This window comes from Nelusetta ayraudi, unplaced genomic scaffold, assembly GCF_046127955.1.
Source record: "Nelusetta ayraudi isolate G7.1 ecotype Tasmania unplaced genomic scaffold, CSIRO-AGI_Nayr_v1 ptg000005l, whole genome shotgun sequence".
NCBI classification, from domain to species: Eukaryota; Metazoa; Chordata; class Actinopteri; order Tetraodontiformes; family Monacanthidae; genus Nelusetta; species Nelusetta ayraudi.
The window spans coordinates 5197160-5258107 of NW_027466055.1; the positions used below are offsets into that span (position 1 = coordinate 5197160).

At 45.2% G+C, this 60948-nt stretch overlaps 4 protein-coding genes across 4 annotated transcripts in view; 2 read left to right on the top strand and 2 right to left on the bottom strand.

The window, feature by feature from the left end:
- Window positions 1–8747, top strand: part of LOC142904578 (FERM domain-containing protein 5-like) — a 43042-nt gene extending 34295 nt beyond the window's left edge. The window contains exons 6-14 of the mRNA XM_076050769.1: window positions 533–656; window positions 3168–3255; window positions 3471–3559; window positions 4488–4551; window positions 4730–4821; window positions 4908–4982; window positions 5114–5182; window positions 5949–6055; window positions 8059–8747. Coding sequence (XP_075906884.1) covers window positions 533–656; window positions 3168–3255; window positions 3471–3559; window positions 4488–4551; window positions 4730–4821; window positions 4908–4982; window positions 5114–5182; window positions 5949–6055; window positions 8059–8660 — 1310 coding nt within the window. The 3' untranslated portion in view covers window positions 8661–8747. The remainder of the gene's footprint in view (window positions 1–532; window positions 657–3167; window positions 3256–3470; window positions 3560–4487; window positions 4552–4729; window positions 4822–4907; window positions 4983–5113; window positions 5183–5948; window positions 6056–8058) is intronic.
- A 5534-nt stretch (window positions 8748–14281) lies between these two features.
- Window positions 14282–19222, bottom strand: wdr76 (WD repeat domain 76). Its single transcript, XM_076050782.1, has 15 exons — window positions 18986–19222; window positions 18641–18754; window positions 18468–18551; window positions 18269–18361; window positions 17669–17727; window positions 17136–17250; window positions 16859–16960; window positions 16476–16513; window positions 16179–16332; window positions 15913–16071; window positions 15524–15636; window positions 15342–15440; window positions 15105–15257; window positions 14974–15027; window positions 14282–14752 (listed from the first exon to the last, which is right to left on the bottom strand). Exons 1-15 carry the CDS (start codon window positions 19037–19039, stop codon window positions 14497–14499), a joined length of 1647 nt encoding a protein of 548 aa, XP_075906897.1. The 5' UTR covers window positions 19040–19222; the 3' UTR covers window positions 14282–14496.
- A 329-nt stretch (window positions 19223–19551) lies between these two features.
- LOC142904594 (ras-specific guanine nucleotide-releasing factor 1-like) lies at window positions 19552–43026 on the bottom strand. Its single transcript, XM_076050794.1, has 27 exons — window positions 41999–43026; window positions 37125–37231; window positions 35210–35357; window positions 34425–34517; window positions 33892–34145; window positions 33727–33806; window positions 33155–33348; window positions 32388–32497; window positions 32137–32255; window positions 31659–31819; window positions 31404–31467; window positions 30850–30992; window positions 30563–30645; window positions 29759–30007; window positions 27954–28327; window positions 27052–27168; window positions 24679–24849; window positions 23941–24047; window positions 23749–23861; window positions 23498–23558; window positions 23282–23388; window positions 23018–23102; window positions 22647–22844; window positions 22223–22302; window positions 22019–22136; window positions 21805–21873; window positions 19552–21570 (listed from the first exon to the last, which is right to left on the bottom strand). Exons 1-27 carry the CDS (start codon window positions 42272–42274, stop codon window positions 21478–21480), a joined length of 3774 nt encoding a protein of 1257 aa, XP_075906909.1. The 5' UTR covers window positions 42275–43026; the 3' UTR covers window positions 19552–21477.
- Window positions 43027–57945: 14919 nt separating this feature from the next.
- tmed3 (transmembrane p24 trafficking protein 3) lies at window positions 57946–60321 on the top strand. The gene is made up of 3 exons (XM_076050953.1): window positions 57946–58176; window positions 58543–58788; window positions 59417–60321. The coding sequence occupies exons 1-3, from the start codon at window positions 58030–58032 to the stop codon at window positions 59648–59650; spliced, it is 627 nt and encodes a 208-aa protein (XP_075907068.1). The 5' UTR covers window positions 57946–58029; the 3' UTR covers window positions 59651–60321.
- Window positions 60322–60948: the final 627 nt, after the last annotated feature.

Consider the following 60948-nt stretch of genomic DNA (forward strand, 5'->3'; position numbering starts at 1 on the left):
ATGAACGCATGGAGAAATATTTATCATTCCAAACACATTCTGGCTGGCTGGGCTGCTGAGACCTCCAACTCAAATGCTACAGAGCTAAAAAATAAATAAATAAATAAATAAATAAATAAATAAACAGGCTTGAATGGACAACCTTCAGCTTTTATTTATTTGTGTTTCGAATTATTAGTCAGCTGCAGTTCCAAGACAAACACCGTTCTGTTGATCATGTCAGAGCTAGAGGATATATTTAAAGATGTCCTACGATGAAAACTGACTTTTTCCGTTCTGTTAAAATGTATTTTACTGTTCCTGGCATTATCTTTTTAAACTGACTGCCAGAAGCATGTGGTTTGATTTTTTTCCCTGAACCCATCAATCTTACAAAGTCCCCAAACCCTGATCCAGTTTGTATGTATGTTTTTAAACGTTTGTCTACTTGTGTTCAGTAAACTGCGCTGCTCCACATGTTGGTTGCGAGTGAGTGAGCAAAAAGCCCGAACTGAAAAACCTCCTGTCCTGCGTCGTGTCTCCCGTTGCACAGCTGAAATCGGGGACTACGACCCGGGGAAACACCCAGAGGGATACAGCTCCAAGTTCCAGTTCTTTCCAAAGCACTCGGAGAAGCTGGAGCGGCGGATCGCGGACATCCACAAGACTGAGCTGATGTAAGCTGACACCCGCCCGTGTCCTTGTGCGCCAGTGTGCCGCTTGGCTTCCTCCGCCCAGGACGCACAGGAGCACGTGCAACACACCCTTTGCTCGTTGCACGTTTAACTTTGAGGGTCAGTCACGCAACAATCAAACCACACCTCGTTGCATGATGCAAGATTGAATGATAAGGTAATGGACGTGACGAGGGGGCCTGTGAGTTCCAGCGACCCTGGAGAGCAATACCGTCAGGAACTCGCTCCTGGTAAGGCGAGCTAGTCTCCAGGGTAGGCTCCAGACAAACAGAGACCATAGCGTGTCTGTGAGGTGGCAGCCCCACCAACCAACTATCCTGCAGAGGGCTAACAACCCACCCAGGAGAAACCCCTTTTGTTACGATACCGACCAGAAAAGAAGCTGGACTGCCCAGCACGGCAACAGACCCCGACCAACGAGTGCAGATCAATCTTCGTTCCTTCATCTGTGTTGCTTATTTGTTCTTAAATAATTCAGTCTGGGCAAAGTGATCAAAATCTTTCCATTTTCCTTTTAAAGTTCTTAATGGGCAAGCTGGGTCAAGGGAAGCTGCAGGGAAGCTGCACGTTGCATTTGTTGGCTGGAAAAAAACAGAAGCCCTGTTGTAATGGAGGAGGCATTGGATCTTTAATCACTCCTAATGACTTGAACAGTTAACCATTAGACACAGTCAACCACAGACCTTAGAAGAGACCCATAGCTTGTCTGGTGCGACACCGGGTTTTCTCTACATCAATCAAACACCCACGGACCAGAGAGTCCTGGGTTCTCTTTAGTGCCTCTACGTCATGTCAGAACCAGTCAGCCCACTTTGGAGTGTGAGTCAGTGAGGTGTGTATTTTAATTGGATGAGCATACACTTTTGAACCTGCTCCAGAAAAGATTGAATTATTTTAAAATGAAATTTCACTCATTTCGAAGCTATCTGTCTCCAACAGATAGCTTTCATTCACAGTAACCAAACAGCGCGCTTTGAGTTGACAGAATCAGGAAGTAAGTTCTGCGAGCTAACTCTTAAAACCCCAGAAGAGGACAACAAGGACACATCTGCAAACCTAACTGATACTGATGAGACTTGAGACCTCTGTTTCACTCATCCACGATGATTTGCCCCCATTGGAACACAATACAGCTCCAGAAGTTGAAACTGGCAGTAACAAATCAGATTGGACCGCTAGAATGTCACAGACCAATAGTTCATCCAATCATCTTCCACATTTTCTTCTTCTCATCTTCTGCCCTAATATCAAACTGTCCTTCCTTTTGCGAGCGGAAGTTCCCACTCTTGACATCAAAGCATATGTGAAATGGGAAAACACAGGTTTCACAAAGTAACTCGAGAGCTGGCATTCTGCCTCACTGCACTGACAATAACCTCATAGAGTACTGAAGGAAATATTCTTAAAGAGGTAGGCGGCATTTAAATTGGATGACTGCACACTCATCTGTTTTGTTCCTGAGCTCCACCTGAGCTCGTAGATCAAAGGGGTCTCTCTCTCACACACACACGCAGACACACAGTAGCAGAGTGTTAATGCACATGGAGCACAAAGACACTTGCTTCCGCAGTGCTCAAATAAGAACAATCAGAATAAGAACACTTTATTAAGAGGCATCCTGGCATTTCCAACTGAATGCACACGGTTTGCATAGTGTTTCTGACTATTTGGTCTGTGCCATTTCCTCCACACACTAGCTTAGAAAGTTATTTGATACAGATGAAGGGTTCTGAGGTTGGACAAATGAATAATGGAAGGAGATCAGGGTGCTTTTAAACGCCTCAACGATCAGGATGTTTCCATCCACGCTGCACATGCTCGAATCTCGGGAAGGCAAAATTGCTTTCTGTCCTCCTCTCAACAGCACAACAACAGCACAGCAACAGCACCACAACAGCGCTATGACAGCACATGAGGAATCTTTGTTATACGTCTTGGCAGCAGCACATAACCCATGTCAGATGTTATGTAAAAGAACAATCAAAAACATTAGAAACGTGCAAATTACAATGTAAATATCACAATCGTAAACCATCAGAGCATCCAGGTAAACTGCCTGAGTTAACACGGCAGCATTCTGACTCAGCTGCATTATTCGTAAAATATGAAGTGATTTTCTATTCATATCTTACTCTTGGAGAATTTATCCAAACTTGCATAGTCTGAACTCTTAAAACTTGCAAACGCTCAAAAACTTTGCACAGCATCAGTATCACGTCACAGCAAATAAGCTGGCGTTGGGACCAGTGTTTGACCTGAAGTACCAGCAGAGCTCCATAAAAAATGAGGCCGTACCACTTCCGCACAAGACCGTGACCGATAAGAAATGTCCCCGTCCGATCCTGGTTTCCTGTCTTCAGAGTGAGTCCAGAGTCAGTCGCTCGTCATTTGTTGCCCCCAGTCAGCATGTCGCTGTGATCTCATTCGAGCCATTCTGATGATTTTGGTGTTGACTTGGAAAGAATGAACTCCAACTTTGCTCTTTCTTCACAGAGGTCAGACTCCGGAAACGTCGGAGCTCAATTTCCTCCAGAAGGCTCAGATGTTGGAGACGTACGGCGTCGACCCTCACCCGTGCAAGGTGGGCTGCACGGAGCTCGGCCACTCAGCTCAGCCAATGTGCATTTTGATGCAAAGACTTTGTTTTGTTTTTCCATTGCGTGTGGGGTGAGCTCTTAATGTGACAAGAAAAAAAGAATTTGTCATCCCCCCGCTGCAAAGACAGGAAGCCTGTGTTGTTTTAAAAAAAAATACGACCCTGCTGTGTGAGACACTGCGGCTGTTTGTGCGTCTCAGGATGTCTCTGGCAACCCGGCATTTCTGGCTTTTACTCCTTTTGGATTCACTGTGCTGCAAGGAAACAGGAGGGTCCATTTCCTCAAATGGTGAGAACACTGAACACGTCATACAGGAGAGCTGACCTCTGTCTAATTGATGTTACAGTGTTAAACAAAGTACACCTATCTAAAGGCAATGGAGTACTTTTAACCATCTGAATTTGTGAAGGACAAAGTGGTATCCGCATTCTTTTCTAGGATGTAAAAACAGCCGATAAAGTCGTGCCAGCATAAAGGCGCCGCCCACGTTTGAGTGGGAGATAATGGCTCTCGCCCAAAAGTGACGAGGCTTCTGCCAATTTTCCTCCTAATTACGCTGATCGCCGGCTGCCATCAGAAGCACCAGGCCTCGGTTTGATCTGGCATCCCTCGTAGCGTAACGACAGCTTTGGCACGCCTTCCATCTCCTGAATATGAAGTCATTGTTTCTGCACAGTCATTACGTTGATGACCGTCCATCCGTTTGCTAAACCTGCTTCCTCGTGCGCTCAGGGTTGTGGTGGTCTGCTGGAGCTTATCAGCTGTCATTGGGCAAAGGCAAGGTGCAAACCACCTTGGGCAATTTAGAGTTGCCAAGTCACCTCACATGCATGTTTTTGGACTGTGGGAGGAAGCCGGAGAACCCATGCAGACACGGGGAGAACATACAAGCTCCTCACAGAAATCGGGATCAGAAACCCGGATCGAACCCCATTGACCTTCTTGCTGCGAGGCGACAGTGCTAACCACTGCACCGCTGTGCTGCCCTGTTTGAAAGGACTGTCTGACATTTTGGTTCACAAATGTTCTTTTAGATTTCCCTGCTTTCATTCGACATTTTTTTCCGTCTGAAATCGACGTGTCTGGAACACAGAAATGTAGGCTGATTGAATATTTGAAGACTTCTGCTTTCTTTATTTGCCTTCTTTTTTCACTCTGCTTTCTCTGCCCAGTTCATTTTGTCCCATGTCTTATCTTTTGCGTGTCTCCCACCCAGGGAGGAGGTGACCAAACTGAAGTTTGAAGCAAAGACGTTCCACATTTATGCAAATCAGACGGAGGTAAGTTTAAGTGTAGTCAGTGTACTCTAGTCTCAACACATGTTGACTTTAAAGGCGTCTCCTCCACAGAGACTTGTATTGGTGGTAACCTTGTCTTATCATTCGTCAAGTCAGTGCGTTATTTCCATTGAAATTGTGAAGAAGAATGTTAAATGCTTTTTTTTTTTTTTTTTTACAGGATAGGAAGATTATACTGACATACTTTGCACATACACCTGAGGCCTGTAAACATCTGTGGAAGTGTGGAGTCGAGAACCAGGCCTTCTACAAGTGAGTCTAAGGCCGAGGGGCAAAACTGTGTGTACAACCTTTCATGCGCTTTTACAGTGTTTTTCTGTGTGCTTTTCTTGACGCAGGCTGGAGAAGTCGAGCCAAGTGCGCACTGTCTCCAGTAGTAACCTTTTCTTCAAGGGTAGTCGCTTTAGATACAGGTACTTCAGCAGTATACAGACGGCAGAGCTCGCTTCGACGCAAAGAACATTGCAAACGCTATGTTCTGACAGTGGCACGACAACGCGGATGATGCATTAACAGATTTCCCTGCCATTGTGTGTGTTTTCAGCGGAAAGGTTGCAAAAGAGGTGATGGAACAAAGTGCCAAAATTAAGAGAGATCCTCCTGAGATCCACAGGTCTGCGTTTTCATCTGATATTCCATTTTAATTTAATACAACAATGTATACAAGGGCTCCAGTGAAGCAATTACTCATGATTAATGACCCCCCCAACCAACCCCAAAAAACATTTAGCTGTCTAGACGAGAAGGGCCTTTTTTTTCTTTTCTAACATTATGTAAAAAGCTGTTTTATCTTGCATCGTCTGCTGCAAGTGACCCTTTCTTGGAAGGGAACGAGATAAGGTGCATTGCCAGGCTGGGAATGTGGGATTATCATGGTAGAGACTGAAAATTAATTACCTGTCGTGCTGTGCTATCAGTCAAATTTAGTTGATTACGTCCCACAAGTACTCACAGCTTGCTACATTGTAGGTCGTCGCTGAACAACGTATAACTGGCTGGAAACATGTCACATGGGGGGAAGATGCCTTCGGGTTCCCAAAACACTGCGACATACTGCAGTGCAGCGGACTGACATTCACAAAATGGTCAAATTATCGCACATTTGGTATTGTTGTTCGTGTTGGGTGGGGGGGTTGTCGTACAAATTCAATGATGATGACACTCCTGACAAGACTGCTCTCAGCAGGCAAAACCAGGAGGTGTCGGTGCTCTTTGTGACATCACAAAGGAGTGCTCCACAAAATTGTGTGTTGAAGCACAAACTATCTTAGAAAGTGCAGCAAATAAGTAAAGGAACGATAATATGATAAGGTGCACTCACTGTTTGAGACACTTAGAAGTGTGTGTGTGTGTGTGTGTGCGTGCCTGTGTGTGTGCAGAGCTGGTATGGTGCCGAGTCGGAGCTGTCCGTCAATCACTCACGGCCCTCGACTGACCAGTGTGCCCAGGACCAGACGGAGAGCCGTGCACATCTCCATCATGGAAGGTAAAAACCCACTCAGGGAGACAAAGAGTCTGGAGAAGATGTAAAGGCTGCTGCCAGAGTGAATTCTAGCGCAGCTCATTTCCAGCAGCGCTCGCCTGCTTTGGGTTGGGTTTCACATAGAGAAGAAGTTCAAAGCAGTTCAGCTTCTGGTCTCTGCAGCAGCTTCCCATCAAATCCTCCAATCATCCAACACACGCAGCGTTTAATTAACTCTGACTGCCGAGCGGCGCAACCCTCCAAACAGTGAATGTTCTATCGGTTGGTTTTTGGACACTTTTGCAGTCCAACCCCTTAAATCCATACAATGTGTTAGACTCACACCTTTTGTAACACACACTTTGCATTGGGAATATTTCACTCAGGGGGATTTTTCATTTCCTGTCCCCCCCCTCCCCCCTCCCACCCCATGTGTGAGTGCAAATCGCTCTCCTTTTCCCCGACGGCTCATGCAATGTCCGCTGGATTTGTACAATCGCTCTGAAACTGCAGCCGAGGGCTTCTGGCCGTTGGTCACGACACGATAAAGTCGCCCCTCGGCACTTTTTAAAGGGCACTTCCCCTTCATACGCCGCCAACCTGTTAACCTTTTACCCAAGCCGCCACCGTGAGGAAGCGACTCCAACAACCTGAAGCACCGAGTGCTCTGCCAAAATAAAACACACCAAAACATATTCTTTTCAAACTGTCCTCCCACCTCTCCCCACCCCACCCACCGTGACCGACATACCGAGCGACAACAGCCCCCCCCGCCCCCTCTTGTGTTTTGTCCTGTTGCTGTGTCTGCGTTGGTATGTCCACAGAGTGATAATACCACAACCTTTAAATAGCGGCTGCTGTCAGGGGCCACGGCGGGCCTGTCGCAGCTGACAGCGAGGGCACCGGAGGGGAGGGGCGAGGTGAACCGTGGAACATTCCCGGTACCTTGTCTCTCACTCCCTGACGCTACATTTGTCTTCCGCTGTCAGCCGGCTGCCTGCCTCGGACCAGCTCGGACGGCAGGAGGACAGGAGGGGGAGGAGGGGGCGTCCAGTTCAGGGAGATAAACTAGAGAAAGAGCCGGTCGCTGTGTTAGGAAAAGAAAAAAAAACACTCAAGGTCAGTCTGGTGTGTGTGCTGACTTTGCCGAGAGCCATGGTGAAGTGTCTGATCCGGATCAAGACAAAGGTGAACGTTCACTTGCGCATGATCAACCACTGCTACCGGGATGTGAAGGTGCGCGTGCTGTCTTTGGGGCCGAGGCTCTTGGGAAAGGCTTTGGGGGTCCTGCCTCTCTTTCCCGCCCTCCCTGAGGGTTCCTCCACACCGGGTTCTGGTCCTGGATCAGGCCAGAGCTCCAGGACTGCCTCCAGGCTCGCTGTGCCACCCCAGCAATATGGAAGCAGCCCAGCAGCCAACAGGGCAGGTAAAAAAAAAAACAATGCAGCAGGGTTCCACTGTCGGGCCGGCGGAGAACAGTTGCTGGAGCATTTTAAAGGTCCAGCGTGTTGCATTTAGTAGTGTTTGATGTCATTTGATCAAACACTATGCTTGCCCAAGCTGTGATGTCAGAGTGAATTGTTCCACAACGTGGCTCCTGATGATAGCGACTGAGCACACAGCAGTGATTTATTTTTAGTAACTTCACCCAACTCAAAAGGTACATCTGTCTTTTGAACGTGTTATGAACATTTGCGTCCTCAAAGAAACCAACGAAGAAGAAGGTTGACAAACCTATACAGGTTTGTGTGTGCAGGCCACTGCAGTTCGCTGGCATGTTTGGTTACAGGGAGGGTGAGCGAATGAGCACTGCAATTTAAAATTTTACCACGAGATGGCAGAATTTTACACAATGTACCTTTAAGATTGGACGCTTTTCTGCTGAAAAACCCTTTTTGGGACGGTGAAACATTTCCTATTCTTCTAAACGTCGGAATCGGTCGGCGTCCGCGGGCCTTTGTGAGAACCATCCCTTCTAGACGTGTCTGATGCGTTGTTTCTTTTCTCTCTCTGCTGCCCGTCCACAGGTCTGGAGTCTCTTCGAGACAGCGCCCACTCCACGCCGGTGCGCTCCGTCTCCGACGGCGACTCCTTCATGTCGTCGCGGGGCCACGTGGTGCAGGGCGGCGAGGCGGGCGGCGCGTCGGCCATCATCTCCGACGACTCCTACAGCCCCTCGGACAGCGTGCTGCCCACGCCGGTGGCCGAGCACGGCGGCGACATGCCCCCGGCCCGCCACCTCAACGGCGCCACCTGCAGCGCGGACGAGGAGAGGGACTCGCAGGCGTCCGCCGCCTCCAACAAGGAGCGGCTGGCGGCGGACGCGGCCTCCCGCAGGAGGAGGGCGCTGGGCGTGGTCAGGAGCAGGGGCTCGGCGTCCGGCGACGTGCAGGAGCTCAACAAGTTCGTCCTGAGCGTCCTGCGCCTCTTCCTGGTGACCATCGGACTGCTGTTCGCGCTGCTGCTGCTGCTCATCGTGCTGACGGAGTCGGACCTGGACGTTGCCTTCCTGAGGGACATCCGCAAGACGCCCGAGTTCCAGCAGTTCCACTTTGAGTACTTCTGCCCCCTGCGGCGCTGGTTCGCCTGCAAGCTGCGGTGGATGGGGGGTTTCCTCGTGAGCAAGTGAGTCAGAGAGGGGTGGGGGGGGGCTGAGCCGAGTGAAAGACTAAACCCCCCCTCAACCCACCAATGAAAGCCTCCATATCAAAGTCAACCATCTCTGCGAGGGAAGGGAATCATTTCTTACTTTTTGGAAATTCAGGTCATTTCAAGGTGTTTTGTTTTCTTTCTCTGGCGGTCACATGATCAGGGCGGGGACGTGGCCGAGATGACAACAGTTGCCTTCATTTTTGTATTGATCGAGACCAGTTGTGGGCAAACTTTTTGACTCGTGGGCCACAATGGCTTCTGAAATTTGGTAGATGAGCCGGACCAGGAGCAGATGGATGGAGTGGTTTGGTGACTCACCTCATAGGAGAAAAAAAATCTTATCATCATATGTAGAAAACATGTACTTTAATGTCAATTGAAAATGAGCAAAAGTGTCTTTGAAGCCCCACAGTATTTAGGTCTTCGGTAAAAGTACTCCTAAAACTGGATGAAATACAGAAATTCTATGACTTCCTTGCTATTTCTATTATTTCCTCTAGTTCGGGGGACCGGATTAAAGAGCTAAACGGGCCGCATATGGGCCCCCGGCCCGTATTTTTTCCCACACCGGATCTGGACGTCACCGCTGTCTGTCAGCGTGGTGGTGGGATGTGTGCTATGTGATGGTAGAGTCAGAGAGAAGTTAGGAGAGAACACGTGATGGCAGCGTTGACAAAATTAAAGGGATAGTTCATCCATATTTGAAATTTCAACCTTTTCCTCCTTGCTGTTTCATCACATCTGCAAGCATCTTCCTCTTTTTTTTTCTCGTATAGTAAAACGGCAGAATGATTCAATGATCCATCTGGAGTGGGAGGGGCAGGTGTTTCTGCTGCTGGAGCTAAGCAGGATGAAAGTGCCAAAATTACATAAATAATTACATTAAAAAAATTGAGGAATTGAACGTTGATTATTGTGGTAATCAACTACAGCGGAAAATCATGCATAGACAAAAAAATATATTTATTATGAATTATCTTTTTATTAAAAGAAATGTATTTTTAATTTCAGTACATATTGATTGACGTCTGATTATTCTTAGAGTTCTCGTTCAATTATTTCTCGCTTCTTGTGCCCACAGTGCCTCAATTGAATGCTTCTTTTACAGGCAAAGGTGGCAGCTGTGATGCTCCGGAATACGTAGAGCACATAGATCTACTCGCTATCTTAATTGGACCGGACTGGAATTACCATCCATCGCTATTTCGAATGGGTGAAATTTCCATTTCGGATGAACTATCACTTGACCGTTTAAATGTCGACTGCTCGTACTTGGAAATAGGGTGAAAGTGGTTGAGAGGAGAAAGGAAGGTGTGAAATGGCAGTTAAGGAGTGTTTGTTGAATGTAGATGAGATTTAAGAACATATCTGTTATAATAATAATAAGATGAAGAAGATGAAAGGTTGAGTAGCAAGCGTAAGTAAGATGACAGAGGGCTAAGACGGAAGATAAATTCCATCCACTTTTTACCCGATTGTCCCAATCTTCCTCAAGATTGATGGCATCTGCCAATCAGCATCAAACCCAGAAACACTGTTACTGGTTGCAGCAGTTGCGTAGTGCAGTCAGTGCCCTATAGTTTGAGAGTCCGCTTGTTTTCTAACTAGCACAGTCAGAAATTAATTCCTGTATGACTAAAATCTAATAGCTCATGTTTCCGTTCGTGGCCAGCAGGAAAGTTCCGGTCAAGTCTCAGCATCCAAACACAAAAACTTAAAAGGCCCAGTGTGTAAGATTTAGCAGCATCTAATGGTTGGAAAGATCACTTCAATCAATGCTCAAGTAAACCTCACTGAAACCAGCTGTGATGTCATGGGTAAAATCCCGAAGCCCGGCAGATGCTCGTTCAGCGCTGCTGCAGACACTCGGTGTTGCAATACGGCCGCTGCCTCTTGATGTAAATATAAATTCTAATCGTCATTATTATTAGCGAATGAAAACTTAAAGTAATTTATTTTTGGTGACTAATAGATCCCTTTAAATGTTACATATTGGGCCTTTGAGGAGTCGTCGTGCATCGTGAGGTGATGGAGCGCACTAGCGGCGGGTTTTCTGACTAAACAGCTCTGCAGCCAAATAGTCGTAGTAGCAACAATCAACCTGTGTGCTTGCGCCACCGTCGCTACTTTCTACGTCAGTTGTAAAGGTGATGGACCTTGTGAGTTAGCGCCGTAGCTATAGGCAAGTGATTGGTCAGCCCTCATTTGTCGACCAAACCCTCCATAGTTTTTTATCCTGTTGTCTCACCTTTGTAGAAAGGCACAATTTCGTGCAATTCCCCACTTGATTATATTTTAAAAAAAACAAAAAAACAAAAAAAACAAACCCAAAGTTAAGTAAAAGTTTCAAGACTCTACCTGACTGTGTTCCACTTGTATTCTTCTATCTGTATTAGTCATGTTAGTAAGATCAGGAGCCTTTGTTGAAATGTGATGCGTTCCTCACAACTGCTGTAAATGGGCTCAGAGTTCTGTTGTTTGTTTTTTTTGCTGTTTTGTTTGTTTATTTGTTGTGTTTTAAAGTGTATGGCATAGACAAAGGTCCGCTGCTTCCAAGAGCACTGGAGTTAAGTTGCTGTTTTCATCATCTTCACACCAACCAAAGACGCTCGCGAACACACACACACACACACACACGCACACACACACGTACACACACGCACACACACACTTTTGGTCTAATATTTCAGACAGGTCCGTTTGTGCAGTCTTGCAGCCTTATTACCTGTGTGTGTCTGATAACAGTTGAGCCTGCAGTGAGTTTAAACAGCCCAGTACAGTGAGGAGCTGAATTCAAAGGATTCAGCCATTAACCGTCAAAACGGCTGCGTTGTTTGTGCGAGAAATGAGAAATGATCGTCTGAGACGGCCAATAATTAAGGGGAGCGTGGAATAAACACTAAATTAATATATTTTACAGTTGACGGATCGCAGATGTGGCTTTTTCGTGAAAGAGCGTCAAATCGACAAAAACATCCAATAGTTCTCGTAAGAGTCTCATTTTGTGATCACGTGTATGAAATATATATATATATATATTGACTTGAGCAATAAGTACAACTTAGTATTATTAGCACTGAACAATAACAATGACAGTTAACATGACTGCAAACTGATGTTCTCTGTCCGCTAGACACACAGAATCCCACACAAATCCAGATTTTTGCTGTCAAGTTGCAGTTGGCGAGTGTGACACAAGTGCGACAACCGTTGGCCGAGCCGTGTGCAGCAGCCTGTAGATAGAAGAACGTGCCAAATGTTGCTAAACACCTACAAGTGTCAGAAATGTTGCTTGCGTCATTTGATGGCCGTCTGACCCTCAACTGCTTGCTCGCTCTCTCTCTCTCTCTCTCGCCCGTTTCTACAAATGGTAATGGTTTCTGCGTGAGAGTCATTCAGGTTCCGCTGCCGCACCGAAAGATGCTTTTTTTGGTTTGTTTTTTCTGCATTTGAAGCAATTTTTTTTTTTTTTTACAGCTGAAGTAGCATCTTTAATGACATGACTTGCAGTGCAGTTGTTGTTTTTGTCTTTAAATGGTTTTGCTGAAATCTGCGTCGGGGGGGGGGGGGCAAAACGGGTCCTCTCATGGGGTCTTTGTGGAAGCTCATCTCTGTACTACCAAAATGTCTCTGTAAGCATGTGCTCTGCATCCATTACCTCCGAGTGAGACTGCTTATCTCCAATCAGACTGAAGGCGAGTGTAAACTATTTATGAAATAAATATAATTTATTCTTTACGCCTGGCGTGTGGTCTTGAATCCAAAGCTCTGAGGGGGGATCGAGGATCAGAGGGACTTACACACTTTTCCTCAAAGGTGCAACTCTGCCATCTAAAGGGGGAAGGCTGTGCTGACACTGAGGGGTTGTTTGCTCCAAATGCAGTTCTGCTGTGTTATCCGCCATGTAAGAAGGAATCTAGAGGAACCCCCCCCCCCCGGTGAACATGTCCAGTTTGACATCTCCAGCAACCTCCATCATGTCCAACTGTGACCATCAGTTATTGTAACTTTAAAGTAGGGATGCACCGATACCACTGGTATTACGGAACGAGTAGAGTACGAGTATTTGCATTTCACTGCTCTCCAATGCCAATGCTGAGTACTTGACAAGGCCCTTACACATTATATAACTCATTTGATATTGATATTGATGTTTGATATATATTTTTTACATTTTTCCACAGATGTTCTTTTATTTGAACAACTTTGATAAGCACGCCTTTCTAGAACAGGGTTTCCTTTCCGTACAAAAACAAATTTAACAAAATTGTCATATGCATACATATACAGTTGGTATCGGTGTCATGATATCAGCACATACTTTACAAGTACGGGTAGAGTACTTAACCCTGGTATTGGTACTGACACCCAAACCCAATAGTATCGGTGCAGATACCCGATACTGGTATCGGTGCGTCCCTACTTTAAAGGTCCCATATTTCTCCCAATGTTCTATAATAATAAAATGAGCCTGCAGGGGAACTCACCAGAAACAACAACAAAAAAAGCCACATTTTTGCTTGCAATACGTCATAAATTGTGTGCAACAAAACACAGCAATGGAAGTTGCCCCTTTATGATGTCACGGGGGGCTCTGATCGCTAGGTTTGTGCCAACATATCCGGCGGTTCATTGCGTTTTCATCAGGTATATGAAATGTGAGTGGGTTTTTTTTGTTAAAAGGGACTTTAGAGAAAACTGATTCACTTTCAGCATTAATGAAGACAACTGAGTGTATTTATCACCAACTATGGAAACTCGTGCACGGAGGCCGATCTTTAAAGGCAAAGTTCACGGAGACAGAAAAAAAATGATTTTGACGCCAGTAGGAGGGGATGAAGCGCCACGGCTGTTAATTTGCTCTTTGTTCAGTTTAGCAGCGTCGATCGCTGCGCGCCAGGAGAAAAACCCTCGTCTGCAGCGTGACAGTTGGGGCTGTTCTCCGCAGCGCGGCCTGACAGCTTCAAGAATGCAGCAGAATGCAGATACGACTCCGAGCCAAACCGCGTGCCATCGGGGAATTGAAAAAAAATATATAAAAAAAAAATGACAGTATGAAGCAAACGTCTTGGCAGGGGAGGGTTTACAATGCAGCATCAGCCTGGTCCCACACAGCATGACTGAATCAGCATTCTCAGGCTATAGAAATATTGCCATCGATGGCATGACTTGTTACAATGTAGAGAAAACAGCTTTGAAATTTTAATATGAACGTGCAATCCAGAGAAAAGAACATGCATATTTTTTAGTAGACGTTCATTGTGTCTTCGTCATTGATAGACGTCGCTGTTTTTCAAGACAAGGGTTGTTTGTTTTTTACTGGATGAACACGTCAAGGTAAGACCCTCTAGTAAAAAAAATAAATAAATAAATAGTGACGTCTATGCAAATTTCTGTTTTCTGCAGATGACTGCAGCGAGCCAGACATTTTTTTTTTTAACTCCCAAAATTCTGATGCCATCTGATAAAAAATCATCATCTGCAGAAGTGTAGAGCCTGAGAGGGTTCTCAAATGAAATTGCGCAGATGATGAACTCAGCATCATCTCCATGATGGGCTCCATCCTGATAGGTTTCATCCACTCGCAAACTACACAGATTGGGTCTTCGCCACTTTATTTATTATAGAACTAATAAACGAGTATCAAAAACAAGGCAACTGCATCTCAGACAAGATGTTGCTAAAAACAGAAAAAAAAAAAAAAAAAGCAACCAACAGAAAATGGGAGAACTGCTCCACCAGCGTGGCTCAGGTTCACATTGTGCGCAATTGATTTTTTTTTTTTTTTTTATGACTGGAATGTTGAAGGCACCTCAGTCGGAGAAGACGTGCAGTCTTCCCGAGGCGTTCCCGGCCAGCAGGGCGTTCCTGCTGGGGTGGAAGGCTACCACGGACGGCACGGTGCTCAGGTTCTCCGGGTCCGTGAACGAGTGCTGCAGGCGGCCGTTCTGGTGGAAGATCTGCAGCCTGCGGGGCCTCGTCAAGCTGCCCACCGCAAAGCACTCCTCCTGTTTGGGCTCCCACACGGCCGACAGCTTGCTGAGCCAGCGGCCAGTCTGCATGTTGTGTCTGAAAAACAGCAAAAGATGTTGTAAAAAAAAAAAGCGAGAAAGAGAAGCAATACGTCAGGGGCGTCAAACTCAAATACACAACATTTTAAACATTTCAAAACTTGGACAAAGTTGCAGGCCAACGTTGATATTTATTGAAAAAAATCTTTGGCCCGCGGGCCAGAGTTTGACACCTCCTGCAATACGTGATCGATAAGTCCGCGTCGCAACTGGACCCACCTGATGGAAGTCAGCAGCGAGGGGTCGCAGGTCACGTCAGACGTGTTGTATATCCTTTGGAGAGAAAAGGAAACGGCTTTGGTGGAACCATCAGCAAACTGAACGAGACTGAGCGTCGGTTCGTCCTTTACCGTATGTGGTCGTCCATACAGGAAGTGACCACTCGGCTTCCCGTGACGGGGGAAAAATAGGCGCTGGTGACGCTCAGAGTGTGGCCGTGCAGCTCCGAGACGGCTTTGGTCGCGGCCTTCTTCAGATACCTGCTGTCGTAAATTTTCACCGTCCTGCAGCGTCACACCAGCGAAACCAGGAAGTGAAGCAGGATCCAAAAAATGAAAAAATAAAGAAATATTTGTGGGCGTTCTTACCGGTCTTCTGCTGCAACAAAGTAGTGCTTCTCTATGGGGTGAACGTGCACGCAACGCACGACCTTGCTCTGCAGGGTGTGTATGGACTGGTGTGAGTTCCTGCACAGAAGTGGAGAAGAGAGCGTTAACTGAAGAGTAGATATAGGTGTGTATGTAGAGAGTGCTCATCACTGCTGAGTTACCCTGGGGTGCGCCGGTCCACCATGGCAACCTCGCCGAACCAGCTGCCGACCAGGAGCGTCGAACCGCATTGAGACATGAAGTCAAATGTTTTCAGGCCTTCCTGCTCGTACACCTGCAGCAGCAGCAGCAGCAGCAGGAGGAGCAGCAGGAGGAGCAGCAGCAGGAGGAGGAGGAGGAGCAGCAGCAGCAGCAGCAGCAGGAGGAGGAGCAGCAGCAGGAGGAGGAGGAGCAGCAGCAGCAGCAGGAGCAGGAGGAGGAGCAGGAGGAGGAGCAGCAGCAGCAGCAGCAGGAGGAAAGTGGAAACAGCAGCAGTTCAGTTCATTCTGCTTGTCCTGTCCTGTCCTGCAACCGCTGCACGGAATTTGAAGGAAGCAAAAATCGCTCTCACGTCATGGAAGGCGGCCTTCTGCACGTCCATGCAGCGCAGAGACCCGTCGTAGCTGAGGCTGAGCAGGTGCGAGGGGTGAGTGGTTGAGAAGGCCATGCAGGCGACGGGTCGAGAGTGGGGCTCGAAGAGGAGGACGCCGTCGTCGCCCCAGTCGGCGTCCTGCAAGCCGAAAGGAAAAATTAAAAAAAAAAAACAAAAAAAAAACAGACACTTTACAAGCTTCGTTTCATGAGAACTTCTCAGATCGTGAGCAGAAGAAAACTCACCAGATTCCAGAGTCCAACTTTGCCCCACTTGTCTCCGGCGGCCACCAGCAGAGAGCTGGAGCTGGGGTGAAAGGCGGCGGAGAAGATTCGGTCCTTCACCACTTTGGCCACGCGCTCCTCGGCCAGCTTCATGTTCTTCAGGGCTGAGCAGTAACTTGTAGGGGAGGCGACACCACAATTCAGTTGTTCTTCTTTGTTTAATACTTTTAAACAGCATCGGAAAAACTGATAAGCCGGCCGAGGAGCCGGAGCAAAGACTTCAAAACAGACAAATCAGGAAGAGGATGGAGCTCTTACTCTTTCAGAGGCATCTCAGTCTTCATCACTTCGATGTCCTGGAGAAAGAATGGGGGGTGCGGGGTGAAGTTGTGATCTACATCTTTGCACTCAGTTCTCAAACATTAAATGATATACATATATATTGAACCACTGTTTGATGCTTTTTACAAAAACAAATGTACAGCTTCTACGTTTACCCCTTTAAACCTCTACATAGATCTACACTGCCACCTACTGTTCAAGAGCATAAATGCTATTTTGAGCCGTTGCAGGACGGCAGCGGATGGTTGCCTTTAAGTTTATGTCAGCATGTGAGAATAAAATGTCATAATGAGTTGGCTCAATGTGCATGTGTGGTCTCAGTAACAGTGACGCACTTCCTCTCTGCGCTCGAGCCTCACCTCCGAGCAGATGTCCACAAGCTGTGAAGGCAGCTCGCAGCCCTCCTCCATGTTGACGGGGACCATAGGCAGAGGGCCCGCCGGCTTCTTGGGCATGACGTACTGCAAAGCAGGCAAAGCAAGAAGAAATCATTAGAAACAAAAACAAACAATTATCCAAAGCACAAACAAATGATTTCGTTTTGACTCGCGGGCCAAATATAAGCACACTGCGGGCCAAATGTGGCCCACGGGCCAGAGTTTGACACCCATATTCATTGCTGTCAACGTCAGCTACCTCTGCCTGGGTGTGCGTGTCCCTGGGTTCAGGCGGGAGGGTCAAGACGTCGGCCTCGATCTTCTGGAGACGCAGGGATTTGCGCACCGGCAGCGCTTCCTTTGCAGCAGGTGTCCTGCAGAGACACAAAATAATCCTGAGTGAGAGACGTCAGCGAGACCCAGCTCAACAGTAAAGGTGAAAGACTGTTTGCCTCACACGTCTGCAACAAGCACCTCCAACATAAACAACAACGTGAAACATCATGGAACGAACGTGCTTGACGGCCTTATGAGTAGAAAAACCCTGGACTGATGTCTGAGGCCTGATTCACCATCTAGAAATGTTTGAAGTTGCTTCATTTAAAGGTCCAGTGTGTGAATATTCAAAGGGGTCGACTTTGATACAATCACGACAACAGAAAAACTTCTTTATTCATCAGCAAAGTGAGACGATTCGCACTTTCTTTGCAAGGTGTTTTTGACACGGGACGCTACAGAAATCCAACCCACAAGGCTTTTATAGCCACTTTGAAACGCGGTGGCTGAACGTACCTCATGAGACCCCTCTGTGATGGCCTCGGCCGACCCGACTGCTTCAGATCATCTCTTGCCTTATGATGAGAAAAAACAGATATTGTGACATCATTTTTTTTTTTTAAAGCTGTGCTGAAGACAAATTTCAGTTTTGTTTTGTTTTGTTTTTTTACTGAAAAACAGACAAAGTTTCTATCTTCTATCTTCTTGCACTACCAGACTGTCACACCTCCCCCTTGATGAATCCACTGATAACTCATTATGCTTATGGAATTATCTGTCTGAATGCATCATTGCGCATCCTGGTGAAGGTTGTAAAATCTGACCAGATCCCGCAAAACCCCAGCCCACCTAACACCGTGAAACACGTATTGTGAAAGGTGCTCGATTGTCTGCGTTTAACACTGCGTTTAATGGCAGAACCCATACCAAATGGGCCGGTACTGGACACAAATTCTAATTTGGCTGAATGCGGGGCATCAAAGACAGACACAGAATTGGAAAACATTAAACACATTACATTTCATGACATTCATTTTGCCCGTGTCACTTTGAAATACTGTGGCTGACATGTCAATTCCCCCGCCACCATCATCCTGGAACTGAGAGACGACTGACCTGGTCCATGTTGATGGAAGACAGGAAGGCTTTGTTTTCTTTAATGGTCTCCAGGCGCTTTATCTCATATTCTGAAAGTTCTCCATATCCAACCTGTCAATCAAAAAAAAAACAAATTAAAACCAATACTGCACCTGTGAAGAGACACATCCGATGCACGACGCGCCACGCGCTCATTGGGTGGGATTTCAGCCCTCACCGACTGCTCCAGATCATTGTCCATGACGTCACTCTCCTCCTTAATGCCATTCACACTGTGCCTGTCAGTCTGCGCTCTGGTTGCCTGCCCCCCAAAAAAAATATAGGGACGTATGAATCTCAAGTAACACGAACAACCCGGGTTCGGTTCTACCCTGCAGCTCAACTCTTTACCCTTTTCTTGGGAGGCGCGGTGCTTTCTGGGGAGTAGCTGAGACGTTTGGGCACCGGGGCGTTTCGCGACGATCGTCGGACTGTTGCTGCCTTTGTGTCCTCCGGGGTGACGTCCTGCAAGGTGTCAACAAACAGAACGTGTATTGGGCATCTTAGTAGCGCGCGCGCGCGCGCACACACACACACACACACACACACACACACACACACACAGTCAAAAGTCCTAAAGTTGATAGCTCATGTTCTCACACACACACACACACACACACACACACACACACACACACACACACACACACACAGAAAGAAAGAAAAAAAAATACACTATAATAAACTCTGACATACCAAATTCCGAAGCTGTGCTTCTTCTGCTTGCTGCTGCTTCCGTCGTGTCGCCATGCTGAGGACGCGGATAAACGAGGCTTTGACAACTTGAGGAGTGTTGAGGAGTGAGTGTCACACTGCTGCTTGCGGCTCGGCTGCCGACTGAGTGAACTGAGTGAGTCTACACTGCAGGCTCGCGGCAAGACTTCACGTTCGCGCCATCGAAAATACTGTTTTGTAATTCGCACCTCCCCTTCCTACCCTCGCGTTATCAAACAGAAATAAAGCACCCGATTGGTCAGTGGCTCTGCGTCACGATCCAGGGCCCAATCACAGCCTTTACTTGCCCTCAGTTCTACCGCGGGAGACGTGTGAAATGTCGCCATCTACTGGGGAAGGATGTTAATGCAAGTCGGGAAGATGAGTTATATATACAGTGTATATACACTGCTTTTATTTTGCATGGCTTTAATGAGGGACCTTTACCGAACCTAAACTGAAGACTAACGGTTACTGACCGTCAGTGTACACACCCTCAACTGTGCGGCTGACACAGCAACAAAAGGAGGAACCCGAAGACACTCCACCCCCCTGAAAAAGTTTCGATTTATTGACAAGAGGTAATCAGGTAAGGATACATTTTTTTTTTATACAAAACTGGAAATACCGCTCAAGCTGCTGAATAGACTAAATAATATTTCTTGGAAACAACTGGGTATTGCTCACTGCAAACATCGGATGTGCCTTTTTCGAGGGCGAGGATTCGTGTGCAAGGGCAGGGCAGTAAAATACAAAGCACATCATGTTCAAGATATAGATTTGATTCTAACACACTAAAGAGGTACATGCCTGCCACTGAAGCTTTATATTTGTGGGTTCCTTTTGTACAAAGCCTGTAAAAAATACCTATAAATGTTCCAAGAATAAGCACAATGTTACTACTGTATAGCTCCTGCTAACACACTGGAATAGAAGGGGTACAGAATGTGTTACACTTACAAGTTGTCTTTCAACAAGTGGTTCCAAAGTATCGCAGGGAGAAAAGTTATTAGAAGGTTCAATGATCATAAGGATAACACATTTCCAGGGATTGGGGTTTTTTTTTTTTTTTTTTTTTTTTTTTACACATTGCACATTAGGAAAAGCATCAGGCTGCCTGTACACAGAACTGTACATTGTATATATAATATTTCTGTTTAGTTGGACAAAAATAGTTTACACTCTTTTTGTGGCATATCGTTTATGATTAAGGCAATAAAATCATAATGCACTGGCCAAAAACGACTGACTGTAGAAATCTTGCTCGGTATGTCTGAGTGCAGTAGCTGGGGATTCAAACACACTGATGTGGCTCAATAATGGTTGCACGTGCTACATAAACTGCCCAGTGCTTATTTTCTAAGCACGTCATGCTGCCAGCCAGGGAGGGAGATCAATTGAAAAAGGAAAGGATTGAAAACTGGTCGTCTTTCATCGGACTTAAAATTATTGACACACCTCTAATCCTGAACCCAGAAGCCAATCAGCAAACACCTCTTTACTTTCCAGTAAATTAATTTGAAAAAAAAATTTTTTTTTTTTTTTTTTCAAATTCGGGCAGCAGAAACAAACCAACATTTCCGGCAACAGCTGCCTAGAAACTTGCAGTTTTCAGTGTGGAAACGTGACACTGTGGCTCAATCTCGGGGTATGTAAAAGTGCTGGTGGGATGTTTTACACCCGACTCCCATTAGGTGGATTCAGTTTGGTTTCTGCCGGTGTTTTCTTTTTCCTGCAGATTCACAAAGATTAGACCTCAACTAAATGGATTTGTATTGAGCATACATACAAACTTCAGAAATCAATCCATTTTCAATTTCTAGTCGTGTTGTCTTGTTGACTTTTACTTTTGCCTGATTCAGAGCGGTTTAGATAATTCATATATTAATGGTTTTTTACCTTAAAAGGTATTCATATTACCAAATATGCACCAACATCAAGGTGTGTTTGGTAGTTTGAAAGTTTGGTCACTCAAATCCTCTTGCAGTTCCTGCATGATATCAACCTTTAAGAAATTCATGCGCTGCAAAGTGTAGAGGCGACAACTTTGGAAATGCATCTGGTGAATTTACAGACGTTTGTGTGAACTGTTAAGACACCTGGCTGGAGGGAGAAAAAAAAAGGTGGGGAGGGGGTGCTTGAAAAATTCTGACTCTGCCGCTGCAGAGTGAGAGCTTTGTCGTCGACCCGGTGCACATTCCCATCAGCATAGCATTAAATATCTTGTGTGGCTCAAAACAACAGTCATAAAAGGATATTCTAGACAATAAATAACATCTTTATACTCTTGTGATTATATAGTTCAAACCTCTCGGGACTTCTACTCAGTCTCTATTAACGATTATACACAACAGAGTCCATTGGGGAGCACAAACTAGAATGGCACGACGGCCTACTTGCATCTAATACAAATAATAATCTATGTACATTATGGTGTGTAATTGCTGTACACGCTCGAGAGTCAGGGATCCTCTTCACGACGACGTTTTTGGCTCGATTCTCAGAGAGGCTTCGTACAGGCTTTCTTCATCCAGCGCTGTGCTGCTGTCCAGCAAGTACTTTGCAACCTGGAAGCAACAGGCAGGTACTGTTAGCAAATCTGCTAAGAGTCTGCTCAGTTTCAGCCTTTAACGCGAGATCGAATACGAATGGGATTGAATAAGTTGTGCCTGCCGTGTGGGAAAATCCAGGCCTTCTTCGTGAAATTTCCATCAGACAGGTTTATGTGTGACATTAACAAGTCAACTCAACAACAACAACAAAACAAAGAAAGAAAAAGACGAGACTCGAAAGGTTCTCACCTTTGGCTCGTGATCAATCTTGTAAGCTGTTTGCTGAAACTGCCGTATTTCTCTGATGATGTGAGAGATCTGAGGGCAGACGATGAGTTCCACATTAGTTTGTTATTTTAAACAATGCTTCGCGTTGTGTTTTGTTTCAGTTTTATAATTTTAAAGATGACAAAAATCAGCTTTATTTAAACCGGAAACAATTGAAAGAGTATTTGGTCTTCACCATTCTCATCTTGGAGAAGTTGACCAGGTTGTCCTCGGTGTAGTTGGGCGTTCCCTCCTCGATGAAGGCCAGGTCTGTCAGGTACATCCCCAGGTAGGGAACACAGGGAGGGTCGCAGCTGGGGACAAAGGATGAACACGGCATTGCTGAAAGAGCACGAAGGACTGGGGTGGAGGCGTAAAGAGACACCCGACAGACACTCACTTCTTCAGGGCCTCTCTCAGGTTCTTGAATCGTCCCTCAGACGACACCAGCTTCTGCAACTTGTCGATCACGGTCTTTGTCTACAAGTGGGAACGAGGCGAATCTCGAGTTAAAAGACGAGTGAACGGCAGCTGAAACGGGAACGCATCTCGTCTCAATGATCACTTGCAGCAAGTGCAAAGCGCGTGCTGGAGCTTTGACTGCAGCTGATGTGATGGGAACTGAATAGTAGCAGAAACACCCAGGCCCTTTGTCCTGCACGGTGGTTTGTCGCAAAATGACGCCCATCAGACATCAGAATAACAAACTTCTCCTTTAGGAAGTCCAAGTAGAAGATTTCTCAACTTTTATTTACTAAGCCCCCAAAAAAAGACCAAATCTGAAATCCTCCACCACAATGAGACGGCTGCACATTGCCTGGTACCTGCTTGGACACCTTGAGCCAAGTCTTCTTGAGGCGGAAGATGGAGCTGCGGTTGAGCGACGACGTGATCTCCAGGATGGCGTTGTAGTTGTGGAGGCAGCGGCAGATGTCGGCGACCGCCACCCACTTCTCGATCACCGCCACGCGCATGTTGACGTCATCCCACTGGAGGATCTCCGTGGCGATCCTGTTACTGATCTGAACAGATGGTGAAACCTGATTAAAGTCTATCCATCCATCCATCCATCCATCCATCTATCGATCGGTCTGTCTGTCTGTCTGTCTGTCTGTCTGTCTGTGTATCTGTCTGTCTGTGTATCTGTCTATCTATCTATCTATCTATCCGTCTATCTATCATGATCTCTACGTACATCATTGAAATGCTTGGTTGTCTTCATGATGTATGGTGTTCTCTCATTCTTGTCGTTCTTCATCCAGCCTTGGCCAAAGAACTCCCTGCAGGGAGAAAAAAAGCAACATGTTTTTTCCAAGCCGCCAACAATGAAGAACACTCCGTGCCTGTGCCTGTGTGTGTGTGTGTGTGTGTGTGTGTGTGTGTGTGTGTGCGTCTCTGTGTTTTTTTTGTGTGTTTTATTTATTTATTTATTTATGTTAAGAAACACATGCACACTCACTCGTACGGGATGACCTTGAAGACCAGGTGGTCGAGCAGCGTGAGCTGCTCGGCTATCTCCAGGGCGGAGTGGTTCTCAAACGGCTCCGTCTTGCACTCCTCCAAGGCCTGAAAGCAGGACACGAACACATCGTGGAATCCCGACAACGTGACTGAATCATTTTTAGAGGGTAAATTTAAAAACAACAGCAACAATAACAAGAGCTCTTTCTCCTACCATCTGCGCGATCTCTTCCAGGGTGACCTGGTTGTCCCCAGGGTCCTCCTGAGTGACCGTCCTGCCATGGAAAACTAAACGTTAAAGTCAATTTTCCAAATAATGTGCGCGGTGAATATGAGTGACTTAACTACGTGAGGATCTGGACTGATTCAACAACTATGTGATACACTCCATTCCAATCTCCTGTGTTCACCGCCTCCCGACCAACAGGTAGATTCCAACGCTGTGACGTCAACCAACCAACCAACCTGATGATGTTTGCCGCCGCCTTTCTCTCCTGCGTCAGGAGCTCGGGGTCGTGCATCACCTCCTCCAGGAAGCCGATGACCCGCAGCTTCAGCTCCGTGTGGAGCTCAAAGTCCTGAGAGGCGACAGCAGAGCGGTTACAGGAGGACGAGAGGGCCCAGGGAGGCTGCGGAGACCAATGGAACGATTCGCACCTGCGGGTGTTTGGACACCCAGTGACGCAGCACATTCAGCACCCGGTTGGTGGCTGCCCTCCTGATCACAAACTCTTTGTCCCCGTTCCGCTGGTCAGTGGGGAAACCTGGAGCCGGGTGTGGTGAAAGAAAATGTTTATCTCTCGAAAGAGAGAATCAGAGGGGCGTCTGAAAGCTGCAGTTCACACGAAACTGGCACATTGACATGCTTGGAAAGCCTTAAAAAGAATTTATATTTCAAACAGTTGTACTGTATTTTGTTAAAAGTAGCTGACAAACCCAGACGCTTGCTGCCTGCAGTACGCAAGAAAAATGTAAACGCAGCTTTTCCCAGTGGCCACTTAAGGTACTGCAGCAAAATCCCTTGGGCCCAAAAAGCATTTTCCCCATTGACCGCAAAGCAAAATTAAACGCATTTAAAACAGTTGACAGAACAACTGTGACCTGAAACTATTGTAGATTTTTTTTAGTTTTGGTTGTTTAAAAAAAAATGATAAAGACCAGGTGCTGTGTCTCAGCTCGTTCTGATTGGCTGCATCCTGATGTGTGTGTAAGTTCTGATTGGCCAAATAGATCGCGTGACTTACAGACGCATGATGGGAAGTGACACTACTGTGCATGCTCTATGGGCCCATTGATGCGGAAGTCGAAAACATTTTGGGTGAGCAACCTAATTGAAATGAACGGGCCGCCATTTGGACTCTAGGGCGTTGGTTGGCGTCCAATGAGATGACTGACCTGTGCTGGCGAGAGACATACGGCGGTACTTCTCCTTGGTCGGGGTGCCTTCATTTGCACCGGCAGTGGCGATGGCGAAGGCTGAGGCGGCAGAGAGGGCGCTGCGGTTATTATCCAGCTCCCGGCAGGACGACACCACCATGCCGTTGTTGAAGGAAAACAAGGAAAACTCTGCGAAATGAAAAGGGAAGAAAAAAAAAACAGTAAGACAAATATCTCTAGTAAAAAAAAAAAACAGAGGACATTCAAAGGTCAAAATGGTGAGTTAATTAAGATAAATGGAGGTAATATTTTGGAAGCTGCTGCAGACATTAACACAATATTCCCTCACAATGATATGCGGCCTGTCAGTAAACGCCACAGAAATCTGCAAACTGAAAACCAGGTGGTTTTAAGGAAGGTATATGTTAACAGGGCATTTCCTGGGGATGGATTTTTGAATTTTTGTTGATTTTGAGAGTTCAACTCGCGGCTGAGAAGACAAAACAAAACAACAACAAAAGAATTGTTGTCCAGTTGTCCAACAGAGGGCAACAGCGAGCCAATAAGGGAGGAAGGCCGGTGTGTCCTGCAGCCTGAGCTGTGACGCTGTGTCTGCCTCCCTCCATCCCTCCCGCTCTCTCTCCCTCCTTCCCTCCCTCCCCCCCTCCCTTCGCAGAGCCGGGGGCGGCACAGAAGAACATGCACATCGTTGCTAAGGTACAAGGTTTCCTTCCACCCACTCACAGAAGTCACTGGCTTCCCTTAAATCCAGCACTGTGGGAAGACAGCGCAGCGGGGATGAATTGTGCTTGACTACCTGCAGCACATGGAGGGATGGAGGGATGGAGGGATGGAGGGATGGAGGGATGGAAGGAGGGAGGGCCGGGAGCTCTGTGGGCGGCTGTGGTCAAGACCTTATTTGGGCAGCTATGCACGTCATATTGTTTTGTTTTTCTTGGTTTTGTTTCTACACCCCCCCCCCCCCCCCCCCCCCCATATGTTTTTGTTTGAAAAAGAAAGTTGCCTGTATTTTGATGGCGTGCACTCTGCTCTATAAATAACTCGCTGCGTTCATGCCTTCGTACTTTGCGGTGATGCTGCTGCTGGATGAGAATAGATTCACAAACAAAACTCACAAATCAAACGACGGATTTCCAGTGAAACCCGTTGAGGAATTTCCCCAGCTTGGTTTCTCTCGCCCGCTCGCTCGCATTTCATTCTTTACTTGATAACGACACACTTTTGTTGTTACCAGTGGGGAATTGTGACCGTCGGTCATGTTAGCCTTTGTGACAGTTAGCGCAACCTTTGCTTTTGAGTGGTTCCCTTAAGTAACGCAGTGAGTGAAATATGCTGACAGGTGCAGCCGCACCTGCTGGTGTTTTTATGAAGCTACACCCATCTGTCACTCGGCTCAGTGCAGCACAAACACTGTAAAAATAGATGACTGCTCGCCCGGTCATCAATATATGCCATCACATCTGCCCAACTGCAGCTCTGCAGTCCATCAATGGTATGTACAGTATGTATATGCATACATACACACACATGTATATGTGTATATATATATGTATATGTATGTGTATATATATATATATATATATATATATATATATACATATATATATACATATACATATATATATATATATATATATATATATATATATATATATATATACATATACACATATATATATGTATATACATATATATATATATATATACATATACATATATACACATATATATATGTATATACATATATATATATATATATACATATACATATATACACATATACACATATACACATATATAAATATGCATACACACACACACACATATATATATATGTATATATATACTGAATGTATACAAGCAACTTGCCACTTTTTGCTGACACAATAATTATGTCTGAAAAATCTAACTTTAATCTAACGGCTCAGTATATTATATAAATAGGATGATGTTTTCTTTTTTTTTGTATTTCATTTTGAACATTATAAGAGGATCTTTTCGTTAGCTGCCTATTTTTGTCTTGTTTACGGTGCCAAGGCGCGCTGTCGAGGACGCAGCCTCACTAGCACTGCGATGCCGTGAGCCTGCCAGCTCTCAACACTCTGGCCAGATTTTTTTTTTTCGCCGCCCCTGCCAACTCAGTGGTTTTATAACTGGGAGGTTGTGAAACAAAAGTGGATCACAAGACGTGCTAAGCTGCTCTCAGATAGAGAGAACAGCTGAAAGGAGCAGTCATCCAGCGAGTGGAAGTTCAGTTGGGAGCGCTCCCCGAACAGCTCCGGGTTCTGGCACGGCATTCGTTGCGTTTTGATGTTTTGGCGCACGCCGGCTCCCACGGCGGCGACGGAGAGACTGAATGGTGAACTGTACCAGAGTTTTTGGACTTGACGTTTTTGGGTGTCGACGGCGACTTGGGAGGGGACATCTCTGCCTCGGCCTCGTCGCTCTGGTGGGGGTCCTCCTTGCATTCCTCCCTCACGGACAGATCTGCACAGACACGCGGGGTCAGAAAAGCTTGGGGAATGAAAGAAGCAACGAAAAAGAAATGTGAAGTGAAGTAAAAAAAAAAAAAAAAAAAAAAAAGAGGCAGCAGCGTGACTAAAATGTGATGTCAGAAACTAGTCACACATTGTTGTCATTATTGGATCATTATCATCATGACTATCATTATTACTTTCTCTCTTGACGTTCCTCTTCTTCTTCTCAATTGTGTGTAATTGTGTCTTTAAAAAGGATACTTCAAGTCTGTCAAGTACATTAAGCTGTCTGTAGATTATACAAAAATAGATTAATAATTTTCATGACTATTGCAGATTATTACAAACTAAGGCATTAATATTTACAGACTGTTCCTGCTGAATCAAAGTGGACACTTTTCCAAAATAGAAGTTGCTAATATTTCCCTGTACTAACTTCCCTGTAACAATCTTAACCTGAACCCACTGCATATTGTACTGTTAATGATTATTACTATACTATTACTCGGATAGAGAGGAGGATTCCTCTGCAGTTCTCGCTGAGGTTTCTTCTTTATCCTTATTCATGGTTTTTTTCCCCCTTCATCTGGTTTGAGGGTCTAAGGGTTGAAGGTGTTGCACCCGTACAGAATTTTAAAGCCCTTTGGGGCAAATAGATTTTTTATCAAACTTAGGCAACACAAATGAAAACTAATTGATAAAGTGATTTAATTGATTGATAAGTATTATATCTGCATTATATAAGCAGAAGAAGCGCAACAGGAGAGCTGAGGCCACAGAAGAAGGGACCCCCACCTTGCTTGCTGAGGGCCGACTCATCCGCTTTGCCCTCGGCTTTGGCCTCGCCCTCGTCAGAGATCTTGCTGGCCATGGTGCTGGACACGTACAGCTTGTTGATGTCCAGGCTGGTCTTGCTGAAGGGCGACATGGTGGAGTGCATGCTTGCATAGCCGTTGGGGGAGCAGCTGAGCGCGGCCAGGTCCAGAGCCTTGCCCCCCGTGATGATGGGGATGTTGAGCGAGAGCTTGCGCCGGCGGTTGGGCGAGGACGTCTTGGTGATGGAGAGGGGCGGCGGCGAGGAGAACTTGCGGCTGGCGCGCGGCGACGTGGGCGGCTCGCCGTAGAGGAGCTTGCTGTTCTGGCTGCTGGTGAAGAACAGCTCCAAGGAGCTGTGGGGGGAGAGGGGGGCAGGAGAGGAGAGGAGAGAGAAGGGCGGGGGGGAGTTTGTTAGGGAATGATTTTGGTTAAAAAGAAAAGGGGGATGTGGGGGACGACGGGCGACGGCGATGTGTTTATTGTCCACTGAAAACAGAGGGGGAAACGTATTAAGCGCCACCGCTCCTCAGGAGCTCCTGACTCCTTTATTTAGGCTACATTGTTTAAGACAGCTTCCTCCTTGCACTGTGAGCCACCCCCTCTGAAGGCCTATAAATAGCATGTCAAGTGACAGTGTAGGAGGCACGGGTGCTGCCAACAGCAACCAGCCCAGGGGAGTCCCACAGAGACGCGATGGGGTGGGAGAGGAGGAAGGAGAAATAAATATGAAGCGAAAGGGGAAGAAAGAAACAGATACACGGTGCGGAAAACACAAAACACACACATGCACACACAGGCGGGCGGGCGGAAGCAGCAAAGGCTGAGAGGAGAGGGTGGGAGGGGAGGGGAGGGGGGAGGCGAGAGCGGAGCGACATAATGGATGTGGATTCCACCACGCTGAAGGCTGCTGGCTCCCAGTGTGGGCGACTGGGAAGCCTCGAGTCCTGTGGCGCCTCGCTGCAGCCATGTCGCGGCTCCTCGGCCGAAATTTGAAAGGCAGTCACACAGGAGACACAACGACGTGGGTCAGGAGGTGTGTGTGAGGGTGGGATTGGGGGGGGAAGCCGAGCGGGAATCGGGGAGGAAGAAAAAGCAAAGGGCAGGAAGAAAAAGAGGAACATAGGGAGGAATGAGGAGCGGCCGGGGGGGTTTTGGGTGTAAAACACCGTCTTCAATGTTTAATATGGTCGAGTCACTGCAGATGACGGGGGTTGGGGGGGTGCGGGGAGCGGGGGAGGAGGAGGGGGAGGAGAGGGAGAGGGTGGGGTCCTGCAGCAGAGTAAAGGGGTTGCCATGGTGACAGCACAGCGGAGACGGGAACGGTCAGACTTGTGGCAGCGAAGGAAAAGACGGAGGGAAGGAAAGAGTGAAGAAGAGGGATTTGAAAAGATTCTGTTCAAAGTCATTCACTTCTTCTGCTCTAGTTGTTGCTTGAAGTGGAGCGGACTGAGCTACGTTGTTGTGTAGTTGAATAAAGAGCTGGATTATATTTTAGAAGTAAAACCAAATAAATAAAGGATTTTTCTTTTTTTACTTTTTATTTCAGTAAATTTCAGAAACGCAGAACCTGTACTTTCTTACTGTTACTCGAGTAGAGGAGTTGAACCAGCACTTTTACTTTTCCCGGAGCATTTTTTGACACAAGTGTCCATACTTTGAATACTTTTGCCACCTCTGTTTACGACCGAGTGGACGCCGAGTTTGCGGCACGAAGCCATTAAAGCGTCGTATCCCCTCTGAGCGGTACGTCCTAATATTGCCGGCACCTCGAAGGATCTCCTCACCGTGCGGGAATGGCACTGATGGGCTTCTTGTAAATGGTGATGAGCTTGTCGAGCACGACGTTGGCGCTGGTGAAGACGCGGTACGAGTGGAGGAAGGTGTTGAGGAAGTCGATGGAGAGGAAGCGCAGGTCGGTCAGCCTCTCCAGCAGCCGCTCCACGCTGGCGTAGCGGATCTGCAGCACCTTGCAGGAGTTCATCATCTTGCTGAAGCGGATGTCCACGTCGTCGCAGTACAGGCTGGTGTCGGACCTGCGTGAGAGCGAGGTGAGGAGGGTCTAGCTCTAGGTCGTCATGGCAGACAGGTCCATGAACGCTGACAATGAGTTGGGCAGGTCTTCCAAACAGCAGATCAACAGTTGGTGGGTAAACGTTCTGCTGGAGCTGCTGTGTCTCCACTGCCGTAAAGGTCCAGCGTGTGAAGATTTGCCTTGATTTATGTTTTTTGTATGGGTAAAATCTTCATATACTGCCTATAAACACATTAACAAAAGTTTATACTCTTGTTTTTTGTTTTTTCTACCCTTATAACGGTTCTCATATATATAAGAATGTACACAGAGCAATAAGGCTCTTGCTCTTAGTTAGATGCCATCTTGCACCACCATTTTTAAAGGAAGCCAGCCTGACAATTCACAACAAATACAAAATGAGCTATCAGGCAGGCTACCTTAAAAAATGTACACGCTGGACCTATAAAACGCTTAAGTAATTCCACATGGCACAAATTCTGTTTTTGTTTTGAATCTGACTGTTAATCTGTTAATCTGTGCGTGAGAAGTGCACCTGCGCTTGTGCACAACTCACTTGATCATCTGCGGCACGGTGACTTTGCTGTTTTCCTCGAAGGCGTTCATCATCAGGCCATTGCAGCGGATGTTGTCAATGCACTGCCAGGTGGTGGTGGTGGTGGTGGTGGTGGTGGTGGTGGGGGAGGGGTAAGAAAAAAAGACATCAGTGTGAGTGAGTTCACAACCCTGTTCTCCACACAAGCACCCTGCTTTCATGACTTTTATCAATTTTGGATCTTTGATATGCAAAAGTTTCCCTCCTCATGTTTTCCTCGTAGAAAAGTTGCATTGTCAAATCTCTACCTGGCTGATGTCACTGGTCCACGCCGACTTCTCCTGCCGGGAGGACGCCACCAGGATGACGGTGTAGGCCTGACTCTCTTTAGGCTCCACCATCACCTTGAAGTCCAGGTGCTCTGTGTCCTGAACACTCCGCTCCCCCTTGGCTGCAAGCGACCAATTCAATAAATTCACCTTGTGCATTCATATCATAAACTCTAATCTAAAACTAAAAAAAAAAAAATCTGCTGGATGAAAGAATCATCAATGTGACGATGCAGATGTAGAAGTAGCACTAATGAGCAGTTCAGCTCAGATTTTCCAGCAAAGTTTGCTGTCACGTTGTTGGACGTCCTAACAGAAGAAATTCCCTGCGCTCTCCGAAAGGAAGCTGCATATTTGTTATGTTAACCTAGGAATGGCCCCTCAGAGACCCTGCGTGAGCCAATGTTAATGCAGTGTAAGTGTGTGTGTTGTTGCAAAATAATGTAAATAGTACGAACGTAGAAGCAGGAACAAACATTTGACTTACATTATAAAACTGAAAGAAAGGCATTTCACGTCCGTTACTAACTTACCCTCTTCATCTGTTCCCTCTGGCTCCTCCATCAGTGTGCAGTCTATAAGAGAGACCACTCCGTTCTGCAGGACAGTAACAAGGTTGGTAGTTTGTTAGCTAAAAAATGTCAGTGATGTTCGGATTGATGCGACTCACTGGTTAAACGTCATTAAAAAAAAAAAAAAAAATACATGAAGCCAACCCTCCAAGGATTTAGGTATTAATTATCTTTCAATAAAATGACTTTCACCACGGTGGTGTGACCCCGCTGTACCTTGGTGATGTGCAGCTTCCCCCCCGAGCCTCGGGTGCAGATGATGAGATGCTTGGAAAAGAGAAAGCACTGCCTCTCTCCCTCTTTCTTCAAGGACAGAGAGCCCAGCCGCCCTCTGGTGATCTTCCCTTTCTCACTCATCGGCACCTGGATCAGAGAACCTGTGGACAGCATTGAGGACAGCGTTCATAAATAGAAGTGAAGAGATCACAACATACAGATACACAAATGACTCAGACTTAGGTTATTATTATCATTATTATTATCATTATTATTATTATTAGTAGTAGTAGTATTTCTTTCCGTCTGTGAAACCGTGAAACTCCAGAACTGAAATCAAGCCAGGCATCTATTTTACTTAAATATACTAAAAAAGTATGTTATGTATCTAACTGGATTTATTTACCAAAGAGAATCGGCAGGAACAAAAGTGTGTTCGACACAAACATAAAGTGGACCGTCTTAAACACTACACTACCTTGTCTCACAAAGGTCTGACTGGTGTCCAGCAACACTTCGCATCCCTCCACGATCATCCGCTCAATGGCGAGGTTCTTCCTGATGTTCTCCGTCTCGCTCACCTCGTCATGCATGATTCTGAGAGGACGGAACCGTTAGGAAACAGTTGCATCCTGAAAAGCTGGAGATCCAGTCTTTTTTGTCTTCTGCCTGTTTTTAATGTAAACACACACAGTGTGTTTACATTTTCAAAGGGACCAAATGGCATACCTGGAAAGTTCCTCCAGTTTGGACTTGGCGTAGTCCAAGCTGTTCCTCTCCACGTGCTCGTGGGGGGTGTGCGCCAGTAACTCGTGCAGCGTCAGGATGTAACGAGGGATCTGAGGCAGCAAGCGAGGGGAGAGCTTCAGCCAGTCAGCGAGCACTTTCAAACCGTCTGTGCAGAACGACAGGCCTGCACTCGAAACCTTGCAAGGTCGAGATGTTTAAAGGGGTGGAGAACAGAGTCAAGAGCCTCGACTTTAGCAAAAGAGCCACACTGAAGCAGTGTCCAGGGTTTTTTGGCCGGAAGGCACTGAGATCATCTTTGAGATGAAAAAAATTAGCTCCTTCTCTTGGCAGAGAACTGATAGTTAATTACCCTGGAAATATAAACCTTTCAAGCAGAGGTTTGATGAAATTTCAGATGTAGTTTCTTCATTATGGCATCTATTGGACTGGCCGAACCATAGAGAAAGTTTCTTTATCTAAGTTGACCCTGAAGCAGTTTAGAAAATTTCTCGCCATCACAGATCGGTGTCCAAAGACTCCCACGCTACTTTGTCACATAGCAGTTTGTTCTAACTCATTGTTTCCATCTCGAATGGTTTCATTTGAAAAGGTCATACAGTGATTGCCTAACAAGTTTTGTGGCCAACGATCTCTTAGGACAAATATTTACAAAGACCAAAACTGTCACTTTTCTTTGATGGCAAATTTCATCTGACTTCTTTTTTTTTTTCCAGCGATGTCAGTCTGATGAGAGAGCAGAATCTTGCCTGGAACATGGGGTAGGTGAGGAAGGTCTCCAGCGTCCTCTCCTCACAGTCAGGTTTGGCCTCGTACTGCTTGAGCAGCTTGTCGAAGTCTCGGTTCTGTTTGCAGTGGGCCAGAATCTGCAGACTGTACTGATGGTTCCTCACAAACTCCTGGTAGATGTTCAGCATCGGCAGCAGGATGTCAAACAAGTCGGCTGTGGCAAAAAGAAAAGAGTAGAAAAGCTCAATGGTGTCCATGAGAAGATCCGAATCTTTCAATTTCTCTTATTTCAAACACATCTAAGTTCCACATTAAGAACCATAGGTGGACAACCAGGGTTGCCATTAAAGAAAGTGTGTGTTAAAACAGTTGTGCGGCTCGAGAAAAATGCCCTTGTTGATGTCACAAAGGGCACTGGCACCTTTCCTAAGTCCAGGACGAAAACAGAAGAACTGAAGTTGGCACCATTAAATCTTTTTGATTGTACAAAACTTCTCTAAATGAGACCTTTCAAGGCTTTAATGAATTAATAACAGCAATATGTTCAGTGTTACACACTGGAATCCTATTTACAAAGTATAACTTCTCTTACCCAGCACCAGTGTGGGCCAGCTGGCTATCCTGGCCTTCAGGCCCTGGTAGAAGATCTGATGGAGAAACATGATGGTCTCGCTGATAACAAAAAAAAAGACAAAATTGCTGGTGAGTTTTTCTGTGCTTCCCACTCTTGGTCACAGCCCGCCTGGCCACCAGCCACCTGTTGAGGAAGATGCTGCTGACGTCATCGTGGGTGATGGGCGGCTTCTTGGAGCTGGCGGCCATGCGCAGCGGCCGCAGGAAGTTGTTGACCAGGATGTGGAGCTGCTGCACGTACTCGGCCTCGGCCTCCAGCATGCTGAACACCACCTGGTTCCTCTTCCTCATGCTCTCGGCGTGCGGCGAGCGGATGTAGTCCTGGATGATGGTCTTCCACTTCCTGCGGCAAATCCAACCTCGCAGGAAACTCTGGACCTGTGATGACGGGAGGGGATTAGATCCGTTCGTGTACATGTGGTACTCTGATAATCATAAGAAAGTGACAAAGCCTTCCATGTCTTGTGTAAATTCGATGAAACAGATTTTTGTAAACCCAATGTTCTCACTTGATTTTTAAATTTAACGAATTAAATGAGATTAAGTGACTGAGAAAACACAAGCTTGACAGTCGACGCCTTCCTGCGTCCTTCTCTCCTGTTCCTCTTGACACAACGAAGGAAGCAGCAGGAGGGTCAAACGTCAGCAGCATCTCACCTTCTTGATCTTCTTGATCTCTGTGTCGTCGTCGCTAGGCGGGACCTCTGGGTTTGACTGGATCTTCTCATTGTCTTTGAGCAGCCCAGCGATCTGAGATTCAGCAAATGTCAAACATTAACTTGCATTGTTTGAAACTCAAACTCTACCAATGTCATTGCCAATATTCTCTGTTTAGTATTGTTTGTTTTTTGCTATTGTGGATGTTTCTTTCAGCATTTATCGTTGCATATGTGGAGACAAGAGTCCATTAAATAGCTGGAAATAATAACAAAGCACATGAATGTGTTACCTAGCTTACATTTATATTTCTTCTTGTTTCATGTGAACCCGTTGACACCGCATATGATGGAAAACATGCACTGTTCAAAAGAGGGCTGAAACACTCCACAGTCCATTACTGGGAGACAATTCATCCACCAAAAGAGACACGCTGCATTATCATGTTTTGGTGCGGGCTGCCGTCTTCAATAGAGGCTCATTCATGCATATTGAAAACATCCAATTGAAATGAAGCTACCCATTAGCACTTTAAAGCGAGCCGCATTCGATGCGGTTAAATTCGGCCAAGTAAGGACGGTGCGAGCAGCGGCGTCTCCAACAAGGCCGTCCCTCCGCCTCTGCCGTCAACACACAACGCTGCGATCAAGGTCGTGACCCTTGCGCTCAATGCTCAGTCTGTGTCCCGAGTCTTTTCCAGCCTCACGCGCTTCTCGCCCCCCTCCGTCTTACTCCAGTTCCACCGCACGCTCGCAAGGCGCCACCACATCCCCGAGTCGACTCACCTCCAGTTTTAGCCGCTCGATCTCGATCTCCCCGTCCTCTATCTGTTGTCGAAGTTGCTTGGCAACAGTTTTCTCCGTCTCGACTATTTGGAGAAGATGGAGATACTTCTGCATGAGGGTCTCATGCTCCGTAGCCAGGTTCCTGTAACTATAAATACAGGCAGACATCGCGGGGACCTCATTAAGACGTGCGTCACCGGCGCTTTATAGATTTTATCAGAGAAAACGCGAGACCTCTGACCGGCGCTCGCTTCAACCGGAGACCTTGTGTCGGCAGCTGAGAGCGGGCTGGGCACTTACACAAGCAATCGGTCGAGCGCTCGCAGGCTTAGCAGGCCGTGTGTGAAAGCCGCTTCCGTGTGGACGTTGCCCATTTCGACAAAGGGGTTTTAGTTTAATTGGATTTAACCTCGCAGCGCCGCTCGTTAAATGGCAAATGTGTTGAAAGGAGGAGGTGGTCAAAGGAAAATCAAAACCGTGAGCCCTGCAGAATCCAGACATCAGTGATGTCTGAAGAAAAAAAATGTACTTCCAGGCTAAGGTGCACCTGCACATCAGCCTGTGCTGCCTTGACGGAGCCCTAATCAGTGCAATCTTCAGTCCAATCGGATTTTATTCATTTGACTTTCTCAACTTTCCATTTGCACCATTTCAGTGGGATTGTGTCACATGGCTCCCACAACTCATCATTTCTCTTCATAAAGGGCTTTTCCCTACAGTGGGATTCATTACAACAAGTCAACATTTTCTCATCATATCATATTTATTTTTGGCTTTGTTTTTCACGAGCTGCAGCAACAGTAGACGGCGTAGCAGCAAATGGATCAAGACTTGCTCTCTCGCTCAGGAAGCCATATGCTCTATCAGGTTGCGTCATCAAAGGTTTGACCCAAATGACATAAGCTTCCAGTTTGGGTTATTCAAGGTGGTGCAAATCATTATCAAGGCCAAAGGCTGTCTTTATTTACATCATAGAATTGAAGGAAATTGAAAAGCATTTGCCACTTGGGAACTGAAACGTAACTAGAACCTTGTATTGCGCAGCTCCATAATCAAGTGTCGGGATTTGCGACGTACCAGACGTGTCCTATTTTTTGGATTGATTACACATTAAATAGCTGGTCTGTATTTTTCAGTCTTGAGTTGCCACTTAGAATTAAACAAAAACAATGATGCTCTTAGGTTTGTGTCGCTGCATGGCTACAATTTGAAACACTCGTAAACGGTGAGCTTTGGTAAAAAAACGCTTCCCGTTCTTGTATCTGCAGTGATACCTTTGGCTCTTGCTTGGTGTGGCATCAGCATGGAAATCGGTGGCATGACACACCACTACTAAAAACACAGACTTTGGTGAAAACGTGGACTGGGCAGAGTGTTGTTGTGAAACACTTTGTTTTGCAACCTGTTTTGTGCTTTGGTTAAATCTGTTACGCTGCGTTTCTCATTTTTTGCATCAACACAAAAGTGTGCTAAGCACCTTGAGCGCTTTGTGTGACACGAGGAGTGCCTATTAGGTTACATAAAGCTGCGCTACACCTAAAGCTTATTGTTGTCAAAATTTTAGGGCCAAACACATGTTTTCAAAACATGGTTGCATTATATATGCGTTTATATATATATATATATATATATATACATATATATATATATATATATATATATATATATATATATATATATATACACACACACATGCCTTTCACCTGATCAATCAGCGAGCAGGGGTGACGTCGGTCAGCAGTGGTTATAATAATGTCACAACAGAGAATAATCGCATTTTCAATTACTTCTCTATCAACTGTCGTGCGTCCTGCAGTTCTGACTCGACACACAAGCACATTCTTGACACATTTAACACGTCAGAGTCTCCTCGAGTGCGCGTCGACAGGGTGAGAGGTTGCGTGTGAGAGTGTACCTGGCCTGTGTGATCGCAGCCACCCACTCGTCGCAGTCCTTGACGTCCTCTGTGCGCAGCTCCAAAGCCTTCTGGTTGTCGTGATTGAACGTGACGGTGAAGTAGTACTGCGAAACGACATTACGGAGACAAGTCAAATATTTGCTGTGGCGCGTGAAGCCGCGGCAAGAATCTGGTTAGGTTCGTCTTGAAGTTGAAAGATGCGGAGCGTCCCTCTGAACGAGCTGCGGCCAATGGAAACAAACGGCTGACACGACGCGTGTACCTTGCGTGTGCGTGTCCGCGCGCAAAACCTCTTGAGGCGTTTCATCGGAAAGGCTCCGTGCGCCGAGCCCGTAACCCGGCAACTCACCTCTGACACCGTGTTTTGTTTGGTTTTTCCTAAATTGGCAGCATTTCAGTGCTACAAACACACGGACTATGTCCTCACCCTCCCCGCCCCCTCAGTCACTAATTACCCCCTCTGACCCAACAGTATTAAAGGCTCTCTAAATACGTTTGCAATTGTTGTCTAATAAGCTTTTCAAAAAAAAAAAAAAAAAATAGAATACATTTTTTTTTTTAAATCCTCATATTAACCAGAGCGGTGGTCACTTGCAATCATCGTGCGGGTCGCCCAGTTGTGCCGAAGAGCTGTTGGAGGTAAGACTGATGTGTTGTCAATAGACCTCGGTAAATCCGCTATATTGGATCTCCCCCCCCCCCCCCTTTTTATATCCATCCCAAATGCCAAGAGCAAATCATTTGCGAGCGGAGTAATGTTCTATATTTCCTGATGAGCAGAAGAAAGGGCCTTTGTCAATAATGCGCCTCTCATCTCTCCCTTCCTGCGAGCTGGCGTGTCAAGGCTTTTAAGCAGCTATATTTAGCCCCGAGTCAATTTTTTTTTCTCACCTGCTGGTAAGTGAGACAATGTGGGCCGTTGTGAAAAAAAAAAAAAAAAAAAGCTCCGTTTGAAAAACTGTAAACAAACGCTTTTAAATTTCGTCTGAAATAGAGGAAAGGATGCTGGAGGTTAAACACATTTACAACTGATGATAATAAAACTGGGCTCTCAATTACCAACCGTTATAAAAACATTAAAAAAAACAAAAAAAAAACAAAACAAAAACCTCCAAAGTCTTTCAAGAAAAGAAAAAAAAACATCTCTAGTCCTCGGATGACGGGCTGCAGCAAAAACGTGAAAAGGGTTTAACTTCTGGCTGAAACTGATTTTTGTACTTTTTTTTTTCTTTTCCCTCTGTCAGGCACAACTGACAGGGGGCGCTAATGCTAACCTGGGAGAGGTAGAAAGGCTTTTGATTACATTTTCACTTGAAGTGAACTGGTCACGTGACCCCGTACGTCACATCCGCTTGACGTGTAAATGCGTAAGAAGTGTTTCCATGACACTTTTGCGATACATCTCTATCGATACGTCTCAAAAAAAAACACCTCATGACAGCATAAAAACCTTTTAGCAATATTTGAGAGTTGTTGTTTTTTTGAAGTTTAGTTGTTTCCATTGACAGTTTTTTATTGCGATATTTAGGTTTTGCGCAATTCTAGAGGTAATGGAGTAATTCTAGGGGTCACGGCTCGTGACCTCAGAAAACCGCTTCCTTGTATTCACCATGGCTCCCGCACCCTCCAACTGTCGAACTACCTATGCAACCGACCCTACAGGTGGATGAAGCCATTCGCAAACAAATGAGTTTCTCTTTAACCATCACGAATAGCCACATGGTTCTCACCAAATGTTTGCGGTTCTTGGTGTAAATGATGGCGTTTTCTGTCCCAGCACTCGCTTCGAAAATATCAACGGCCCCCTTGGGCTTTCGGTCCTGTTCACATCCACTGACATAGAGGGAACCATGAATTCCTGGGGGCCACGGCCGGTCATTCAAAATGCGGCTGCATTATCAAGTGCGCTCAGAGAACTTTAGCGCCGAACTGGGCATTTTCCTGTAAAAACCACTCTGATTTCACACTTTCAAATATGCCGTGAAAATCTGCCTCTTTGTCCGGCCTTGTCCTGCCTGCAAGTGCAAATCACTTTCAGTGTAATACCGAACGGCCACAGTGGGGGAAGAAAGATGTAAAACAACCCCGTCGACACGCTGCTCGCTTCATTCAGACGGCTCAGCAACACGGCAAACCCAGGAGCTCTCCTGCACGTCGTTTCTGTGGCCCGCTAAGCGAAACACGAGGCCGAGGCATTTTCTCGCACTCTCTTTCTTTCCCCCCCCCCCCCCCCTCAAACGCGCTTTTTTAGACGCGGAAAAAAAAGGGATTGCCATAGTAACTGCTTGCGGGGGAAAAAAAAGAGTAGCTTGTCTTCCAAATGGGGAGTAAGAACACGTAAAAAGTAGAACGCTCCACAGAATACAATGAGGGTGTAGAGACAGATGGGGAGGGAGGAGTGAGGGTCCTCTCTTCGTCTTTTTGAGCAGCGAATGCTATTAAAAAATGTTTAAAAAAAAGAATTTAAAAAAAGAAGAAAAAAAACACTGCAGACCTGCAAGGGGGCAGTTGGCTCTGCGTCTATTGGTGAAACTGTCCTTCTCCCTTTGACACACACTGATGAAGATCCAGCAGCCACACTCGCACGTGCAAAGAAACCCATGTTGCGCAAACACCCTCCACAGAATATTGGAGTCGGTTGATTATGGGCGTCGAATAAGCTTGATGTGAGAAATCTGCAGTAGCCCGTCACCTCAAATGACCCCTGCAGTCCGCATTGACTCACATGTTGCCCTGCTTTGCTTTCCCATAGTGGGGGATGGTAGTCCGTATGTTTACAGACACCTGGATGCATTGATTAGCCTGTCTGTCCTCAAGCCACCCGCTCACAGCGGTGCATTCAAGAGGACATAATAAGGCAAAGACAAGACCGCAAACCACAAGACATAACGCGATGCTTTCGAGCAAAAAGTGCAGATGTTATTGAAGAAATAAAAAAAAACTTTCAGACAAAATGACACAAAACCTGAAGATTTCAGTGCTGACAGACACGACGTACCGCTGGGAACTGGAGACGGTGTTATGCTAATCGAAAGGCTTTCAGAGTCATTTAATTCACTGTTGAAATTAATTTGCCCGAGCAGCCTTCATGAACAGCTGTCATTGTAGATTGTCACTTAGTTGGTATTTCATCTCCAGAACAGAACATGCAACTCGTCTTGACCTGTTTTTTTTTTTTTTTGGTTTTGTTTTTTAATGGGAAATGTAGTGTACAATCATCATACACGTTGATAGTTCAGGACATGAGAGTGAAGCAATCTCATGTGCAATGAGTAAATAAACATTACATTTTACGGGGTGGGTAGACATATCGGCATGGACTAGCAGACATTTGGGAAAACCCTACTGAGGAGCGTTTGTATCACTACATGGAAATACAAATGATTAAAATCCTAATTTTCTGATTTAAATGAAACATGAATGGGTCAGAAAGTGCCAGCAAATAAGATTTTAATCTGATAAATATTTAAAAAGATGCTCAAAAGTTGTAAAATGAATGAATGAATAAATAAATTGATAATTAATTGTTGTTGGAAAAAGACATAAAGGAATTGATCATCTGTTATACTCGCAGTGTTTTTATTCAATCACTATTCTTATCTTAATCTTACTCTTATTCCTTCTACCAAGGACATCGACAATCAAAACAAACAGAATCACAACAAAAGTCCTGATTTGCCGACGTTCTCTGTGAAAACGTCCCCGAAATCACAAACGATGACCGCAGTTCCCCTATCAGGGCCACGAACCGGTCAGAGACGCACTGACCCACCCGATCGACTTCTGACCCGGATCCCCTCTTGCTGCTCATGCTGCAGGGGAAGCAGAGTGCAGCTGGCTGAGCAGATTCCAGGTGACTGCAGTCAGCAGCTCGCAGATGCTTGATCGCAGACGCTTGACCACTTCAGGTTTTGATTCCTTTTCCTGCACCAGCCTCCCCCCTCTAACCTCGCCAAACAACTCAGCCGTTTCCCCTCCAGATTATTATTATTATTATTATTTTTCAGATTGTGTCACTCTCTCTAGCACAGAAGATAGATGGAGGGAATGAAAGCAGGAAAAACAGGAGAGATTGTTTAGCCATCGTGTTAATCCATGCCACTAAACTCCCTGGGAATTAAAGGGATGGTGGGGAGGATGCACTGAGAAACAAAGACGTTGCATGTGATATTTTTGGGCTTCCATCCCTGGCTGTCGTTAACAAGCCGGCGATGATATGAGAGCTATCAAATGAAACAAGCCGGGGAGACACAGTTGCCAAGGTAGGATGCTATTAATATCAAGACGAGGAATTAAATCAATACGTCAAACCGACAGGGAAGGAAGGGAAGGGGGCAGCGTTCCTCCGCAAGATGGCAACCTGCAAAGTTTACGCGTTCGAACACATGACGGTAACGACGCCTGTTTGTGTGAGGCGTTTTAAAAGTTACGGAATGCAAATAGAAGAAGAGTGGACGCTGCTGGAGGAGAAGTCGCCCAAAGTTCCTCCACGGCAGTGCGTTTTCCTTCCCGTTGACACCTCCATCACTCACCGAGTGTGTGCGAGGTTGATGTGGTTCGTTTCACGAAGCGGCTATTTTTGGTTAAGAATCGACACAATCACAGCGAGGATGACGTTATTACGTAATATCGCACGTCAAGTGGGCATCTCCGGAACATTTGTCTTTGTTTTCGCCCTTAAGAAAAACCGCACAGTAACAAATACGGCGCTGTTTGTTTGTTTGTTTGTTTGTCGTACCATCAAACGTTGCTTTCACCACAGCAACAGCAACAACAACAACAACAACAAGCGCAAAATTTTATTGGCAGAGCTGCGAAGCCACGGCGCAGATCGAGTGCGTCGGAGCGCCGCGGGTGAGCCGGAGCCTCACCTGCTTCTCCAGGCATTCCTTCGCAGACAGCGAGGGCTTCGGGGACGGCGCCCTGTCGCACACGCAGCCCTCCAACAGGTACAGTCCGGAGGGCCGGGAGCTGGAGTCGCTCTCGAAATAAAAGAGCATGTTCTGCAACAGGGCGAACCACTTGGAGTGCCATTTGGTGTTGTCCGAGCTCCTCTTGCTCAGGCAGCCGCGCCGCGTCCCGTCCTTCTTCGCCAGGAGAGCCAGATAGGTGATGTGGCCGTCATTCAGCCTCATCCCCTTCTGCATTTTGGCTGCCGAGCCGAGCCGGGCCGGGCCGGGTCGGGGAATAGGGGGGCCGGAAATGCCTGCGGATTCTTACATGTTTTCTCCTCCTTAGCTCAGCAGTCAAGCACCACCAGCAGCACTACCAGCACCAGCACCAGCAGCCCAACCCCACCGACCACACGCGGCAGGACCCGGTGTGAAAGGAACTCACTCCCGGCGCGAAGACGACGTCCGGCGAGTCAAAGTTGCGCATTCGAGCTGCGGAGAGAATCCTGCGCCCCAACGCCACCCCTCCGCGAGCCGGAGCGAGCCCCGACGCCGTCTCATGGTGCGAGGACCGAAGGTGTCCCCGTGCACGATCGACGCACGCGCACGCACGCAAGCCTGCTCTCTCTATTTCTCACTCTATCTCACTCTCTCTCTCTGTAGCACGCGCGCCGCATCCTCCCCTTTGCGCGGGGGCTGGAGGCAGGGTCACGTGACCTCCCTCCCACCCCCCCTTGCCGCCGTACACACACACACACACACACAGAGATACACAGGAACAGCGCATATCAGCACCTCGGACAGTTCCTCGGAGAAAGTCTCATCCTCGACACTTGTCAAACCCACAACCCTCCTGAACTCCAGTGCCGCAGCCTTGCACCGTTAATCACTTCCATTTGTTACTCACAAAGCATCTTTTTTTTTTTTGGTGAACTACAAGATCCTATTCGTTCACCTTCAACCTGATTTACCAGATTTGATGTTAAGCCAGTGAGCTGAATTTATTTCACACTCCTTTTTTAATGATCTCTCTCTCTCTCTCTCTCTCTCTCTCTCTCTCTCCATATATATATATGTATATATATGTATACATACATATACATATATATACATATATATATATACATACATACACATAAACACTATAATCTATACCCGTTTATTCCTGAACTCAGTGGGGGTCTGCTGGTGCCTCGGACACATGACCTTCGCGCTAACCTCTGCACAACCAAGTCACCCTATTTTTAATTAACAAAATACAAATCATCCAAACACATTTACTGATCTCAAGGAAACGGTATATTTACCTTCCTGTTTGCAAGAAATGTTTTGGCCTACCTGAAAAAAGGGGGGCAGGGGGTTCAATCGGCAATAAAATAGGAACTAGGGACACATTATGGTTTGAAAACACATGTAAAGCTACTTTTGACCTTTCATTTATTCTCTTATTGACTTTGCTTCATCGCTGTTTTCACATTTCTATAATTATTTGCCCATCACCGTCTCAGGTTTTTGGTCTATTGGTGCGCTTTGTATTGTTTTGGACCAATTTACTCTGAAAACATGTTTCGCTGCACAGTATTAAAGAGACATGCAATGAGGAACAATATGCCGAGTACAGGTCTTTATAATTTGCTCCTTGGAACTAAGCTTCGATAATGATGTAATTATCTTTAAAGAAAGGGGAAAGATGGATATGACCATCACCTTCCCCACCTCCATCTCAGGTAACCAAGGATGAAGAATGCCCCCGCAGAGGTGCATTGATATTTAAAATGATTTTGAAGTAAATCTTCTCCCTTGCCCTAAATGAGAGCAGAGCTTGTTTTTTTATCACGGTGGTGATATAATTTGAAGTAATTTATGGCCACTAAACCTTTTGTCCTCGTCTCTTTCTGTCCCCTCCTGTCTCTTTTATAGAACACAAAGCCTCTCTGGTACATTTACATATCTGAGAGGGCAAGAGAGACACTCATTAGGGTTGGCCCATAATTAATCCTGGATTAGCATATTGGGGCAAGGCCACATACAATGGTCTGTTTTATCACAGGGTGTTTCACAGTGGGATCACAGCATCTTTTCTGCGTGGGATCATTAAAAGGATACCGGGAGGTAACTGGGCACGTTTGAGTGGGATACGATACCTTGCATTCAGCTGGCCTTCGGTTGTTTCGTTCAAGAAGGGAAAGGACAATTCACTGTTAAAAAAAAAAGTATTTCAGGCTTTTCCTCTGTCGTTCAATTCATTTGACATGCACAGCGCTGAATGGCAGGGAGCGAAAAGAAAGACGCGCAACAATGTAGGATGAGCCGCAAATTCAACTCCACGCTTCTATTAGCTGAGCGAGCCTCCAGAACGCCCCGAGCTCAACTCCTCACATCCCATAATCAGGCCCCTCAGGATTGTGTGGTAATGAGGTGATTCTCCTCTCTGACTGGCACTGATAGTAAAGATTATTTTTATGGTTTCCTATTATGGAGAGTATAGAATGGGGAGGGGAGCACAAGATTGAAGAGACGGAGCGCCGCTGACATTTGACAAAGGTCACAAAGGGGATTCAGACCAATGAAAACTTAGCCAATCAGATGCCAGCTCTTAGAGGGCGGAGCCCACGGCTTGAGGTCATTTTTTAGAGATATTGCGCAACAGGATTTTATAGTATTCTCTTTGGGCCTCTGGTCTCCAAGTGTATCAAGCCCCACCGTCAATTATTCATCAACAAAGATGGAGCAGGGATTATAGGAAGGCTTAGGTAACCCAATGTGGGTCTGCCACAATTTATTAGTTCATTGATGAGCTTACGCAACGGAAATTACACGTCAAAAGTTGGAATAATCACCCAAAGTTCATTTAACGATATATTCATGACTATGATCAAGAATTAGTGAGTTTCCAGTGATTCAACGGTAAGGCCCTGCTGCTCTTCTTTCACCTTACTCACCAGATTTAAAGGGATTTAAAAGAGGATGCCCTTCAACAACGTGATTGGATAAACCCCCTGTCCATCACATTTACACAGAGACTTACTAGACTGTTTACCGCCACTTTGTTGAGGCAGATTCCCATTGATTAACACCACATGGCCAGCCTGCTACTACCCACCTCTTGCCAACGCCAGTTGAGAATGAAGGGGCAATATCTCTACCTTATCTTAGAAAAACCCCAGTGCTGTTGTTTCCACAAGTGCAGCATGGAGCTACTCTCTTTATCAGCCACTATGCTTGCCGTCAGTTTCTCGTTCTCTCTCACTCTTTTTTTTTTATTTTTTATCTCATTTATAAAGTTGCATCGGAGGGCAGGTTGCATCACTCGCTCTCTGCTTTTGTCAGAGCTAAAAGGATGCAGATTGGTGGCTGGATGCTAAGACTGAGTGAAAACAATAGCCACTTGGAAGAAGGTTATGCAATATGCCAGACAAGAGGCCTTCCTTTGCAGGAACCGTGTTGTCTTGAGCAAAAATACAAACATGGGTTGTGTTTTGAACTGCCTATGTCACAAAGGTGAGTTCACCCCTCACATCTCTGCAAATATTTAGTTATATATTTTCAGTGTATAACACTGAAGAAGGGATACTTTGATACAATGTAAAGTAGTCAACGTACAGCTTGTAAAACACTGCTTATTTATAGAGAATAACCGAAGTCAGGGCTGGGCAAACTACGGCCCGGGGGCCATATGTAGCCCATTAAGATCTTGAATCCGGCCCACCGAATGTGAAGAAATTCTATTAATAGCAAGTAAGAAATAAAAGAGCTGCATTACATCCATATTTTCAGTGTTTTATGAGTAATTTCAATAAAGCCGCATTTATTGTTGTAACGCTTTTGTTCATTTCAAATTGACATTAAACCACGTTTTCTACATATCCCATGATACATTTTGTTCTCCTATGAGGTGGCTCCCCAAAACCATCTGCTCCTGCTCCGACCCCTCTTTCAAATTTTAGAACCCATTGTAGCCACCAGTCAAAATGTTTTCCCAACCCTGGCCTGAGTGACAATGTCCAAACTGGGGTCAAAAATTTTGTCTGGCCGCCATTATTCTTTTTTTCAGATCCTCAGAGAGTTACCTGACATGAGGTGCCATGTTGAACTTCCAGTGACTAGTGTGAAAGAGTGTAACGGCAAATTTAACACACCTGCTCCCCTTTCACACCTGAGACCTTGTAACACTAACAAGTCACATGACATCGGGGAGGGGAAAAAAGACTATTTGTGCCCAATTTTAACAATTACACTTAGCGGTGTACTCACTTTAGCTGCCAGTGGTTCAGACATTTATCGCTGTGTGTTGAATTATTTTGAGGGGACAGTAAATTTACACTGTTATACAAGCTAGACACAGGCTACTTTACACCGTATCAAAGTGTCATTTCTTCAGTGTTGTCCGACGAATGTCTAAAGATATAATCAATCATTTGCAGAAATGTGAAGAGTGTCTGCGTGGGTTCTCTGGCATCTTCCCACAGTCCAAAAAACATGCATGTGAGGTCAATTGGAAACTCTGAATTGTCCGCAGGTGTGTATGTGAGTGTGAATGGTTGTTTGTGGCCCTGCAATGAACTGGCGACTTGTCCAGGGTGTCACCCTACCTTCGCCCTATGACAGCTGGGAGAGGCTCCAGCAGACACCCGGGACCCTGAGCTCTGGAAGAAGCGGGTATCGAAAATGGATGGATGGATGGATTTATACAGCGCTTTTCAAGGCATCCAAAGCGCTTTCCATTGAACCCATTATTCATTCACACCACATTTGCATGGGTGGTGGTAAGCTACATGGATGCCATCTCTCTATAGACCACATGTTGCAGAGTCCTTCTCGGGAGGCAGCCGATACTTTTGCCAAGGATTCCACAACAGATCTGTTTTGACAACAGAAGCCTAGGATTTTTTTTTTAATTTCTTATTTCTTTAGGGAAAAAAAGAAGCCTTGACATATGCCTCCACCATAATGACTTGACCTTGTACAGTGTGAGTCATGCTACGTTGTAAAGTGAAAAGAAAAAAAAAAGCAACAAAGTCATCGCTTGCATTATTTAAGCCGTGGTGGCAAGATGTGATGTCTGCTTGTTATATTGCCCCTGCAGTATTTGAATCACTGACCGAGCTCGAGCAGGCTGCTCATTTCATCTGTTTGCAGGGGGACCAGAGGGAGAAGCCTTCACTCTCTGGGACTTGGCTGCAACTCATATGCATTCTGCTGTGTGGCCGGTCCAGCATGCAGGGTCACCACCTGGCTGCGGCATCGCGAGTGACAACAAATCTGTTGCCAGAATTAAACTCTAGATATCAGCCATATTTGCTGGATCGTCGAAGAGAGAGATACAAACAAAAACTGGAAAACATGTATGTAATGTGATAGGACAGAAAATAAAGGTTGTGTACATTTGAACTTCATCCCATTTTCAGGATTGACAACACAACCCTGAGATGATTAGTGCACCATTCTTAAAAGAAAAAGTGCCTTCAAGCATTGAAGTATAGTGGTGGGAGGATAAGATCTGTGGCACAGGCTGCAGCAACATTCTTGGATAATGGGAATATTGTTGGTACAAGACTCAGAATAAAGTCATTTACACAGTTTTGCTTTACGGCAAATATATTATTTACAGCCCCAGCCGTCGGCTCCCTCGACCTGGCTCGCAATCTTCTCCCTCATTCCCATCCTCGCCCCAGACAGATCGACACCTGCCTCTCGTCCAACAGGTGTCATTCCGACAAGCTCCTCGCACCTTGCCGTGCCGAAATAAACACCTATTTGGAACTGGACGTATTCATTTAAGGCAAAAGTGTGTTAATCTGCCGGGGGAGGGAGAGTTGGAGGGGGTCGGGGGGGGTTTTGAGGGTGAGCTGCAGAATCTTTGAATGTTTGTGAAGGTCAGTGGAGGCTTCAGCAGTGGAGACACCACTGAGGCTCTGGGCAACATCTGCTGTGACATGTGGCGGCACCAACACGCGCACAAGGTCATGTGCACTTAGCAACGTGCACAAATTAATGCAACGCCCATGACAACGCACGCGCGCGCACACACACACACACACACACACACACACACACACACACACACACACACACACACACACACACACACCTGAGTCCTGGCTGTGAGATGAGGAGCGGGCTGACTCATGTAACCATGTGCTCATTATTAAAATGTAGTCAGCGTGGCAGCGTCTCTTGCACCCCCGTGAGTTACGAATTCGCAGATTTTGCAGACGGTTGTCAGACGTTGCGGTTCGGTTGATGTCGTTGCTCCGTCCGCATCCGAGCTCGCTGTCCACAACACGCGAGGCAGAAAGTCACAGTAAGTGGGTCAAAGTGCGGGGAGACAGACGCACTGCAGCACTGGAACCTCGCAAAGGAAACCAGAGGCGCTCTTTGTGCAGGTCGACGCACATGTTCCAAATTCCAACACTTTTAAAGACCCAGAGTGTAGAGTTTTAGTGGGACTCCTAGTGGCGAGGAGGAGGTGAGCAACCCCAGCCCACCTCACTGCCCCCGACCACACAACATCAGCTTCAGAGAAAGTCGACAAAGGGATGCGAAGGATTTGGAAACACTTTTCAACATCAGTTACTTCTCTGTGTAAAGGCTGTTTTTGTGCTCAGTCAGATAAAACTCGAAGGCAGCAGCAGGCTTTAACGCTAAAAATGTGGGCAAAACAAAAATAAACATCACTGGAGCAAGCTCACAAAGTTGTCGTCTGTCGAGCACAGGCCCTGATGTTGCGGATATGCACACACAAACAGTCACACACAGAGAGTGTTGCCAGCCGCTCGGCTTCTCCTCTATTTTCTTGTTCCGCTTCCAGGGGGGCTGTTTGGTGCAGAGGCCCCAAAATTCAATCATGCATTTCCTCTCGACTGAAGCCCTCCATATTTAGAGGATCTATTTGCGGCGGTCTCTCTCCGCAGCTGCCTTTGCCGTGCCCCGAGGAGGAACACAGAAGGATTAATAAACCTCCCAGAGTACTGTATGCCTCGCTTGATCTCCAGAGCTGCAGCACAAGCGGCAACTCACCCTCCTGCAGTGCATGCACGACAGCGCACGGACGTGATGATGAATTGGGATAAGGCACAATGCTGAGGGTCAGTCAAGGATTGGGGGGGGGGGGGGGGTGTAGACGGTCTGACCTGGTAATGTCGCGCCTGCTCCATGTATCGATTCAGTGAGTCGGTGAGCATTTTCTTGGGAAATGTTCCTCTTCAGAAGCATCTTTGACAGAGTGGAATAGGTTGGAAATTTGATATTATTTTTATTACTGGAAGCTAAAAAGAAAATACTGAAAAATCTTCAGAAATAACTGATGAATTGATCTGTGCTAAATTTTTAACCCTTTTGGAGAATGACAGACTGAAAAAACAGCTCATTAAAAACAGAGGACAGAGTCCTGACTGATTCCAATATATATATTTATTCCAGACTACTCTGTCGAGGTCTACTTCTGGTACTGTATTGTTGCACATGCACTGTACTTATTTTTCCTGTGAAATCAAACATTTTACTGGGACACCTCCGTCTAAGAAAATGACTTTAAACACCTGACATGGCGTTTGACAGCAGACGCGTGTACATCACGTTGCAATTCGAGCATGTATCCACTGGGTGTCAGAAAATCCCCTCGACGTGGGCTGAGCGTTATCAGAGGAAACATTTATCAAGATATTATGTCAGATATGTTACCAAAAAAAAAGTTGTCCGCAGTGGAAAAACTAATCAAATCAGTTCAGGCAACGAAGTGTATCACTACGATTAAATATACATTGCCCGATAATGTTTATTCATGGAATCCAACTTCAAAATTTAAAATGGCATATTCAATAGTGCACGTGGCGTGGCTCATTTATTAATGGCCATATTTATTTTATATATCATTGCTAATGTTTTAATTTACGCATATTATTCACTGTAAACGTCGCTAAACAGGATTATTTCAGGACACTTTTACTATGAAGTATCTGCTTTTTGCATTATGCTTGTTTTCCAGTTCGAAAGACGTTCACAAGCAAATTCAAATGCAAGCATTTGTTCAAAGGAACATATATCAACGCATATCATCGTTTGCAGCAAGGATGGGGGGGGGGGGGGGGGAGTGGGCGTATGTGTGATCGCTATTACTTAACTCGTTTAAATCAACTGTTGAAAACTACCTGTCTTGCGAATGCTTTCTCACAAAGACCAGAACCCAGTTGCCCACCAACACGTCAGTGCTGTTCTTGCCCTCTAGTGTTCACAGGGTGGCAGTGGCAGCGAAGGTGCAGTGGAGCTCAGGTCGCTGGGCTTGCCGTTTCATCTGCCAGGTCCTGATGTGTGCTGGCAACCCTCCATAATCACATTTCACCCCTCAGTGAACAGCAGGGTTGTTGCGCTGCACAACAACAGCGACAGGAGCAGCAGCAGCACGAGCTCCTGGAGCTCGTGCTGCTGCTGCTGCTGCTGCTGCTGCTGCTCCTGATCTGCTCACAGAAAGCTTTGCGCTAATCTCTCCTTTCAGTTTTGGATGTCGCCTTGTTCGCGTGTACAGTTGTCGTGGTAAAGGTTGCCGCGATGATTACTATCATTACTGTTGGAGCCACTAGAAGGCGGCTATCACTGACCTGCGTGCATTAAGATTAATGAGTGTTTAGAATCACACAAATCGTCTTGTTTTAGGGATCAAGCACATTGAACAGTTATAAAAATAAAAATAAAAACCGCTATGCTTGCAGTTCAGACACAATATAAAGATTTACGTTACATCATTGGCTGTGACTTTGTTTTATTTATTTATTTATTTTATTAATAAAGAGGAAAGATCAAGTAGGACAGAAACATGATCCTGAAGTAAATAAACACTATCGATGTGTTTGTCACCTAACGCAATGTAAAACAGTGATACAATCATCCCTTAATAACAAGTAGGTTTTTTTTTTCTGAACCTGATTGGGCTTCAAATTCTTGTGGACGTGGTAGGATTGGCTGCAAAGACCAACTGTTATTCACGCCTTTGTCCTATTTAGTGCCATGTAGTCAGTTATGCTGTCGTCCACTAGAGGGTGTCGTATTCTCGGGAGCAAAGAACAAATCACAGGCTATAAGTTTTACCCATCATGAATAATGATTGGGTAAAATGAATCAATCGCATCTAACTTTTTCTTTTTGATGTTTTTTGTGGAATACTGTTGGGTGTCGTTCTTGTTGTAATTCACAAGGGAATATGTGTACTTTATTAAAAAAAAAAACAAAAAAAAAACAACATGCTGATCTGCTAGCAAACAAACAGAAGCAACAGCATTAACAACAAAATAGAAATTGATTCACAGAATGCTGAGACAGCAGAAATCAAGCCGCTTTGCAATAGTTTCTGTTTGACAGGCAGGGTCGCTAAATGTTTTGCACAGTGCTTTGAATGTGTGTGTAACTCAACATTTTTAGGCATTTTGGAAGTGTTACACGCTTTATATTTACTTAGTTATTGATATCAGCGCAACAGTTTGTTTAAGAAAATGAGAAAATGTGGCTTGGTGTAGCAAAACTCAACGTGACGAACAAGAAAGCTTCCTTACAACTACAGCCGCCGGCATAAACACGGCCAGACAGTCAGCAGTGCAGCCCAAAGTGAATCAAACCTGCGTTCAGATGTTGACTTGAGGCCAAAAGAGCAATTTAAAAAACGCATTGCGCACACAACATTTTTCCAGGATCAGTGGGAATCAGGTGCGTCTGCGGCATGTTGGGAAAAGATGTTCAACCTTCTGTAAGACCTTCTGCAATACCAGAGGAAACTGCGGACATTCCTCTGGATTCAACACCCCGGGGGGTGCGGTGCCCCCTGCCCGCTCCCCCTGCTGACCGGCCGGGGCCTGACATCGTCTGCTAGGACTGCGTGACATTTACGTGGCCTGGTGGACCCACAACCGTAAAGTTCACGTGTTTGTTTATTGTTCTGCGTTGATTTGATTTTATGAATGATGTAAGTCTCCTGTTTAGTCCAGACAGATTAATAAACTGTGGAAACACAAATATAAGCGGTCAAAATTGATTGTGTATTCTGCGGTTTGTGATTATGAAGTGTTTTATCATAGCAAGCTCTTTTCTGAAAGGAGTTATCCGCTCTGATTTCAAATGAACAGGGCTCATGATGCAGTTACTTATCATGTCATATAAGAGGCTAAAAACTGTTTCACCAGTTCACTAGTTTCATATCATTTTGCCGATGTGCTGCACAAAATGTGGCTGGAATGCCGCGGTGGGAGCCACAGAGAGCACAGCGGCCAGGAATGTGTCGGCCCTAATCCCACTGAGGGACAGAAGATGTTTTAGCAGATCTCCTCTGGTCCACATGAGTGGCCCCAGTCACCGATGTGCCCGCAAACTCCGGAACTGGATAAAAGGGGGCGGACGCGTTGTTTGGCTAGCACCAGACTTTCACACTCGGGAGAGGAACTCAACTAAATAATCGACAACAATGGGGGCAGAGATGGCTCCGGCCCTTCCTCTGCCTGTGCTGTGTTAAGACATCACAATTTATTAAGAGCAGGATGTCAAGCCAAGCGGAAGCTGCACAGTAAAGCCCCATGCTGCGGAATAGATTTATTATGCAGTTTTTAAATGGGAAAAAACAGAAAAATATGACCAACTAGTTCATGTAAAAAGTCGCTTAGGCATGTTTGATATATTCAGAGCGGGAATACTTTTCTCGAAGAGAACCTTTATTTAAACTACATAAACTTTTTGTTTTTTCTAACAGATGTACAGGTGCCGGTAGGTGGAAGAGCAACTACCATTACACGATTGTTTTAAATTTAGTTTATTTCCATTTGTGTAACTGCAAGTTTAAATAACTACACAAAAGGAGTTTTTGGTTTTATTTTATGTGGAAAATTTATGATCAAACTTGAAGATTTAAGACTTTTATACCCTTTTTATAACGGAAAAATTTTGTATGGAAAATAAAATGTTAGTGGGCGAGTCTGTCAGCGCTCTCGTATTTATTTTTCCTCTCTCGACAAAGTCCTCATCCCTGACTTGAGACTGTGATGGGAACCGTCCGACGAGACGTCCGATGCAGCGCAGCGTGTGCTAAACCAGGTGGACAGCTGACTCAGCACCTCCCCGGTTGTGTGTGTGCTCGCTGAACAATGCCTTTATCCCCGGCGACAGAATGCAGCCTCAGGGCCCCGACACCAGAACTCAGGCCCTGGAATTCTTATAGACACTCCTGATCCTGACGTGCTCGCTCACTCTCGCTCTTCCCACTCGCAAATGGTGACAACAAGTCGTGTGAAGAGTAGAATGCAATATCATCCAGCACATATTTAGTAGGAGTAACAGCAGAAATAGGGGACATGTAACATGGGTAAAGCTTGAACTTTTCATGCAGCCAAAAAAAGAAATAATTCATTCCTTACAAATATATATACATATATATATATATATATATATATATATATATATATATATATATATATATATACATATATATATACATATACATATATATATATATATATATATATATATATATATATATATATATATATACATATATATATATATATATATATATATATATATTTATTTTATTTTTTTTTAAATACAGTTCATAGCCACTGATTATATTTTACTCTTCTTTGCAGGGGATTAAAATCTATTACTGAGAAAGATTCATTGCTATATTCCAGTCACACTGCTTGAGCAAAACTAAACAGAATATGTACTGCCAGGTAATTAACAACTAAAGCAAGACATGTGTTGATGAGTACCAAAGTTCCAGTTGTTTGCTCTGATGTCACAATGGCTGTGAACTGAAATTTAGGGGCAAACTGCATCTCAGTGAACCGAGCCATATACACTTCTGTCACAAATCGGAATCGTGACTCAAATTTAAGTCTATAAAGAGAAATCGTGGGGAAGGTAAAACCACTCTGAATACAACAACTTAGAGGGATTTATATTAATCTTGAGAACAAAACCAAGTTTTCAGGCAGCTTGCTGATATGGATCACTGTTTTACTGTAACTGACTGGTTACACAGACGAGCTTACTCATTGCGGCAGCACTGATTCAGCTACAGTACATGCACAGACTCGTCCCAAAGGTAATCACAGCTAAGGCTGCTCCTCTCTTCAAGCCCCATAAACGTTGCAGGCCTGAGTTTCCCAGCCTCTGTAGGGGGAAAACTCACCGTTTGCTTGTGACTTAAGGGAATGGACTGAGCAGGGGTAGCACAGAAGAAGTACACAGAGAGTTGAGGAGCCACAAAGGAAGTCAAAATAGAGAGGAGGCGCCTCATACCACATAGAAACACTGCACGATATTGCACTTCACACACATTCTCGTTAAGGTTTTATGATCTCCGCAGGCACAACACGGATGATCCGGCCTTCTTTGCTGGGGGGTTGGAAAAGCACATGCCACTGCCTGCACCTGTACGCCAACTGCCCTCCACATATCACTGTGAATAATGCAATACAACTGTCAGCAAACATGGCCTTCCCTGGGGCTCTGCCACTGATTCAGAGATCAGAACTTTAAAAGCGGTGGCATGATCTGAGTGAGAAATGAAGATTCACGGGGTCAACAATTATTTTATTTTTTTTTGGGGGGGGGACCGAAACTGGAGCCGGTTGCTTTCTCCCTCTGCGTGGGCCCCAGGGGGGAGTAGAGGAGTAGAGGTGAGAGCCAGTGGTCAACAAAGGTCCCTCTAGGAGCAGCTGAATACCAGAGGAGCTGACAGGTATGTACAATTTGGAATGTGCTTCTCCGCCACACCTGTGGGGAACACACCCGCCAAGCCTGGCCTCTCTCATCCCACTGGCTGATATCCCCGTGATTGACAAGTGGAAGAACTATTTGGCTCCGGTCCACAAGAGCCAGGGGGCAGGTATGGCAAGTTGGGAGCACGAACCAATGGCAGGCAGAGAATTTCCCAGCGAGCCAGGCGGGGCTGCAGTCAAATAAAACTCATCAATGGGGTGTGTCTCAAATGCTTGTCAGCAGTCACACGGTAAAGGGCAACTGCTGCAAGAAGCTCGCTTCCACCGGCAAACGGTTCCTAGCTGCGCCAGGAGGTCCCAACCGAGTGGCTTTTTCCGGCGGGCCGGGACAAAGGGACGCGCCACTCTTCCGTCAGGGTACGACCCCTGGACCAAGTGGACCAAAGGATCCCTTCATATCTGGGGACCGGATGGGGAGCACTGGCGACGGCTGGTTCATCAGCGAGGGACGTTTTGAACCTCTCAGGACACCCCCCACCGAGGTCCAACTGTGATGTAGATTTACCTGCTTTACTGCTTCTGTGGTCGCTCACATCTCCTTATCACTTTTCCAGCCCAGCTATAGATTGTGTATTCGTTGGACGGAGAACTGATAAGGGCATGTGCATGACATTACCTACAGTCAATGGAGACAGCGTAGGACAAAGGCTGCCTTTTTGGGGTAATTGAGTTCAGATAGCAATCTATGGTAATGCTTTAAGGTCGTTGTGTACTTTATATTGTGTATTTGTTTGTATTTTATGCATGACAACTACAATTTAGGTCTACAAGAGTAGGACTAGAAGTGGTGCAACATATGTTTTAATTAAGCAACAAAATCGAAAGTCTGTCACATGTGACAAAGGAGAAACTACCTAACACCTTTTTGGCACTGTATGATATGTCATATATGTAGTGACTGAGTCATACTTTCCATCCACAAACTGAAGAGTGGAAAGATTTCTTGGTGATTTCTAACAGCGGGATCCCCTCGGGCAGCTGAGAGCACCTGGTTTTGGAGTTCAATTTCCCTCAAGCAATTATGCAGCTTTCTGTGATGTTTCACTCAAGAAAAAACATTAGTGTTTAGCCAGAACCACTTTTTTTCAGGCAACTTGATTGAGGAGATAATGATCGCACAGATCAGTTTGTGAACACTAAAAATATGAACTTTTCAAAGGAGTTGAACTCAGACAAACATTACACAATATGGCAAGCTTGACTAACGCATGAGGCAACAGCTTACTGGAGTGAGAATTTTTTTTTTATAGGAAGCATAGAACATTCCAAAACACATTGCGCACACAAGTTAAGTCTCACACCCAGAAACGTGCAGATGTGACATTTCTGAATTGTAGTTACACGTCAGTGACTGGATAGTTTCAAACACTAGATTTTATGCATAACTTATCATACTGAGCCAAAATGGACAAAGAAATGTTTTTGGATCAAGACAACAGACAGAGAGACAAGAACTTTCATTTAAATTAGTGTATAAATACAAATTTTTAAAAAATAAAATTAAAAAAAAGCAATTTCTTTTGTGGTTATTATCAATCTCATGTGTTTTAGTCGCATTGGTGTTGTTTTAACTTACAATATTTTGTTTAAAAATTATTTTAAATGACTAAGCCTCTGACAAGGAACTAAAAGTGTAGTTGTGGCAAATTTTTCTGTGAACTATCACCATGTATGCTCAAATTTTCATTCCAAAAGTGCTGATGTGACCCCAAATATACAAACTTTCATATTTGCAATATTGTGTATTCTGTTAAAAAATATTTTTCACAAGTTAAATAACCATGGATTTTTTTTTATTACCTTTTGGGTTTAATGAACAGTATAGTTGTCTGTCTTTCTCTCTCTCACACAGACACAGACACACAGACACAGACACACACACACACACACACACACACACACACACACACACACACACACACACACACACACACACACACTATGTGAGAGCCCTCAATAAAGTGGATTCTTCTGAATGTGCAGACTGCTCAGTAGCCCAGAGGCGTCCACTCCCTGCGCTACACACCTGGTGGAGAATCTCTCTGTACTCAGATGCAACAGGACTCTCCAAACTTTCCTGCACATCTTATACTATTCCCTTCATTTTCATAATTTAAAAGGAGTAGGGTGTTGTCTTCTTTTCCTTGAGACTCTTTAAAGATTTATATAGGTATGTATGTAAAATTAAACCAAAAGCAAAGCTTCACCAAAAGTAGTTCAGTGAAAACAGGCAACTCTTGTGAAGACCAACTACACAAAACTAAACAAATATTTAAGTATTTCTGTGCTGATATTGAATGACATCAAATTCAAAGTTGAAAAGTGTTTTTCATAAATTGTGGGAGCTGCATAGCCTACATGAGGCCTGTGTGCCCTGCAGTAGTCATTGAGTGATGACGTTTTATCTGCATATAGTATTGTATCATTACAACAGAACAAACTCTTCTCTGATCTTGAGACAGTTGCACTACTAGACAGTGATATTTGTTTTGGAATTAGTCATCAGGTCAATATATTGAAAAAGCTTAGTCTTTTAGTAAATTACAGTATTAATATAAAGTAAATCAATTACTTAAAATAAACCAAATTCATTCATTCATTCATCTTCTATACTCGCTTATTCCTATTCAGGGTCACGGGGGTCTGCTGGAGCCTATCCCAGCTGTCTTAGGGCGAAGGCAGGGTGATACCCTGGACAAGTCGCCAGTTCATCGCAGGGATAAACCAAATTAGGAAATCAATTATTCTTAATTATTATTATTGTTGTTGTTCTTCCTCTTATTATTATTATTATTATTATTATTATTATTAGTAGTAGTAGTAGTAGTAGTACTACTACTACTACAACTACAGGTAGTAGTTGTTGTAGTTGTAGTATGTGATGGTGATGATGGATGATTTTGATGAGCTGTAACATTGTGTTTGAGCGAGACGTTTCTTACTGGAAAGCTAGTTGTCATCAACGCCAACTTGCGGTGAAAGTCTGTAAGTGACTGCGGGTTGTAATTATGTTTTCCAGTGCCCTGAAGTGTGGTCACTTCGACCACAACAATGGCGTCGACCGATTTGGGTGAAACTTATAAGACACAGCCGCGTCAAACTTTTGACCCTCTATGAGAGTAAACAGAAGTGACCCGGAAGTTGTTGGCGCTCGCGCCACGTCAGGGCTACAGCTGCAGCGTCGCAGGCAGCTGAGCTGATGAGTTGACCCGCAACTCCCGGCGAAGCGGTCCGCAGTGACTTTCCTCCAACATGCTGAGACAAGGACTGTGCTACCTGCTGCTGCTGCCGGTGTTGGCCGTGTTCGGTGCCGAGCTCACGTTAGAACTCGCTCAAAACGACAAGCAGTGTTTCTACGAGGAGTTGGAGAAAGACACCAAGTTTTACGTAGAGTTCCAGGTAAGTTACCCCGGCGGAACTCTCCACCGCCGAACTCCGTTTACAAGATGACAACAACGTAGTCCAAAACGTTTTTTTTTTTTTTTTTGTCATTGCAGTGATCCTTCATTTCCTTTCCTGCTGTTTAGTTCTTTACCAAAGTGTGAGCGTTAAGATGCTCTTGTTACTGTTTATGCTGCTGTTTTTGTTCTTTTCTCTTTGACATCAAGGGAGTTGAAATCTCAATCTGGTTGCACCCTGTACAATGACAATAAAGGCTATTCTATTCTATTCTATGAGCTCGTTTTGTTGGTTAAACAGTACCTACAATAACATGTGTGTGTGTGTGTGTGTGTGTGTGTGTGCATGTTGCATCCCCTCCTGCAGGTCATCGCTGGTGGAAACTATGACCTGGACTGCTTCGTCACAGATCCCCTGGGCAATGTCTTGTACAACGAGGTGAAGAAGCAGTACGACAGCTTCTCCCACACCACCACCATGAGCGGCGTCTACAAGGTGTGCTTCAGCAACGAGTTCTCCACACTCTCCCCCAAGACGGTGTACCTGGAGTTCCGCCACGGCAATGAGAAGCCTCTTCTGCAGAGCATGGTCGGCACCACAGCACTGACCCAGGTAGGTTTGGGGAGCCTGATCCTTGAGCATGTTCCTGTTGTAGTTCACCTATTGGCTGTGGCTGCCGTCAGGTCACTTCAGTGTTGCGAAGATGGATGATGGAAGTTTTTTTTTTTTTTTTTTTGTCTTGGTTCAAATTTGACACTCGTGGACAGAAACATACAAAATAAAACAAAGCTGCTTAAATTTAAAGTGTTATTGTAGCAAAGAAGATTAGAATCCTGCTTTGTGGGCGAATGCCGTGTACCTGGCACAATAGTAATTGCGATAAACTTGTCTGTTACATTATTGAGAGTTCACATTTGACATCTTGCGTCTGATTTACAAGTTACCAAAGTTTGAGTTACATTTCCTGTTAACCCACAGTGCTGTACTAATGGGCTATTTTTTTTTTTTTTAGAATGAGTCAAACTTTAATTTCTATTGGTTAGGAAGTATTCCACAGGCTGAAAATGGTAAGCAGATAGGTTCAGATCCCCCTACGTGTCATGAGCTGATATTCATCTCTCTTTAAAGATTGTAATTCAGTGTTTGCGTTTGTCAGCTCCACCGTCCTGTGTGTATGTTTTACCCCCTGGCTGTCACTCTTCTTATTATTATTTACCCATGCTGATCTTTCTCATTTTAGTTGGAATCGTCCTGCGTCTCCATTCATCAGATCCTGAATGTGGTGTCTGAATCGCAGACTTGGTACAGACTGAGAGAGGCACACGACCGCATCAAAGCAGAGCATCTCCTCGAGCGGGTGACATTCTGGTCCATTGGACAAACTGTGCTGCTGTTTTTCATCGGCATCGGCCAGGTTGTGTTGCTCCGGAGTTTCTTTGCAGAGAAGAAAGGCACTGTGGCCGCCACCACTTAGAGCTCTAATGCCAGGTGTTCATCCACAGAAAATGGGAAGAAGCTTCAATAAGATCACACATTTGCAACGTTTTCTTAGAGAGAGAGAGAGCGGGGTGAGGAATTTGTCCCGAAAAATGTGCACATTCTTTTATCACTTTCACGTTGTCTTCCTTGTAAAGAGCTGGCAGTAACTTTAAATATTTAGGGAGTTGACACTTTACAACCTTGAAGAAACTTGATTTATTTTCATAGCTAAACAAAGGGAACACAGAAAAGTAGGTTTTGACTCGCATTTATAGGAATAAGATGGATTGCTACTAAATTTGAACCATCTTAGGTGTCAAATGTCAAATCTTTTGTTTTATTGTCTTAAAACATTTATAATATGTTCGGTGGGACTGTGTCAAACACCAAGTCTCTTGATTCCTTTTTTTTGTTTCTCAAAGTTAAGCACAGTTTACCATTTTATTTTATTATTTTTTTTACCTGCAGTTGTTACTGATGTATTGAATTCTTGCTTTGGGTTTAATAAGGAGATAGTTATTTCCAGCCCTATGATTAGAGGCCATTAAGTGACCATTTTTGCTATTTATTTCCCCCTGCTAAAATATCATTTATTCCGTCCTTCGTTTGTTTGTGTTTTACCCTTGAAAATTGCCTGGAGCATTGAGTAAATTTAGTGGAAATGTATTTTTGTTGAATGAGTCTGGTTGTCTTTATTAACTTTTACACTAACTACAAGGTTAGTTTTCATAAGTTACTGTTTTACTTTGATACTTAAAAGCTCCCAAAAAAGCATTACAAAATGTAAAGGTATCTAATTGGGGAAAAATGTAAACATGCACAACATATGCAAGTCATTCATACACTTAGGTGGTCGTAAAATTTTGCAATCTCAAGTTACATTAGTAGCTTTATTCTTGTTTTCTTAATAACTTTACAACAATTAGAACAGTCGCCTTTTCCAAACCATCTGGTGGACTCCACAGACTCTAGGTGTATTAAAAAGGCTTCCTGTTTAAGTAAAAATAATAATAATGGCAGAATCAAATAAGTCTCAAAGTACTTGTAAGATTTGTTTCAAACAGTAGTTACATTACAAATAACATTCGTTATGAATGTCTGGTATCGATTCTTCTTGAATAAAGTAACTGCTTGGCATCACAAAATAACCTGCTACCAAAGCGACCCTGCTTGGCTATTCTGTTACTACACACTTCCTCTAGCTGCCACTTTGATAAGGCAACAAGCGTATACCAGGTTCAAAAGAGTATGCACAAGTGCAGATTAATTATTGTTGATTGCAAGGGAAAATGA

What these genes read in the sequence shown, in the direction of transcription:
- tmed3 (XM_076050953.1), top strand. Translation starts at nt 58,030, where the DNA reads ATGCTGAGACAAGGACTGTGCTACCTGCTGCTGCTGCCGGTGTTGGCC. An exon ending in AGTTTTACGTAGAGTTCCAG is followed by an intron (nt 58,177 to 58,542) that starts GTAAGTTACCCC and finishes CCCCTCCTGCAG; the next exon opens with GTCATCGCTGGTGGAAACTA. An exon ending in GCACCACAGCACTGACCCAG is followed by an intron (nt 58,789 to 59,416) that starts GTAGGTTTGGGG and finishes TTCTCATTTTAG; the next exon opens with TTGGAATCGTCCTGCGTCTC.
- wdr76 (XM_076050782.1), bottom strand. Translation starts at nt 19,039, where the DNA reads ATGGCGACACGACGGAAGCAGCAGCAAGCAGAAGAAGCACAGCTTCGG. An exon ending in ACTGAGATGCCTCTGAAAGA is followed by an intron (nt 16,333 to 16,475) that starts GTAAGAGCTCCA and finishes CTCCCCTACAAG; the next exon opens with TTACTGCTCAGCCCTGAAGA. An exon ending in AAGTTGGACTCTGGAATCTG is followed by an intron (nt 16,072 to 16,178) that starts GTGAGTTTTCTT and finishes TTCGGCTTGCAG; the next exon opens with GACGCCGACTGGGGCGACGA.
- LOC142904594 (XM_076050794.1), bottom strand. Translation starts at nt 42,274, where the DNA reads ATGCAGAAGGGGATGAGGCTGAATGACGGCCACATCACCTATCTGGCT. An exon ending in CGTCAAGTCCAAAAACTCTG is followed by an intron (nt 24,850 to 27,051) that starts GTACAGTTCACC and finishes TTCATTTCGCAG; the next exon opens with AGTTTTCCTTGTTTTCCTTC. An exon ending in TTCAAGGTCATCCCGTACGA is followed by an intron (nt 23,103 to 23,281) that starts GTGAGTGTGCAT and finishes TTCTCCCTGCAG; the next exon opens with GGAGTTCTTTGGCCAAGGCT.